Below are 69235 nucleotides of genomic sequence, written 5' to 3'. Positions count from 1 at the left end.
AGCTTATTGAGTTTGATAGTTATGTTTGATCGGAATGAATCCGTTGCAATTACTCCAATTAGAGGTGTTAGCGGGTAGAATAAGATATCAGACAGACTCGTATTCACAAAAAATCTCATTCTATCAGATAAAATGTGACCCTAACCAACCCCCTTAAGACCCAATAGGTCTTTAGATTGTATGTCATTGTTTTCGATCAATTTTTTTTTGGGTTTGGACCTCTTTTCCGTTTATAATATTTGATATTTTTATTCAAGATAAAATAATTAAAAAAGACTAAATAAATTTTATTTTTTTTCTTTTTATTTTTTTATTTTATTTTATCAATAAATTCAGAATTATTGAGACCAATTCACAAATAACTCTTCTCAATAGATTTTTTTAAATAATATACCATTTATTATACAAATAATCTAATGAAACTATCAAAAATACATATTTAATAGCAATCAAATTTAATATTATAAATTTAAAGTTTAATTTTACTACTTCAGATATCCAAGCAAGCATTATTGCCTATCACGACATTGAAAAATATACCTAGCATGATACTATATTCTATAACTAATTATTTAATTATTTATTAATTAAAAAATATAAATAGTTAAAGAATTACATGATAATAATATTATGATGTCTTAAATTTTTTAAATTTATTTACATGAATGTAGATCAATTGAAAAATAATAATTCAATTCAATAAATATATTTTTTGGGTCCAAATTTGGTCTATAAACCTATGGATATTGATGGGTAGAGACCTAATCTAGACCCAATTTATATTTTTTTAATGGGTCTGGATTTGGACTTGGGTCTAATAGTATTTATCGGGTCCCAGTACGGACCTGGGTAGGATCTAACACCCCTAACTCCAACTAAAAAACATGTTCGTCATGAAAAACGAGTGAAAACTCATCATATGCATTAGTATGTGAAGGTGTATAAGAATAATTTACAGTTAAGGTAAATATATATAAATTTAACTGATTTTTTCCTGTTATTAATAATTCAAATGAATTTTAAGTAATGAATAAATGTGTTGATTAGATGAAAATAAATGTTGGAGTACTAAACTTTTTTTGTCAAACTACATGGGTTTTAGGAATTGGGCCACCGGCCCTTTATTTCCAAATTGGACTTATTGGGCCCCTCCTCAATAAAATAATGCTTGACCCACATCCAGATCCAATTGACTCCTACATGCCAACTACCCCTAAAGAAACTAATGCCACATGCAAGATCATGAAATAAGGTACTTTTGCCTATTTCTTGATTCGAACCCCCCCCCCCCCCCTAGCATGGATTCGAATACTTCACTGGATCATTTATTCAGTACCGTAGCATCGATTCTAATACTTCATTGGATCATTTAATCAGTAGGAATGACCGGTGGTTTTTTTAAAGATCAGGATCGCTCAGTGCGACTGAATGACTTACATTTATACGCACTGTTTGTCTGTTGAGCAACCCTAATTATTAAATTCGATTAAGTACTTTGATTAATTTTACTTTTAAAGTATAAATGAACTAAAAGTTAAATCACACGTCAAAATTTATAAAGTAACACACATTTAGAGTCTGGAGATTAAAAATATATATTATAGTACTCTAAAATTCCCTGTGATGCTGCTAATTTTCTTGCAGAATAAAATTTAGAGACAATTAGCGGGACCTGGGGGACTTTGTGTTCCTTTGAGTACAGTTTTGGCGTTGGAACATGCAGAGGTGAGAGGGCCTGTGGAACCAGCGGGCTTGAGATCAATGTCCGCCAGTTCAATGCCTTCACAAGGGACTGCGGAACTGCAATTCAGCGACACGGCCACCGCCGAAGCTGAGCTCCCCTTTATGTTCACGAATCGAGCGTTACTGATCTTCACCTTCGATTGCTGCATATATGCAACGATATCAGTTCTGATCAGTTTATTTTATTTTTGTTTTTGAATTAAATGTGCGCGAACGTACGTACCGCGGTTGTTGTTGTGGAGTTGTAATGCTGATCAATCATGATTGGATTCTGAACATTATTCATCTGAATATCTTGGAAAACAATGTCGCTGGCCGTAATCTGGGCCGAATCGTGGTACGTTTTGATTCTTGCACCGTTTGTCGTCCCTGTGAGTGTGCAGTTGCTTATGGTCACTCCTTTCAGGTCTTTCTCGTCCGCCTGCTTTCCCAGGTTCCCGACACTAGATCATAAAATGGGAATTGAGTTGCTAGAGGAACGTTTAGAAAATTAATTTGAAATTTGATCGTATTTACCAGATTCCATGTCCGGGACCACAGGTTATTCTGGCAACAACGATGTTTTGGTTGCCATGTCCAATCGAAACACAATCATCTCCTGTTGCTATGACGGAGTCGGTTACGTTAACATTTATGTTATTAGTGAGGTGGACTCCATCGGTGTAAGGGCTATCTCCTGGGGCAGTGATCGTCAAGTTAAACAGGTCGATTTCGTGACTGTCCATCACCTCAATGTGGAAACCCATGCTGTCTACAAATTTCAAGTTGTGTGCTTTGCTGTTTCCAACCTCTTGAAATATTAGAGACTACAGACATGCACCAAAACAACATTAACGCTGCACGGCGTGAACATAAACACGAACACGAACACGAATAATTTAATATTTTATTAAAAAAGAAAAGAAAAGAAGGCGACGCATAAGCGGGTAATTACATACAACTGGAAGAGGGCTGACACCATCTGCGTACTTCCAATCATACTTGCCCTCACCGTTGATGATCCCTCCACCGGTGAGCACAACATTGTCGACCCTTTGGACCATGATCCAGGCGCCGCTAGTATAAGTACTCGGGTCAATGTTTGCCAATAGATGGCCCTGGATTTCGACGGTGGTGGTGTGAGCCTTACAGGGTCCAGAGAAAACAACCTCGCCGGCCATGAAATCCCCGGCAGGGATCACAACCTTTGCCGGTCCGCTCGACTCACATGCTGCCTTCCAAGCCTTAATAATAGCCTGTGCATTGTCAAATTTTGGTTCAGTTTTAGCGCCGTAGTTGAAAATGTCGAAAACTGCTTCGGAGGAGGGGTTGGATTCAACGCCGTTGATGGATAGAAAACAGGCTATGCATATGCCCAGAAGCTGGACGATCAGACGAGTTCCTGCGGGAATAGCCATATCATCGGCGCCCCAACCACAATTCTTGTGCTATGTCAAAGAAGGTTGAGATGTTTTGAGTAGTGGCAAAGCCAATGGCTTCTGAGTACCAATTTTGCTCATCTTCCGAGCTTTTTGTAGCTGATTCTTTCAGGGATGGAGATTCTCTCCCACCATCCGCTTCTTCGGTGATGGAGATTTGTTCTACTCTCTCCTACACCCACACATATAAAACAACAATATTAAACTAGCGTAAAACTCGTGCTATCTATGGTCAATATTAAATAAAGAAATATATGGTGTACTGGATTGTAGGGAAATCTGTTGCGTGAAAACACAATTTTTGTTTTTACTGGATTAAAACTAGTGTTTTTTAATTTTGAATCTATTTCAGTTATTATTTTAAATTTGTATTTTTCTGCACATATAATATGTTTTTTTTTATTTTTTTATGAAAATATCAAGAAAATTTTACGAAAGGACTAAAAGTGATTTTTGTAATTATTAATAAAAATTAAGTAATAAATACTACGTAGTTGTTGTCGATAACTATTTAATTTTAATTATAATAATTAGAGTTATAGTTACATGTTATAGTTCTTATAATGAAGGTAAACATATAAGTGATGATGATTAAAATTAACATAATTAATCTAGGACTGAACCTTTTTTAAGAAGAGAATATGACCCTTAAGAATAGTATAATCCCAAATATAAATTTCTACCAATACTAGCTCTGCTTGTATGAATGAAGTTTAGTATAATTACGAATATTTCTAATTATTTGAAAATTACTGATATAATCTCATGTTTTCCCTTGTCGTGTAATTTTCCTTTTTAAAAAAAAATTATAAAAAATCGAACGAGGTATATAAACTTTTGAAAATTTGTAAAAGAATTATCTACTTAACCCATAAAAAATTAATTTTTTTTAAAAAATAAGTAAATTTATGATTTATAGACCATACGGGCGTTTTGACTAGTTTACAAGAAGAAAATAAATAAAAACCTAAAAGATACTAACGGATTGAACTAGTTGTTGGACAACTATTAAAAACAAAGTAATATTAATAATTTTTTAGATAATGAGAAAGTATTTATAATTATATTAAACCTCAATTCAAATCGCTAATAATTTTTTCTTAAACTTAACTATGGTAGTGAGTTATTAGTTAAAAAATACATATCAAGATCTAAGACTTAAATACTATTTGTGGAAAAATCAACCTTTATAATTAAACATGGATAAATTCAAGGGGAATTTATTTAAAAAATGCAGGAAAAAAAAATTTAGAAAAGTAATGTGATTTAAAAAATTTTAGAAAAGTAAGTGGCACCGCGGTGCCACAATTTTTATTTAAATTTTTTTTTTCCTCTATGTCACCGCGGTTAACACATTGGTTTTAAAAAAAAATAAATTTTTAATGTGTCACCACGGTTTGAAATCGTGGTGACAATTTTTTCTTTTAAAAAAAAGATTTATTTTATTTGACGATGAATTGCTGTCAATTTCTCGTTAAAATTTCGGTACCATCATGGCGAGTTGTGGGTAAATGTTCGTGTATAATAAAAATTCATTATTTACGATTGATAAAAGTTGAAATTATTTGTGGGTAAATGTTCGTGTAAATGCTCGGTGTTGATAACTCGCCATGATGGTGCCGAAATTTTAACGAGAAATTGGCAACAATTCGTCGTCAAATAAAATAAATTTTTTTTTAAAAGAAAAAATTGTCACCGCGGCTCGAACATTAAAATTTTTTTTTTTTTAAAACCAATCCTGGTGACATAAAGAATTTTTTTTTTAAAAAAATAAAAATTATGGCAGCGCGGTGAGTAACTGCGGTGCCACTTAATTTTCTAAAATTTTTCAAATCACATTACTTTTCTAAATTTTTTTTTCTTGCATTTTTTAAATAAATTCCCCTAAATTCAACATTTGTACATATTTTGGATTAAAAATGTGAAGTTACATTTTTACCCACAAATAAGATAAAATACATTGTCAAATGTCACATCACTACCTCAAAATTGAAATTAGGAAAGAAATGAGGGACATATTGGATATTAACTTAACCAATTTTCATGACGTAATGGAAAATAACAATGAGCTGTAGATGGATTTGCTACCATGGCCTAAACCTTTTATTTTGTTTCCTAATTTAGATTGTTATTTCGTTTTACTCTAAAAAAGCTAAATTAGAGTGGAATTAGAACGACCAATTGATCAACTAACAATATCTATCTATCTATGTATTTATATATATAGCAGAACGAAATTTGATCAATTTAATTTAATTATTTATTTTGTATTTATTCAAAATTTTATTTTTAGAATTATAATTAAGATTTTAAACTACAATAGAATATCGATTAGAAACATCACCTATTTTAAATATATTTTAGATATTTATTTTGTATTTATGAAATTTTATCTTCAATAAATTGAGTTTTTTAATGAACAAGAGAAAATCTTATGTTTTAGAAATATCATATATATTAAATATTCATTTTGTATTTATCTCAAATTTTATCTCCAACGTTAAAATACTAATTGAATTTGTATTTATCTTATATAATTTATATGTTAACATTAAGTTTTATTTTGTATTTTATTATGTATCTACCTTATATGAGTTTATTTTTACAATTAAGTTGTATTTATAAACTCTAAAATTTTCAAATATACATTATTGGTGTGTATCCAAATCAAAAAATTTTTATTACCAAATAATAGTGATTTTCATTATATTTGTATTTATGTAGAACAAAGTCTACTGTGCATCTCTTTATTTATTAGATATGCTCAATAATTGATTTTCTATGCTCTATAAACGATTTGAAAACTAAACACTCTCTTTAACATGATATAATTTTAGTTTTTGTATTTTATTTTTCATGATGCATCAAAGTTATTGAATTAGCAATCTATATCATTTTCTTATATTTTTGTTATTAAATTTTAATACTTATTTGATTTTTTAAATTTCTATGTCAATTGCTTATTTTGTTGGACAAGAAGAAATAAATTCATTTAATGAAAATAAGTACATATTTCGTTTTCAAAACTTATTTGTATAATTCTACTTAATAAGTACATATTTCGCTTTTGAAATTAATATATATAATTCAACTTAATCAATCATTTAAGTTTTATTTCTATTTAAATATTTACTCTTTGATATCTTTTACACCAATTTATATATATACATATACATAGATATTATTTACATTTATTAAATTTTTATTTTAGAGTTTAATATTCTTGTTCTCTTTCAGATTTTATATTTTTATTTTTCTATAAAAATAACAAAGTTAGTTGTTTAATTCTACTCAAAATACAATTTAATTTTTTATTTCTATTTCAAATCTACCCTTTTATGTTTTTTATATTATGATTTAATCCATTAAAATTTTATATTATAGTTTATTTCTTTTGTTCTTTTTCAGATTTTTTATCTGTTTTTATTTGTTTTGCAACAAAAAAGAACAGATTCATTTAGTATTAATAGGTACATATTTAATTTAATATTAATTTGTATAGTTCTACTCAATTTACCTATTAGGACTAAATGAATTTGCTCTTTTTTGTTAATTATCTTTAGTTATAACTCATTATCTTTGTTAATTATCTTTCTTATAAATCATTAACAAAAGTTTCTATTCTTACTTTATGTTTTATTTTTTATAAATAAGATTATTTTAGATTATATACTTTATAAAATTTTGTGTAAAAGATTTATTTATAACAACATATATTATACTTTTTTTATTTAATTTAAAAAAATTTATAACACATGCATAGCACGAGTTCTATGCTAGTCTTTATTATTTTAGGACAAATTGTTTGATTATCTAATTTGTATTTTACTATCATAACATATAATTTATATTTATGATTAAAATTGGAAATTATGTTTGAATTCATATACCTATAAGACAAAAAACGATTTCAAATATCACATCAATTTTTTTGTCTCCTTTTCTTTTTAAATTATTGGTAAAATTTATTACATATAAACACATACTTAAATATTTATATAGTAATAATATTTTTTTTATATATTTTGTCAGCAATTTTTCTTCCTTATCTAAGCAATTACAGACAAGTTATTTTCATTGGATGTCGTACTCCTTTATTTGTAATAATGCATTATACTGTTGCAACTCATTTCCAAATCAAGTAAACAAAGATTTGGTACAAAAGATATCGAAATCACAATTGTGATCGGTCGACAATTAATGCCTCTAAGGCCCAGCCCCGCAAAACCCGAGTCAACTCATTCACCTCCACCTCATAGCTCGCTGCAACTCTTCAATCCCAATCTCCGAGCATGTCAACACCAATCTGTTCGCTATCATTCTCTCACGCGCCACTGCGTTCCTCACGCTCCACCACCTGCACCCGCCGCCGGCTGTCAACTCGCACCCCACTAGCTCCTCCAAGTCCCATGTGTTGTTATACACGTAAACTGTATTCCCCGCTACACGAATATCTATGGAACAATCTCCGAAGCTTTCACTCCTCAATTTGTCTACGTACTCCGGAGGCATCTCTCCGATTTCTTCGCACGCAAAGTCTTCTCCCCCAACTATCCAGACCTTCACTCTTTCGACATTTTGGATGATGCACCGTCCGACCAAGATCAGGCCGTTGTTGGTGCACCCGATGTTGTAGCTGGTAACGGGTTGACCCGGGGACAGAAACAATGGTTCTGACCAGGTTTTGGTTTCCGGGTCGAACCAGTGGGTCAGGCCGGATTCTTTTTCGGTAACGATGAGTTTCTCAGCTGTGGCCGTGACTGAGAGCCAAGGCGAAGCCGCCGAGTCTCTCAAATTTCCCGGCATTGAGTCGCACCTACGCCAGGCGCGCGTGTTCAGATCGTAAATCTCGACGGCGAATGGATCGTCTTCGAAATCACAACCGCCGCCGGCGATGACGATGGCGTTCCCCACTCGCGCGACGATAGGGTCACTGCGCCACACAAGGGGAGGGTCCACGTGGTGCCAATTGAAATTGAGGGGGTCGAAGGAGAAAGAAAATCTCGAAGGGGAGAGCATATAGAGGAAACTGGAGTGGGAGGATTTGAGGGCTGAGATGTACTCGATCGGCGGTCGAGGTACTTCGATCCAGGCGTCGGACCGCGGATCGTAAGCATTGGTGGTGGTGGCGTACGGCGAGCGCGTGCCCTGCGTGTGGAGGATCAGCCACGGGCGCGGCTTGTTGTGGTGGCGGAGGGAGGACGAGACCGCGCCGCACCATGATTTGGACACCTGCGAGGCGGAAACCAAGTCGACGAGCGGCACGTGCGAGAAGACGGCCTCTAATACGTCGCCATGAATCTCCGCATCGCCGCCGTCGGGAGCCATTTGTTGATTCGCTGCTGCTGCCGTCTTACAAAGTGTTAGTCTTTTACGGTCAAATCTGGAAAGTGCCTCCGCCGCATGTAACAAAAGACTGCAATTTGAATCTTGTTGGTGAATTGTTTTGGTATTTATAGTTGAGAAAACCAACAAGCTGTGGGAAAATTTTGACCTGTATCCGTGCTCATATTTCAATTAATTACATAATAAATAATTAACTATATATATATAATTTAAAAAAAATAATCAATCGTCTAGAAGAGGACGCGTGTGGTAAAACTGTCATCATGATTTTTAAAATCCAATTCAATCAGTTTGATCAAAACCAACCATGCCTCAACTGCTCACACCCGGTTTGCACCAACAATTAAATTTAATACTTGTGTTAATTTTTATAGTATAGTATTTTTAATTAAAAAAATTAAAATACTTATTTTGATGCGAAAATTTGAGGACAACAAGTTCGATCGAAAAATTAAATGAGAAATTAACTAATGCAACATACCAAAATATTAATTTATATATATATATTTTTAGGTGAAATACTTATATTGAATTGAAATATTTAATTATTTAAAACTTGCATTTATTTGTCTTTCTTTTTTACTTTAGTGAATTTATATGTATATTAATGTATACATATATATACACACATGTATATATTTAAGTCGACCCAATTGGACCAATGACATGAAAATTTATCCGATTCAATTTTCAATCTAGTTTTTAAAATATTACGTGTCACATCAATATGTGACAGACATATACTCTACTGAAAATAAAAAAGAATATAATTAAATTAATACATAACTTAAAAGTGGATTTATACATGAGGAAAATTGGACCATGTTCGCGTGAATTTGTATTCTTAGGTTGATGCTGCAAATGTAACAATTAACAACTCATATATGATATTGTTCGTACTCAAGTCTCTGTCTCATTTAATAGTTTGGGGTAGGGTGAATTAAAACCAACCAATCCATTCGTCCTGATTTCTGTAATAAACCATGATCTTAAAATTAAAATAAAATCGCATCGCGTTTATAATATATAGGGATAATTATATTTATTTTTCCTTATAAATAAATCAATCAAGACAGAGAAATTGACATAAAATTAACTCGGAGCCTCAATTGGTTTATCAACAAAATACACCAAATGTTTGGATGGCAATTAAAATCACGATAAATATTAATTAATCAAAGTTAAAATTTATTTTTTTCTATTAATTTTGTTTTATCTAGGTAAACGGAATTATTTTGGCATTATGTACAAAGCATAGTTTGTTGGAAATAAAATTTAAATTTTTGGGATAATTACTTCTCTCTTCTGAGATTTGGTGTAATTACACATAGATCCATTATAGTTTAAAAAATTACATCTAGCACTCCTAAGATTTGCTTTCAACTAACAAATAAGTCGCTCTATTAATCAGAATTCACTAAATTTGCTGATATTAATAAAAAAACTGAATGAAAATTGATATTACCCTCGATTAACTAATTATTGACTTATTGCAGGTCAAATAATTTTTTTCTGACTAAACTACCCTTATAACGGTAAAAATATACCTCCTCATACGCATTAACGTGTGAAGATGTATGAGGGTAATTTGATCATAAAACGATTTATTGAACCTACAATAAGTCGGTAGTAAGTCAATTAGGGGTTAATATAGAGTTTATGACCCCTCTTATTGTGATCTATGAATTTATTCTAAATTTATAATATGATATAATAACATCATTATTTCACGTAATTGCCATATTGTCTATATGTATAAAGACGTCATTTGAGGTGTTTGTTAAAGTAAAATTTTGAGAAATATTTTATACTCCTACAAAGTTCGAAAATTTTGGCAACATTGACTAGTTTTCTAGTCTCCTTCTGGCTGTGCCATAGGATGAGACACTGCTGTAGACTAATAGATTTTATCTTGAAGTCATAATTAATCGTTGTCATCTGCACCTACAAAGACAATCATGATTTGAGAACAACAATAAATACAGATACTCTTCATCAGTACAACTTTTAAGTTCTTTCAAGTTTTACTTAATTCACTTCATTATTATATGCATTGTGATAAAATTATTAAATTAATATTTTATGTAAAATTATTTTAAAATATAATTATATATTTACAATATAGTCAACTATAATACGTGGCATAATTTGTAGTGATGAAAAAAAAAACATAGAATATTGTTCAATTATTGAACAGAAGTCTTGTTTGGTCCCACAGAAACAGACTCCTATTTATGAATATGTTAAACTAACGTGCTAATTATACTCTATTGGCCATCGTTAATCAATATAATATACACACGTTTACTTCAACATTAGGGGACAATTTGGTACAGTTCGTGTAAATTTATACTCATATTAACTGTGAATTATTGAGTTAATATACACATATAAATTTATCAAAAAATATTAATCTTTTAATAATATTTTGTCATATTTATAAAGTTATTGTAGTATTATTTTTTAAAGAATATATTTTTTAAATATTTTAAAAATATTAATTAGATATATTGGGTCCAACCCGATGGGTCCCGAGTTCGGGGGTCGGGGGGTTCCGAGTCCGAATTTAAAATTTTCTTGGCAGGGGTGTTTCCAAAATATTGGAAAAATCGTCCCATTATCATCTCTACACATAATAATAATATCATATGATTTGATGGTCGATAACTTGTATTGGTAGAAACTCATATACATGTGGGTTACCAACCTCAAAGTTAGTTTGGGGATTGTTGGTTCAAATAAGAGCAAAAGAGAAGTGAATTTCTTTAAGCTGTTTGGTATGATTGAATCCCAAATGCTTCCTCTTATTTTATACAGGAACAAATAGATTATAAAGAAATAAATTAATTTTTATAATTTTACTGATTAATCTTTTCTCTTTATTTTATATTAAAAATATACAATTTAATATCAATTAAAGTGCTTTTAGTGTATAAAAATCTAAAACTCTTATTAGTAAAAATATTCGTCAAACAAGAATAAATATATTTTTTATTAATAAAAATATTCATCAAAATGAATATTGTATATTTATTTTAAATAATTCAGTTTAAATAAAATAAAAATTATTATCAATGGTCCGCGATGTAGCTTGACATCTCAACTTTTTTTTTTTTCAAGCAAGCAATTTTTATCTATGTAGTTTAGGGGTAAAATGCAAATGATCCCATACAATAGGGGCTGCTTGCATTTAACCTTTACAATTTTACAGAACTCAAAATCGCCCTTAGGCACGTGTATACACAGACGGAATATTCCATCATTATTCCTTGAAAAATGCAAAGTGCAACAAAATTAAAAGATTGGGTAAGAAAGTGTAAAAAAAAAAAAGATTGGGGGCAAAATACAAATAATCCCATACGTTGGAGATATCTACATTTTACTTTTTATTGAAAGACGACAACATATAGACTTATTTAAATAAAGCAAATATTTACGATATCAAAATTTTCTCACTTTCCTTTGTTAACAAAGCAATAAAATCTGCTTGCTGGAAAATGAGAAAAATTCAAGGTGATCATAAGCAAGAAACCTGAAATTAAGTCAAATTCAGAATCATTTGTTTGCAAGAAGAGTTAGAATTCACTACAAAAAAAAAAAATAAATAAAAAAAAATGGGAAGATAAGTGACCAAAAAAATTAAGTGGCGATTTTAATATTGCCATATATTTAGTGATAAAATATTTGTTTTTATCACAATAATAAATTTCATAATTTTAATAATTACTATTATTTTGTAAAAATTGTTATTAGCAAGAATTAGTGACAAAAAAATATCCACAAAATTGTCACTAATAATTGTACAGTGACAGAATAAAAACTATTCTCTTAATATATATTTTTAATAATAGTTTTAAAATTATCATTTGATAATTTTTACTAATATTATATTTTGTTGTAGTGGTGTTTTATTGTATTGGAAGAGTTATTTTTCCGCAAAAACCTTTTCTAGTAGAGTTTGACCATCAGATTCGAGATGGACTTTTGTGGTCCATCTATATTTAGGTGACCAAACGGAAAAAACATGTAAGAAAATCCTATCAACCATTGATCACGAGGCCCCAATTCTTGATTGAAAGGCACACCTAAGCCCTCTATCCCCTAAATGGATAGAGACCATTGAGTTTTTTGTTTTTTAATGAAGAGTTGATCAATGATCTTTTACGTTATCAAATCAATTTGATTAATAAAATAATAACATATTTTATTGTTTTCATTTTTTAAAAATTAATAACACGATTTTGACTATAATCTCGAGTCCATGACATCATTACAAGAAAATAGAAAATAAAAAATTTTACCGCTTGCTATATATTCTCAATAACAACTTTAAAATTATTACTTATTGTCATGTCACTAATATTGTAATTTTTTTTGTAGTGCACTAACACCTCCCGTTCTTATCAAAACATACATTTAAATATAAAAAAAATCATATTAAAATAGAACTACACCATGGAGAAATGAGACTTGATCTAAGAGTTCTTATTTCCATCTTTGTTTTATTTAAATTTTTGTATTCTAGAAGTAAGTCATTGTTGACCCCCAAACTTTCCACCACAGAAATCTTCTAATGTACAAAATGGGACCTTAATTTCTTGGTCCATTTTGAGGACTTTGAGTGTTTGATTAATTGTTCTAATTCTAACATAAGTCAGAAAACATCATCAAAACAAACTCAAAGACAGGTGGAAATCAACTCAATGGAGATTGGGAGTTGAACTACTCAAGTGGTAAGAAGTCAAGTAACTTGGGAAAAAATAATCTTAGTAATGGTTACTCATGACTACTACTATTAAAAAATATAAAATTATATTTTATTTTAAACAACTTTTAAAATTATATTTACACCTCTTCCGAGAATTTTTCATTTATAACTGTATCTCTTCCGTTAGGATTTGAAAGAGCAATGCTGACGTCAATAAAAAGAATCACATGTATAAATTTTTAAGTTTATCCCTAATTCGATATTTTTCATAATTTATTCAGAAATATATCGTAGTAATATTTATTTTGTTAAGGTTATCCTAATGGAGAAATATAGTTACAAGTGGCCAAGAGAGGGTGTAACTATAATTTCAAATAAATTTTGAAAAAAATAAAATGTAATTTCATATTTTTAAAAAGGATTTTATTGTAATTAACCCTTAAAATAAGTAAAATAGGGACTAGCTTGTAGAAGTAGTTATTTTCATGACATGGGCCATAACAAAAATTCATGTTTTGGTGAGGAAAGCAATCTTCTGCAATAATAGCCACTAATATATATATATATATATATATATATATATATATAGATAGATAGATAGATAGATACAATATTAATGTATGGACAAATAAGACAATGGTGGTCACTATTTAAATTTGATGTACCCAACACGTGACTGACCTGTCACTTTTGTATTTTTTTTAAAATGGAATAGATAATTATATTTTACGATAATATTTAAATAAATTGAGTAAAAATTTGTTTCAATTAATATATTAATATAACTAAAAATTTTAAAATATAAATTACAATAAACTCATATAAAATAAAATATTTATCCACATATCCAATAGAACTCAAATTCATGACCTCGAAGTAAGTTTGGGCATTTTAATAGGCTTGTGGAGACATTTCATCGGATATTAATATTAAAATTTCAAAATATATATGAATGATAAGAAAAAAGTTGTAGTGTTTTAATAATGACACTACAAAAAAAAAATTATTCTCTACACTATAAATCAGTATGATTTTAAAACAATAGCAAATTAATACTATCTAATATGATCAGACATAACCCATTCCAAAAGTAAGTTTTGACCACAGTTAATCGATATTCGCCATGGATTTACCTATGTCCAAATATTTGTCATGATTTTTAGCTGCAGCAAATGGTTTAGCCTCGTTTGCAGAAACAACAGCTAATAATTATTGTGTAATCGTGATCAATTAGTATCTATCATAGTTTCTTACTTTTAACTATGATAATCATACCCATAATTAAGAAATAATTTCTTTTCTAGTGCGACGACGATCGTACGCATTAATGTTGTTGCTATTAATAATTAGTGATAAGAAGTTATATATGGACTTGTTATTGCAGTTAAATTAGCACCCCAAATATAATTGAACAATTCAGTACGACAAAAATAAAATTGTTTGCCGTTCCGATGTCTATATCAAGAGTTATTTTTCATTATTACAATGTTATGAATCAAATCGAAAACCATCTCGAAATACTGCACAACTCTTACGAAATTAGTGAATAAATTATAATTATATTATAAATTTTAATTATTAATAATTAATATATATTAATTATTAATATTAAATATATATAACCAATAAATAACTATTATTATAATAGATCAATACCTATATATTAATGAGACTTGAATTCATGAATAATTCATCGTATGGTGATAGCATTTTGGGTCATTTGGTATTACTAGTGCACTTGAGCCCATCAAACACTGCCCAAAGTTGGCTGTATAGAAAATAGAGGCTAAAATCCCAATATACTCTTTCCTCCCAACAAATTAACTATAAATAATTTGATAACTCTTTAATGATTTTCTTCTTTATCTCTCTCCCAACAAATATTTATTCGTTATTTAAAAATTTATAAATATTTCTTCTTAAATAAAAAATAATATATAGTCCTTAAAAGGTGTAGTGAAAATTATTATTTTATTCTTACTAATTTTTTTTAAAAGAATATTTCCAAAAATATAAAAAATCTTGAGGGTGAATAAAGTAGATATTCCACAAGGCATATTATTCCAGAAGAATACTTTAGAAAAATTTAAGACGTATATAAAATTATAATTCATAATTTAAAAGGGTATTTTGATTATTTCACCATAAAAAATTAATGAAGGCTAATGGAAACACAACATTATTGGAGTGCCTATGTACGCGATTACGCGGAAATTAAAAGCTTTAAAGCCAGTATTCCGACAGCAACGACGCAATAAAGGAGATCTTTCGGAGAATGTACGACTGGCTAAATGATTCCTTGAGGAAGCATAGATTTTGATTAGTTCGGATAGATAGAACGACCTCTTTTTACTCCTGAAATACTGTTGTCGTTTGGTATACGCCAACGCGACAAAAATGGAACACTCATTGTTAGATAAATGTTAAAAGTAAGAAGGGGAGGGGGGGGGGGTTGTATACTAATAATTTTTCAAATAATGAAAAGGTATTTGTAATTATACTAAATCTCAAGAGGAGGTTGCCGTAATTTATCCTACTTTTTAAGTTAAAAATATTTTGTAAATTTTAATTACTACTAGCACATAATAAGTGCAATATACTTATTATATGACTGGTATATAATTTATATAAAAAAATTAATAATATGACAAATACAACAATACAGAGTTTGATAAAACCGAACACTCTTACTACTATGAAAACAACATGAAAAATGATATTTGAAGTATTGATTTTGGGAGAGGCTAAATTGGGATGTTCAAATCTCAAGCACAGGTCTAGAAAATTACTGGTGCAAGCATGCCTGTTTGTGTTTTCACTCTCAGTCAAAATATGTGTTTTCGATTTTGTATAAATTTTGATGTGAAATGAGAATGTGTTCAAATTAATTAACGATGTTATATTTTATAGTAAATTGTAGTGTTAAATCAATATATTCTTAAATAAAAATACTATGAGCATTAATTTATAGTATCTGAAATATCAAGATACAAATAAATTATTACAAATAAACTACTTGGATTAAAATGTCAAAATAAGTACAATCTCTATCCTATCCCCTTGATTCTTCTTTTCAAAAATATATTTTGTCAACCTGACAAATTCAAAAGGTTAATCTTCACATTGATCCTCTTTGGCCTTCAATTTGAATTTCTATAACTTTAATTTGATGGCTCAAGTCAGTAATCTCAAATTAAATGTTATAGTTTTGACTTGAGGTTTGAGAATTTGAAAGTCGATTTGCCACTTGATCTTCTTGAGAATATATTTGGATATTTATATTGTAATTCGATGGCTTATTGCTTGTAATTTCGAATTAAACACAATTTGTGGTGCACCTTCGACAAACGACTCAATCTCCGTCTTGAACGCCTTTGAATATTTTTGAACTTGAGGAACTTCTTAGAGAGAATTATTTGGCCTTCTTCTCTTGCTTCACTCTTCGTTCTTGATGTCTGTGTGTGTCTTGAATGAGCTTCCAAAACCCCTTTATATAGGTGTTAAAGAAGTAGAGTTGTGATGTACTTGAATAATTTTTGTATCATCTCTTTATAATTTACTTTAGAAAGGTAAATACATCATATATTTGGAATGAAACGATTCATCAATCTGACATTATCTCTTTAATATATGTATTTTTTAAAAAGATAAATATCACAAATATTTGTCTTGATTTGATTGGAGTATACATTCAGTTACTCCCCATGATGTTGTCTGATTGCCTATAAACTGACTGAAAAACATAATTTGATTGGCTGAAATACTTCATTTTGACATCAACTCAATTCTTCGCCCACTTAACGCATGCTACTCTTTAATTGAGTGTGAATGGATATGATTTAATTGAGTTCTTTTTTGTCCCTCTAAATAACTAAATTAAATATATATATATATATATATATATATGCCAAATTGCATATTACCGCTGTGCTTTTTAAAATTCAACTAAAAATTCTCGTGTTTTAAAAATAAGCAAAAAAAACTCTTTTGATTTCTTAAATATAGCACATTTGTCCCTCATGGTGAATTGAAGTTAACGGTGTTAATATTTTTTGTCAAAAGACTGCTAATCTATTATATATTATTTTTATGTCCGTTGAATCTTTTTTTTAATTGTATAATCGTAGAATTTAATCAATCCATCTCAATCTTTAGATCTAAAATTATTAAAGATCAAGATTTGAGCAATTTTTATATGTATTATATTTATAATTATAAAATATAAACTATAAATTATAATTTATAAAAGATAATAAAAGTTAACCCAACCCCCTCGTGCCGCCCGCTGGGGCGACCACCGAATTTGAGCCACGCGAATATAAAGAGAATATAGATATAATTAATAATTAATATATTATTTGACAGTTTTCATTATTTACAAATATATATAAACAAATATATTTTTATTTTAATTAATGTTTCAAAAATTGAAAATGAAAACACAAGAACACAGGATTGCATATAAGTAGAGAAGTAGGTAAAAGAAAGACTTTGACTTGGATTGAAGGTAATTTGCAAGCCTAAAGGCCTTTCCTTGAGGCCCATTTATGCAAAAAGTCAAGAGTACACTTTGAAGTTCTTGAAAATATTGGGTACAACATTAGACTAAATCACAGTGCAATAAAAGAGTAGGTAAGAACATCAGCATTAGCAACTTCATGCAGCAGCACTGATGCACTCAATAGCCTGTTTGCAAATGCCAGTCATCGTTGCCTCGGGTCCATACACCTATACCCGAACCATGTAAGAACTAAGGTTAAGTGTCCGCAAACAAAACAGAAGAAAAGAAGAAGAGGAAATGCCGATTATACCTCAATGGGGATGCCGATTTCTTCTGCAAGGCTTCTCATTCTTGCAAGGCCCTTTTGGTAATTTGGACCTCCTCTTCTAACGTATAAGTGCATTCTTGCAGCCTTAAGCTTAGCCTCCTGTTACGAGGAGCAACCAAGTTAAAACTTGGGTTTTCTAATCAAGAATTTGTATTTGCAACAACGTCTGAGGTTTAGGTACCTTCTCTTTTAGTGCCCGAATAATGCCACTGAATGTGGCTGCAACGTCGGTGAAGTTAGCTATTCCACCACCAATTACAAGTGCTCTCTTTCTCCCGTCAGGTTCTGCAGTTGCGCACTGTAATTCGATTCATTAGTATATTTGACAATGTTGTGTTTTATTACTTTAAGTTCGCGAGGTTAAATTCCATGGATGAAAGTAATGAATGACTTTTCAACAATGGCTCGTTCAAAAAGAAGGCAGTTCTTACATCAATGACAACTCGGGCATACTGCAACACCTCCTCTTCGTTCGGAGCTCCACTATATTCTGCATAGTTCCCAAGCTCAGAAGCATAGCCGAGATCCCCAACCTATAGCCGTGCGAAAAAGACTATTGTGAGGCGAAAGTACCAAAAAGAAAAAAGAAACAGAATATTTTTAAGAAATTCTGGGGTTTGTAAGTGCATCAAGAATGTCAAAGAACGCACTGTATCCGCATAGATGACACTTGCACCTCCTCCAGCAACCATAGTCCAAATCCGTCCTTTGGGGTTCAAGACAGTGAACTTGAGCGACGCACTCGTCTGCAAATACCAATGAAAGAGAAATAGATAAGCTTTCACGTTAAAGTCTGCTAGATTTAGCTACTCAATTCCAGAGTTATAGAAAATTCTATCTACTAGTTCCTGAATTCAAATATCAGTACATGAAAAGTCTAAGAGACTAAAATTTGATGTCTTCAAGAACGCTGCATTGTGAATTGATCAGTACCTTTTCGTCAAGTCCATGAATAAAGCTTTCAGTAGGACTCATGACTCTTCCAAACGGCATCGGGAATTCAATATTTCCCCATCTGCAAGATCAAAATCATGTAAGAAACAATAGAAGAATGACATATACGGTCTAGTTATACATATTTAATTAACAGATGGGATTTCAAGATTAAATACGACAACATTACTTTTTGAAATTCTTAAAAGCAGCAGTGTCGTCAAGCTCGCCTCTCATATCAAGAGGATAAGGCCTTCCGTTAACCAGGGTAAAAGGATTCATCTCGAGGAAAGTGAAGTCCAGATCTGAGTCAAAAGAAAATGTCTTGGTTATTCCCAAAACCAGAGAAGGTTGACAACGTTAAATATGTTAAGAAGTCAAACTTTTCTTGACCTTACACTTACCTAGGAATAAATCATAGATAACTTTGATGAACTCCTCAATGACACCTTTAATCTGGATCACGTAAAAGAATCTCATGTACGCAATTGTAATGTATAGCATTATGCTCATATAATTTTGATGCATGCTATTCAGTTAAAACTATCTAACTGCAAGGAACGAAAAAAGAAAAAAACATCAAACTATGTTGATAAATCATAGATATACCTCCAAGGGGAGTGTCGCCACAAGCGGAGCGCATAGCTCTGATGTAAAGGCAACTCCTGTTGGCACAAAGATAGTTTTCACCTGGATAGAGGAAAAAAGATATCACAGATTAACGCGATAATTAAGATACCTTTTTTCCGGACCCAAAATACATTTCCCAAGAAATAAAAGAAGAAAAAGGAGATGCTCAGACTACCTTGTCCCAGTTCTCTTCAATCTCAATTCCTCCACATTCGGAAAAGCTAATACTACAACCAAGCCTCTCAGAGACGATGTTTAGGTAGAATTCCTCATTATGTGGAACAAATGGTTCAACAATGAACGTGGTAATGGGCCCTTTGCAGCCTCCCATCTCCACCTGTTTAGAGCCAGAAATACATCGGCAGAAAATCAAAATTTAAGTTGCATCTCTGCCTTAGGTATTGGTACATGAATATGTCATGCAACATATGTTGTGAAGAATTGAAACAAGCAACACTGTAAAATGATAATGTAAGCACCTCCTTGCCGAGTCGCTCTTTCACAAAGGCAGCAACTCCGGCCAAATCAAGGTTCAGAGCAACAAGGCCACTCTTCCCACGCTTTCCGAATAGCATATCTGGTTTGACAACCAGTTTTGTTGATGAGAGCCAGGGTTCCCTGTCCACTAGTTCCTTGAAATCAGTAGACTCTGTGACCTAAAACCATCATGAGAAAATGTGGTGTTATTGGAATCTTAGAACTTGTTTCTGAATTAAGCTTATGCAATTTGATAGCTTGAGTTAAAATTCTACACTCTGCATCCACATACATGCCAAGCATTATTGCAAGATTATTGGCTTCTTTTCGCTTGAACAGTTTGCCAACAATAAAAAATCTGAACTTAAGTGCAAAATGGTTTTAGGAAGAATATCCGGTGATCTGTGTTATCTTGAAGCATTGAGCATATTCTTGTCCTTGGGAGTTCTTCCACAGTTTGCTATTTCTTGAATTTCTATTAATCCCATCTTAGTATGCGAAGAGAAGCCTCTAAAAGTTTGACTTATTGATTCCAAATTTCGACCTTTTTTATGCCCAAACAAGACAAATCTTGCAGAATACTATGTTACATACAAGAAAAGCCAAAAAAAACAAAGTTTGGAATATCATATTGCAAACAAGAAAAAGGGTTTTCCCTTTCTTTTTCTCCTCTACTCTACCCACCCAGAGAGAGAGAGAGAGAGAGAAGAAGAAGAAGAATGACGAAAAAAAAGCTTAATATGATGTGTCAGCTTTCAGGAATTTCCTTTGCATTTAAAACAGAAAATATAAAGAAAGGAGTCTTCAAGTTTTTATACTTTGATAGCCAATAACATTTATCCATATAAAACTTCTTAACATACAATCATCCTAATTGTTTACTTAAATTATAAGATTTGGTTTTATTTTGCACAAGAAAATGTTAAACGAGTCGAACGGTGTGAACATGCTAACAACAACTCAACAGCAGTAGTTTCCATCTACAAAACACATCATAGCCATTCTAATTTGTTTACATAGCCAGATGAGAAAACCTGCCTAAAAATTCACGTACTTTGAGCAGCATCCCAAAATCTCAAAGATTTAGGCAAACAACCCCACCAATAAAAAATAAACTCTTTTCTTCTTTCACAACAATCAAATTCTTGAAAACACGCAGAAATGCCCAACCAATCATGATAAAAATTATCTAAATCTTGGAGAATTTAAAAGAACAGAAATGACTAGAGATCTCAAGAGAATCCAATCCAACAATATGAAGAAAGGAAAAGAAGGATTGAACTCACTTGAGCAGATTTGATTTCCAACTCAGACCCAGAAAGCCTCTTGAAATGCTCTTTCAACAACCTCTTGGAATCATACTCTCGGATCTTCTTCCTTGCCATTTTCTTCTCAACCTGATTTTTAAGTTCAAAGCAAACACAAAAAACTGAGCCCAGATCCCCATTTCCAGATCAGAATCAAGAACCCTCAAATTGGAACAAGAATTGTCAAGATCCAATCACAACCTCAAACTTACTAAAATACGTCAAAGTATAATAAGAAAACTGAAGAAAGTTGAGATCTTTACTGTTGAATGAACACAGAGCGGAGGCTCCAAGAATCTGCACTCAGATTGGGACAGATGGCCAACTCCCTATCAACACAAGCTGAAATCTTGAAATTCTGATACCTCTATTTATAGTTAGGCAGTTTGATCTACTTGGGCTGCAATAAAAATAATTATTAAGTGGTTTTCTTGTCATATTTTAGCGGGAAATCGTGTGCAAACATGGACCCATGAGGCACAACAAGGCTGCCTACCTACCTACCCATGTGGATCAACTCACCTGGTAAAAGATGTAATGCTATATGGTCCAAAATGAGGAACTTGAATAGCACACCTTGTTTGGTAAGAAATTTTATTATTTTCCTGTCATTTAGGGGAAAAGAATAAAAGTTCATTCAAATGATACTTGTGATCAGTACATTCATGTGTCCATTTATGTGAATAATAATGGATATGGGAGCATAAAATTTATTCCGCGGCATTGATGTTTCGTCCATTTTGTATAACCGTCCAATGAATGGATTTAGAAAGAAAATATTTTGTTTTACTTATTCGGACTTTATCTGTTTTTATGATTTAATTGAATAGGTATAATCCATTAATAGAATTTTTGTATGTTTGTAACTAAAATATTTTATTTTATTTGCGTCTTAGTTGTAACTACTAGTTCTATAAATAGCTTTTTTTAATTAATGTCTATAATTTTCGACAGTTCTAACTGAATATATATAACAATGTAACAAGTAGTGTTCCTAAGTTTTGTACCAAATATCTTATTATAAATTAATGTTTTGCATTAAAAATAATTGATTATTCAAATCAAATTTTCGCCCGTATTAAAAAAGTAAAACAAACCTTTTACAAAAAAAGATGAATAGAGAAATTGATAATTCCCAAATAATCTTGGAGTATGCAAGAAAAAAGTCTAGATTGGAAATTGATAATTCCCAAATGCTTGTTGACATTAAAATGCCAGTCCAAGAATATGATGTACCTAGTCAATACTGGACTGCTACCTCAATTTATATACTCTATAATTGACTTCAATTTCCTACTGAAAAATAAAAGGAAAAAAATAATTGTAGTGGGAATACATGTTGTCCCAATATCAATTTTCTATGCACTTAGCAGGCATCACTCATGAACCTCCTTTTCAGACTTGACAGAAAATCAAATAAAGAATTCTAAGACAGATTTGGAAAATCCAGTTTCTTGTTAGGTTAGCCAATTAATGTTGTACAAAAGACCTCAAAACATATGAAAACCCTCAACCAGGACAGTGTGGATTTTGATCCATGAACTTTATAAATATACTAAGGCATTTTACAACTATATATTTATTATGTTGTAATCGAGCTCTAAACTCAAATAATCACGAATATATTTTAATTTTAATATCGAAAGGTCTTAGCTTAAAAATATCTCAATAAACTTAAAATTTTTTGTGTTAAGCCGACCTATATCGTCTAGCTCGGGATGCTCTAAGGAACTAGCGCTGAGAGAATTGTTTCTCTGGGATTAATAGGTTGAAGGCCTATTTTATTAGGATAAATATGACTTAAGTAATTACTGATTTATAAGAATTATAATCAATTGACTTATAAGATTCAACTTGGAACAAGTGGCATAAATAAGTGAATTCAACTTCAGAATATTCTGTAAGTGGTTTCTTTCCTCTTAGGTGATATTTTCTTAAATATTTTCTGATTTCAAATGATAATTTTGGATTTAAAGCAAAATGCGATGGGAGCATATGATATTTTCGTAAGTTCAAAATTGAGGTACATGTGATAGGATTTTTCGTTAAATGTTGATGCAGGCACTTTTTCAATCTTGAAATTTGAAAATCATTATTGTTGTATCAAAATTATTGTATTGTCTATTATGTTTTTGACATCTTTTGAAAATAGAGACACGTGTGACAAATTGTATGATAATTTTAAGTAATAATAAAACATACTCAAGTTTATCGATTGATAGACGGAACATGCTCAACCGTTAATGAAATCATAGTTAATTGGGAAAGCTAGAGTTGTTTTGAGCCCTCTCAATTGAGATTATAAATTGAGAACTTCTGTCTGACTTCTCAGTTAGGGTTAAAAAATGAGAACTTCTTTATGACCCTCTCAATCAGGGTTAGAGATTGAGAACCGGACTATGAATTATAATAATAGTCACAAATAAGTATAACGTCTGTTATGTTGTTAGTGAATGAGAGCATGGGTATTTAACTAAAATGGTTGATTTACAAAAGCACTTGTATTATTTAAATAAGATTGTGGTTGTCACACATGATTATTTTGTACACATTTATTTTGATCAAAAAGTTTAGAAATTCTCATTCTTTTTGCAAATGTTTTGAAGTGTTATATTTTCCTCATTTGATTTTGAACATATTGCAAATGATAGTTATGCATTATCAATGTGTTATACTCTCATTTGGTAAGAGGTAGAGACTACTTACTAAGCAATTAGTCGCTCTTGCTATTTACCATATCTTACAGATGGGGTGTATGAGGAGTGTGAGGATGAGCTTCATTGGAATTGGTAGCTAATCAAAAAATGCACATGTAACGTTGATTAATAAGTTTTATAGATAATTATGTTTTGGAACTTCTCCTTCTGTCTCTAGTTGTTTAGTTACTCAATTCTGTAGTTAAACTTCTAGATTATGTCTTTCTGCTACAAATAATGTTTTGGGATTTTATTGTTTAGCAATAGTATTATTGAGTATGGATCCACTGTTTGGTAATGATTGTGTTGTGACCTCTGATCCGAGGCATGACATCTGCAACTCTAATAACCTCGAACAGATTTTGATTTTAGCATCGAAAGGTCCTATCTCAGGGCCATCTCAACATGCTTAATTCTGTGTAGTAGGCCGACCTCAACCATCCAGCTCGAAGGATACACTAAGGATCTCACACTATAAGAATTGTCATGTCATTACGAATCTCGACCCGAATTGAGTTAAAACTCTCAAAACTACTTTCTAAGTTCATTATAATCGTATAGTTGTTCGACACTTAAAATTTAGAATTACTTTTGATCATGCATGATCGTTTTAAAATTATTTAAATGGAGTAATATGAGTTTAGTAAACATAAAAATTTTAGGCTTTTGATCAACCATAAATTTAGAAAATCAATTACTTCAATAGTAATTTATTATAATAAACTATTAAAAAACTGAGCAAACACAGCCTCTCTCAATTAATTATATATTTGTGGAAGAAAGGAGGAATTGATTATTTAAGTCGTACTACAGTATGAAAAGTCTTGTTGGAGGCAGCTTCCCTTTATTGACTTGTGAAACTTCTTAAATATTCACTGCAAGTGGTGAATATTGTTTTTATTTTTATACATGTTCCGATCATATTATTTTATTCCGTTAAATGTAATTGTAGTTGATGTAAAAATAGTACATCGTACAAATATTCCATATTATTTTTACAAAAAAATAAAAAATAAAAAAATAGATAGTTTCGCCTCTAATCACCATCATGAACTAATAAATAATTTACAACGGTTAGGTACTTGGGCCTTGTTTGTTTTATTGGGGATGAAATATATATAATATTTGGAATAAAATTGTAGGGATTTTGATTGCTAGAAATTTTATTCCATTGCAGATGTTTGGATAGAATAAAGTATTTAATAGAAAAATTAATCAAACTTTTTAGATAATGTTTGGTTTGTTACATATGATAAAGGAATGGAAAATATATATGGATATACATAAATCAATATTCTTATATACATACACATTTATATCTAAATAAAACATATATTTCTCGATGAATTTAATCATCGGTCTGTATTGATGCATAAATCAATAGTTCAGATCTATTTAAATTAAATCAATGACTTACATTTATACAAGATATAAAGATAAAATTTATAAACTATAAAATTAAAGAATTATAAATAAACATATATGCACATACTTATACATACAATACTACTTTGTTACGCTGCTAAGAAATAAAATAAAATTCATAGAAAGTTGAAGCATAAAGTCTTTTATTTTCTCGTGTTACAAGTAAGGTATAAATTAATTTATTATTTAAGAAACAAAATTTGAATAAAAATCATAAAGCATATTTATAAGGTTCTAAAAGCAAATTACTACAATTCACGTCTTAAAATTCTACTTTCAAATCATCCTATCAAATATGTGTACATTTACATCAATCATATAATAAAATCTTTAATTGCTATTATAATAAGAAAAATTGCGTAATATTCCCTAGTAGGTGTTGTAGGATTCTTTGTTAGATGTAGATTTTCGTTATAAATGATTGTAATTGATTTATTTAGACATAAATATTCGACATGAATTATTGTAATTGATTTCTTTTTAAAATAATAATAGTTCTTTGAATTTACACCACAATAAAAAAATAAAAAAAAGTTCAATGTTATCTGTTCGAGTCCCATCAAATGTGTGAGTATTTATATCACTTAATGTGAGTTTTATTGTAATATTAATTTATTAAAATTTAAAATTTAAGTTGAATGGATATTGATTAATTTATTGATATTAGTGTATTTATGTAATTATGTATTGTTACTAAAAAAATAAACAAATAAGTTGCTTTTTGAATAAACCCCAAGATATAAAATTAGAAAACCTTCCTGCACCATACGGAGTCCCTTGTCGTTGTTGAGAGATCGGAAAAACAACATTTCCATTCCAACGGTGCCGGAAATCGACCAGGTAAGCCTCGATTCGGCGGCCGTTGAGTTTTCCGGTTTAACTTGAAAATTTTTCTCAATATATGCTGCAAATCTCCAACAAAAAAAGGGGTTTTACAGTCTTGAATTTGTCAATTGGCGCGATGGACAAAGAGAAGTTGGAGGAAGTGAAGATCCAATTGCAGCAGTGGTTGAACGAAGCGCAAGAATTCGTTCGGGAAATCCCGCCCCCACAGCTTTACGCCGCGATCGGGGTAGTCCTGTTCACAGTTCTTTTCTTCTTAATCAGTAAGTTTCTGTCGGAAAAGTCTTAATTTCGTTCCGTTTCTGATTAAGTTTTGAGTTCTTTGGACTTTGCTTTACCTACACTGGTGGCGAGTCGTTGTGTGTTGGGATTTTCTTTGTTGCTCTAGTGGGAAGTTTTCTTGTGATGCTCTATAGCCTTAAAATTGGCTGCAAACTCGTCCCTAAAGTTTGCAATTTTATTTAGTTGTTGATAGGGATATATGTCAGAAGATTTTACTCAGCAGTGTAGCTGGAGAGTTGGCTTTTCCATTTTAAACATCACTTATCGTTTTTATTGTTCTAAATTGTTTTTGTCATTTTATCTTTTATCTTGGACCTCTACAAGCAAGTTCCAGAGAATTTCTCCCTAATCATCCATTTGGAGTAAAGGTAATCTGCATTTGAAAATGCAGTTTGGAATAATTACTTGGACTAAGACCTACAATTTTGCGTTGAAAATGACAGAAGAACTTAAAAATAAGAAGGGAGGTGTACACATGATAATGCAGTGGGAACTAATAAATTACATATACTGACGTCTACATTTTCCTTGTTGATTTTTAGAGTGATAAATGTGCTTGTTCGTCTGTGTATGTGGAGAAGGGTGTGTCTCTATGTATTTCTCTCTTTATATATGTGTCTGTGTGTGTGTGTTCTGGAGAGATAGGGAATGCAGACTGTGAAGATGTTATTGATAGGATAATTCCTAAATGATCTTCTTGGATCTTTTCCTTTTCTCTGAGCAACATATTGTAATGTCCACAGTGAGGGTATATAACTTTTGGCTTTGTCTTTATCTACTTTCCAGTTCTATTCTCAACAATTTTTCCCCAATTCCCAGTAGTGACTTTGATGTTTATGTCCTAGTAGTGACTTTGATGTTTATGTCCTATTACTTTGCAGTTCGTCTTTTCAAGCGTAGATCATCTAACGCCATTTTACTAACTGGGCTTAGTGGAAGTGGTAAAACTGTTCTTTTTTACCAGGTAAGCATCAATAGGACAGTTTTAAGCGGGAAATTCAGGATAATTTGAATAAAGCATAGCTGCAGTTTATGTTTTTTTAATTAGACTAGCTCAATACATGATTTGTTACCTATTCTAGCTTCGAGATGGCTCCTCGCATCAAGGTACTGTCACATCAATGGAACCAAATGAAGGAACTTTTGTTCTACACTCTGAGACGAGTAAGGTAATGCACTTTATTTTCTGGAAATATTCATACAAGCATTATCAAGCATGTTTAGTTAGTGGATGGTATTGGAAATCTTTAATGTTTAGTAGGACAGTTAATTCTTCCTAATATCGCAAGAAGTTACAGGGAAACATGTTGTTTTCTAAGGCATGATGAGTATTTTAATCATATTAATTAACTTGTTCCTATTAATTTGACTACTTGTAGAAGGGAAAGATAAAGCCCGTTCACATTGTTGATGTTCCTGGCCATTCACGACTTCGACCTAAACTGGACGAGTTCTTGGCTCAAGCAGCCGGCATAGTTTTTGTGGTGGATGCTGTGGAGTTTCTACCAAACGTCCGTGCTGCTTCTGAGTATGTGGCTCTTTGATTTTATCTGTAGACATGCATAGACACATGAGTGCCAGTGCTTGAAAAATGGCTAACGTTATTTTCTCATTTTTGGCTAAAGGTACTTATATGATATTTTGACCAAAGCAAGTGTAGTGAAGAAAAAGATTCCACTACTTATCTTGTGCAACAAGGTGGATAAAGTTACAGCACATACAAAGGATTTCATCAGAAGACAGCTGGAGAAGGAAATGTAAGATGATTTCCTACATCATTTTTATTCCAGTAGTTACTGTCTTTTTCACATTTTTTGCAGTTTAGAAATGATTGGTTTTGGCTTCCATCACCTTTAAGTTACTAAATCTGCATTTGACAAGTGTGAAAAATTGCTGGCCTGATGAGAGCATTCTATGTGTTGCCATAAAGAAGGCAACTAAAATATCCCAAATACAAATGATCGATGCAGCCAAATTAATTTTAGAGAATGTTAATTGACGCAATGCAACAGGAATATTGAGTGAATAAGGATAGAAAAGATATTCTAGGATCTATGCTTGACAAACATTTTGTTGCTAGACTTGACTAATGGATGAACAAGGTCAACCCTAATTAAAGCAAATATTTATAGAGTAATCTGGAAACAAGAATTAAGCTGATGAAAAGCATTAATTGAGTCTTCCATGAAATCAATATCCTGTGCTGTTTTCGTACGTGGACATTGGGTATGAGAGAAAAACATAGATTTACTCATGAATCAATCCAAAACAGAGGAGAGCTTAAGAGCTCAAATATTAGGAAGGGAGGAAAAGTCTATTTTAGGAATTGCTAGATTTACGATTTATGATGTGGCGCGTAAGAAAAGAGTCGAAGCTTGTTTAGTTGGGTTAAGTGAATGTATAATGAAAGTGGAAATATAAGGGTGTGTATAGGAATAACTTTGGTGTTTGGTTAGAAAGAACAAATGGGGGGCAAATAAAATCGAATGTATATGAAATCCGTTTGGTTCCCATTTCGATTATGTCTGAAATTGGGTGGAAATGTGGAAGTATATGGCTAAAAGAATACAAAATCCTTATTTTGATTTTAATTTACTATATCATCTAGAAACAAATTCCCTCCAACTATATTTATTCTATTTATATTTTCTGCTTGCCTATTCCTTCTCTGCTAAAAAGTGTTTCACTTTTATTCTTTCTCTTTTGCTAGAACTTCTATTAACTTTTCTGGAAAAACTTTCAAGTTTAATGTACAACTTTTCCAGGAGTAATTTGAAATTATTATAATAATAGTTTGTTCCTTTTCTATTACACGGTGAAGATAAAAGAACAAATTGGTAAAACAAACAAAATTAATCTTGTATTCTCACCGTTTTTTAGTCATACCAAACAAGGGGACATGTCTAAAATTTATTTTGTTTTGCGTCATACGAAAAGAACTTGAAAGAAAAACATTTTGCTTTCCCTTTATAAAACGAATTCACTTACACTCCCTCTTTTAGTTCCCGGTTTCTCTCATCAAACTGCAAAGCCCCAACTTACTAAGAGTGTGTTTGGTTAGGGTGAAAAGTGGGAGCATAGGAGAAGTGGAAGTAAAAATAAATATATAAGAGATAATTTGGTGGTTGGTTAGCTGGAAGAGATGGAGGTGATGTAAAACTCGATTTATATGAAACCCCTCCTGAGTCCAATTTTTGTTTCCATCCAAAATTGAGGGGAAAAGTGAAAGTATAAAGGTCAAAAAGACAAAAAGGTACACTTTTATTTTTATTTACTGTATTACCCATATATATCTATATATATAATTTTTTTCCAAAGTTGTTTTTGTTATCGACAAAAGCAGTGATGTTCGAACTCGAATTCGTTAGTTGAAAACATTGTTAGTGATTTTTATTTTATTTAAACTAAACAGTTTAAAATAAATGACCAATACTCATTTTGATGATTTTTTTATTAATAAAAAATATTCTTATTCTTATTTGATAAAATATTTTTATTAATAAGGTTTTTAAATTTTGATATATTAAAATTATATTAGTATAATATTAATTTAATTATTTTTTCTAATACAAAAAATGAAGAGTAGGATAGTTTAGTAAAATTACAAAAATTAGTCTTTTATTCTCAATATGTTTTCCTCGTACCAAACAAGGGGAAGCATTTGATGTTTACTCCCTTTCCAATCATACCAAACAACTTTTATTCTTTCCCTTCCGCTCCCCCTCCCCCTTTCACTTCCCCTCTCCCTTCCACTTCCCTTTTCCTCTCACTTGAGCCAAACGAGTGTGAAAGTAGAAGAACCGATTGCATTCTAGAAAAGCAGCATTAGTCTATAATAATAAGTCCGCGGTGATCTTCTATCAACATCCATTTTCTATATAGTGATCTGTCCTGTTACCATTTGTATCTTGCATATATTGCATGCTGGTTTTATCTAATCTTTATCAGTTTACAGTTTCACTCAAAAGAAGTCGATTTTCACTCCCGAAGAAACCTCTCATTTCAGTATAATGCATATAGAAATTGACCTGTTGGCTTCCTTTTTTCTCTCAGTGACAAGCTCCGTGCATCAAGGACAGCACTATCTTCAGCAGATATTACTAATGAATTTAGCCTAGGGGTACCTGGAGAAGCATTTGCATTTTCTCAGTGCCAGAACAAAGTTACTGTTGCAGAAGCATCTGGCTTGACAAGTGATATCGCTCAGTTAGAGCAGTTTATCAGAGAACATGTAAAGGCTTAGTACGATCTGCCAAAGAGGCATTCATGACTAACAGCCAGTTCACCAGTTGTCTACCCTATAACATTTGTGGAAAGGCAGTGAATTGTGCAAGGGAAGGGAGCTGGAAATAGGAACTTCAAGAGGCAAAACTTTGATGTATCTGAGGACTCAGAATCTTGGAATCACTAATTGAAACTTTTATTTCAATTGTAGATCCTGCCTATGGTGTTGAGTTTCTGTAAGCCTTTACTGTTAATCCTTGCTTTTCACTTGGGATGTTGGATCTTGTGATGTTCTGAGCTGTTCTAAGTGTTGATCATTTTATCTGGTAGGGGTCTGTAAGTTACTTCAGTTATGAGATTTGTGATTCTTTATTTTCATTCAAGAAAACCCTGCCTGGGATTAATGGACCCGCTTGGTGCATTTTACACTTTACACAATGAGAATAACACATCTTGTGTTGGATTAATTTGACTTGTAGACCTGTAAGAATCAAACTAATTGCTGAAAATTGTTTTCCAGCCTCAGCATTTTGCATCATTACATATGTACTAATGGAGTTGCTCCATAGAAAATCTAGATATAACTGGATCTGACCAGTCAAGTATTGTTAGGTCTTAGGAACTGAAGCAAAAAGGTCAGAGAATGAACAAAATCTTGTTGGGTCTCTCCCCATTTCACTGATAAAATGGAAATTAAAGGATCTTTAAAAATCCTCCAGGTCTTACTGTATAGACAATTAGACAACTATTATTCAACTCTCAGATGCTAATCTCCTGAAAGATTTAACCCAGAAAAGTAATGTAACACTAAACACTAGGTCAAGGCACAGCTTTTACAGAGTCGTAAATGATCACTGTGACAATTTGTGAATCATTGTCAGCAATCAATCAGTACATACATATGATCCAAGTTATCAGTACATCCTTCAGTCAATTGGGAGCAACATGAGCTATTGCTGCTACCATGTTGGAGGTGTATGTATATAGAGATTGTAGGCTCATATTCGATGCATTGAAATATTATCTTGCTAAATAGCATTGCTTGACCCTGAATATGATGATAAAGATCCCAAAACATGGAAAAACCAGCAACCCGATTGCAAAGTACCTGTAAGATTTGGTTAGAGGCGAGAGAAAAGAAAGAACATTGACTAAATTCTCTGTGTGAATTTGGAGTTATATGAGATTACATATCAAGCACAAAGGGTAAAAGAAATTAGTCCATACCATAAGGGAGCATATGGAGATGACAAGTCTAGAAAAGAATACGGCCACCTGTTGCAATAAGGAATTTTTTTTGCGTAAACGATGAACGAGTAAGGTTTGTTAGGAAGTATTAAAGGTAACAATACAGGAAGGAAAGGGGAAAAGATACCTCATTGATACAAAAGCATGGATTATCCACTGGAAAATGACATAAATACACGTCCAGAGAACAAAATATGCTATTCGAAAGAAGGGGAACCGCTGGAAGTCATTATAGTTCTATTAATAATATATTCAATAGTAGTAGTTCAAAGAATCAAGTCAATAAGGGACTACCAGGGAATTTAAAATTGCATCACCGAGGAGAAGAACAGCATTGACAGAATGCATACAAAGAACCAGCTGCAGACAGTAAGTAATCAATTCAATAACTGAAAAAAGGCAAATAAGTTGGTATGAAGTGTGAATTGTTTGCATAAGATGTTCAGAAAATCTTCCTTATTCGAAATAATAACAAACGGATTATAATTCAGCTAGGTTCGGATTCTTATAGTAATGCTCTAGATCGAGCATTGCACCAGATATGCAGGTTTTTCTTCTCGAGCAACATTTGCTAACATGAAACGATTTTAAGCTCGGATTTCAGATAGATAAGTCGGGATTTGAATATCTCATACATTGTAGCAGACTGAATTCATGTATATCCATGAAGCACCTCAAGTTACATTTAAATAGAAAGTTGTTTCTTTCAGCTTGGCACTGTTATGCTGAAACAATTAAAACACGCAACAAATATAGATTTGAAAGTATTATACTTACAAAAGTTAATCTGTAATTTCTGGTAATGAGAGACGGGTAAATAATTGACCAAAAGACTATATCTGTGAGCGCCACAGCCCCAGCACACATCTATACCCGAAGTAAAAGAAATGGACAAGAAATAGGATAAGCACAGTGAATCTTGACCAAATTATAAATGAAATTGAAGCTATCACGGTATAACAAGTTTTCATCTTCATTAATTCCATCTGAATAGTAACAATACATATTTAAGAATATTCAGAACAATTACCTGAAAAACTATTTGGAAGACATATCCCCAAGCTGATGCAGCAGTTCTCCAATTAGGTTCACCATGATGGTTAGAGCTTCCGGTCATGCTTGACAGATCTGCATTTTCCCCGAGTGGTACATATGAGCCATGGTCTGCATCTGGACCAACACAATAGTGCCTTCTTGATTCCGCTTCACGATGGTAACGTAGACATCCATGAATTGAGAGCGAAGACCCAAGCTAAAAAAATCCAACCAAACCCCATAAAATATCTGATCTTGCAAAGTGTAGGATAGAACTGATAGATTGAGTCCAGAAAGCCATATAGTTAACACAGAAAACTTTAATGGAGAAAATTCGGTTACATAATTCATAGCCTTTAGTTGACATAAAGTATAAAAAGTAGAGGCAGCCCGTAGAAATGAGCACATACCCCAAAATAAAGGGTGACCAAAGTAAACGTCCACCTGTTTGACCAGAAAAGAGTGAGGGAAAAGTAACACATTAGAGACACAATTAACATCATCTGGATATTGTTTGGAGTTTCACAAAGTTCCAAATCTAGTCATGGTTAAGCAAAGTGTTCCAGTATATAATGGCGAGTTTTCCCTTATTAGCTGAAATGGAAATTTTTCATGGGAAGACAGTCATGGAAATGGAGTAATATAGCTAGACAAGAAGAAACTACACTGCGTTACAAAATAACAAATGCTGCGGATAGTGAAAAGATTAAAGTGATTGAAATAATAAGTTCTTCCAAAGGTGTCTATAAGCATGAACCATAGAATTTCCGAAAGAAAGCTACGAATCCAAGTCAACAACCGAATAGAACAAAAGCTAAGGAAAACCACAGAATACAACTGAAAAGAATTGCTCAAATGCTCAATTTGGGCTTTGTCAAAGAGTAAATTTTAGGCCAAAAGATGAAGAAACAAAATGAAGACGCCTTACTGAGTGTAAAAATAATATTTGCGGCCACTATGGATGATAATGTCTGCAAGAAGCAAAGCAAGTAGTACACTGAATGCAACTATCCTGTAAGCAAGCATCCAAATGGGATGGATTGATTTCGAACAAGTTCCCCAAACTTCATCATCATACAAACATCCTGCTGCTTCCTGTTCATCTCCACTTTGTCGGTATCTAGGTTTGCTACGCCCTTCATATCTCCAAATTAAAAGTGCTGCAATCATCATAGCTACTAAGATCCATATTGCACAGAGTAAGAACCTCCAATTCAACCAATAACTTGGGGCCGTTGTGTCAGCTGCCATGACCGCCACCAAGTACAATTTAACAGTCCTGTTCCGAATCTCATGGTTATTTCATACTCTTCAAAACATTTTATAACTAAGTGATCAGATCAATCCAGTGCCAGATGGATGATATAACTTCAGCTAACTTAATCTCAAATAAAAGTCGGCCAACAAACCTATCTCAATGAAGCAAGGAAAAAACATCAAAAGTTGGATGAACATAAACTATAATCCAACATCAAAGCCTTCTATTGTACTGTTCTATGTATGGGAGACTATCAGCAACACAATTAAACCTATAATATAGTCAGATTCTACAACAAATTGACATGGGTCTAAAACAAGACCAAATTACCCCACTGCTTATGCATAATACATAAACAGGACACAATCCGCATCATTTTACAATGGTCATAGCTGACTCAAATATGACTCTATGGTAACCCAAATTGTGAACCATTGATCACAACCACGTGCACTACCAAGTTCTCTAGAATCAACTCATATGCCGCCCCCTATAGATACTTACGGGATACCGAGAACAAGGTAAGAATTTGTTGCATTCACTCCACAATTGATGACGACCGTACCATTTCTCAACTTCTTCAACTTGATTGTACTACAGTTTTAGCAGGGACTATCCAGCCACTATTACCAACTTTCTTGATTCCAGCTTAGTTACTAACCGCCCCAAATTCTTGTGTGGAACTTCTTTAAAACTGTCAAGGGCAACCACAACAACTACAGCAATGCTTAGAATGCTAGTGTGTCAAATACAACTGGCATTTTCCTTCCCATCTCCTTATTAAAAGGAAATAAAAGATTCCTCACAACCTTTATATGTTTCACCAAAAGAAAAATGGAAAAAGGAACTCCTGCCCAATCCGCAACGCCCATAACCTCCACGCAACACACACACACACACACAAAAAAAAACTCCTTTCCACGACCTACTTGGAAATCGCACTCTGGAAGTTGACTCATTTACATATAAGTTATGTAAAATTAACAGTATGTAACTTATGTAAAATCCATGTCTGGAAATAATTACATAGAGCAGCACAAGAATTGGGGGCGAAGATTGACTCTTGAGCATTTTACCTCGATTTTCTTGGAATCAGTGTTTCATACAAGCCTCCAAGGATGTTTTTCCTGATATGTGCCGAGGAACATAGAATCCCAGAAGAGAAAAATGCCAAGAAGAATATTCACAAAACCCTTGATCGTACGCTGAGGTATGATTGTGAAGGGTGCTGGATTCTCGGAACCGGAGTAGGGAGAGAGAGAGATAGCTCTGCGTTAAACAAAGTTCAATTATGATCAATTTCAGTTGGACGATTACAAATGCGGAGAAATTACACCTCAACCCCCAACGTTTTAGCAATTCAGAAGATGACCCCCTAAAAGTAATTTTAAAGCACATGTTCCCCTAAACTTACAACTCCTTTAGCATTTTGGCCCCAACACTATTTTAAGTCAATAAGCCCTTTTTGATTGATTAATCTACAATTATGCTTAAAACGAAAAATCAGCCCTTTTTAATTCATATCGAAATTCAAATTCTTGAAATTTTCATTTACAAAATACTTAAAATATAAGTCAATTCAACATACATATGAGTTAAAATTAATTAAAGAATAGGATTAATTACACTTTGCACCTTTTAAGTATGTCATTAATCATATTTACCCTCCAAGTGTTTATTCAAGGCTATTTTCATCTTAGTAAAATTTGTTAGTGCCACATCAACTATTATGCACAATTTTTAGGATTAAAATATTTTATCCTCTGAGTTATAGCTATTTTTATATTTTACTATTTAATTTTTTTTATTTTAATTTGCAATACCAACTACACAATCACCATCAAACAACCACATTACTGTAAAAGTTTCTATCGAAAAATTATCGTATGCAGTGAATATATTAAAAAATCTTCCTTATTTTTAAAATATTGCTCATGGTTTTTATTAAATTTTATATTTAATTTCATTCTTTGCTGTAAGAATATTTTTTATTTCTAAAAAATATGCTAGATTTAGATTTTTGATGGAAAATTTTACATATATCTTTGAAAAACTCGTATAGTTGGTATGATAAATTGAAGCAAAAAAAAAAAAAATAAATGACAAAATCGAAAACAGCCATATTTCGGGGAGCAAAATATTTTTTACCCAAAATTTTAACGGGTGTTGAAAGGAGGGATGCTTTTGTCACTTTTTAAACTTTAGGATAGTGAATACGAATTATGCAACACTTTTGAGGGTGCAAAGTGTAATTTAGATAAAATAAATAAGCAAAAGAATGGCATTTTCAGGTTGGAATTTGCGGGTAGCTAGAGTACCGGACATTCTAAGAGTAAAGTTGGGGCAATTTGGAGGTTGTGAACCATAGCAGCTATTTTCCCGCTCGTTCAGCTTCTGTGAAATCAAATGTTGTACTCTACCCTGTTTTTGATGTACCTTCTTTCCCATTCTCACTTTGTACGTGCTATCAATTCCGATATTCACTTCCTCGCTTGCCTTTTGGCACTCCAACGCTTTTTTCAATTGGAGTTTTGATGTGTTTGTGTAAGTATCTGGGATTCTGTGAAGGGTAATTTATCCCATTTAATGGGTTTTGGAGGGGTGGGGGAATTTTGATTTTATGAGATGGATTTTCGATCTGGATAACTGGGGTGTTTCGTAATGTTTGAAAGATTGGTCCTTTCTGAAGATTGTTGATTTATTGTTCGATTCTTTCGAGGAATAAATTTTGGGTTTTTGGTATGAGTGATGGCGACGCATATTCCTGCTTCAGGTTCTTGGGAAATCGTCTATCTTAACTGTTCTGTTGGAACAGTGCATTTTTTTGTGCTTAGTTTTTCTGGATTTGAATTCTGCTTGAACGGGTGTGTTATGTTTCCCATGCAAAGATGAATTATTGCTCTCGAAAATGGAAAAACTTTTTTCCCCCCAACTGGGGTTTATGTTAAAAAAATTTCTTGAATTTGCAATAAAGTTTCTGAATTTTGTCTCCTTTGGGAGGGTTGAATGTGTTTTCTGGACACAGCACGTGTTCGGTCTTGAGCAGCAAAAATGGTGTGCGCGATTATAAGCAATCCAAGCTAATTTCCTGAGATAATGTATTTGTTGGTGATTCCAACCCTCAACATGTTTTTAGGAATGTTAATCTCTATCTGTTCTCTGTATACTTATCTTCTTTCTCTCTTGCCTACCGATATTCTCCGGATTAATCATGTCGCTTTATGCAGTCGTTTGCATGAAGATGTGGGAAGACAGGAGGACAACTGGGGTGAGAAAGGTGAAATGTGGCAATGTAATTGAGTGGGGATTTAAGAAACCTCACCTTTGCGATTAAAATGGAAATCGAGTGATAGAGGGGAGTTAAATTCTGGGAATTCTAAACCAGTGTTGTTAATAATAAGATGAATTACCAGGCAATGAAAACGGAAGTGGCAGTCCCTGGTAATGCATTGGACAAGAGAAATGGAGGTGGAAAAATGTTCGCTTCTAATAATAAGATAGGAGATAAACAAAGAGATGAGGTTGGGGATCAAACGGAGATGCATGAAGGCATCAACAGTTGTGGACAAGAGAATAATACTCGTGGAAAAGAGAATAATACCAGTAGAGAAGAGAAGAAGGAGACAGGATACAATAGGGAGAAACCACCAGAAGATGACTGCTGTCCAATATGTTTTGGGGAGTTTAGAGTACCTTGCAAGGCAAACTGTGGCCACTGGTTTTGCGGTAGCTTCCTTTTTCCACTTTTGTGTTTTCTTGTGTGAATGGTTGGATATTAATTTCGTTTTGGCATGGAAGTCAATACTAAATTAACACGAATGGGTTTGGGTTCTTTGTTTCACATGTTCCCTTTACGGGGTACTATATAGTACATTGAATGTTTTAAGATATTGCACTCAAAGATTTTCCGGTTTTAGCGGTAAAAGTACATGTTAGTAGATAAAAATTCTCTATTCTTTCAGGATTCGAGAATGACGTAAATGAATGAGATGAGACAGGTTTTTCAAGAGTCTCATCAAATCTATGTTTTGAATCTCAATTGGCTGCATCCCTTGTTTTGAAGAAAGGAGGTAGAAAAGTGTAAAACAGCTTCTTCATTTTAGAGAAGATAGAAAATAGATAGCAAAGAACTTTGGAGTTAGCCTCTTCATAGAATACATTTAGTGCCTTGTCAGTTGGTAACAATGTTGGAAAAGGTTCTTGATGAGGTTTACATATTTTATCTTTTCTGGGTCTGGACAATTATTTGAAGCCTTATAAATATACCTATTGCATTTTGTGGATTCATTTACTTTTATTCTATTTTGCCATCAAAAAGTTAAAGGAGATCTTTTAATCTTAGTGCATCCATATTTATCTACCACACATGCATGGATTATCCTTGGAACTGTTCTTGTGTTTATTTCTTTTACTGTTAACTTCTTTAGTTATGTTGATTATATGGCATCCAATATATAGAATCCCATCAGCAGTATGCGTACACAACTTTATGATTGCTCGCTTAAAATGTCCAGGCAGTTGTATCTTGCAATTATGGGAATATCGGTCAAGACCTCAAAGATGCAGATGCCCCTTCTGCAGCAGTGCAATTAGTAAGCTGGCACCTGAAGTATCAGCAGTCCATAAGACAGAAGATGAAGTTGTTGTGGTCCTAAAAAACATTGAGCAGTACAACCGCTTCTATGTTAAAGGAATGGAAGGCTGTTTCCTGGTACATTGTGCTATTCGTTCCCTGATGAACGCATTTTGTAAAACCTAGCGTTCAACTAGCAACTCTTTCAACTCTATTACCCTTTTCCTTTACATTATTGTTTATTATCTTTTGATCTCTTGTATGCTTGGGTTGATTGAGAGTACTGCTATATTATTGCCCATTTTACGGATTAGGAGATTAGTGCCTAGTGCTTCACATGACAAGTGAAATATTGACAATGACTCGGCACTTTTGAAGCTTCTCCGTGCATTTTGTTGTGAGATTGTTTCAACTATGCCAACTCCTTTCCTCTTCCTTTCTCTGCAGATACTCAACTTTTATCTTTGGAAGCATGGGCCCTTTTTGCATGTGTACATCTGGAATCTTTTGCAAGCACTGATCATGGTAGTTATTAGTGCACCAGGTTTTATGAAGAGAGTGATGGTTGATCTGATAAGACATCCAGAGAGAATTAGGCTCAACTTTCAGAGAGTACGCTTGGTAGCAGTAAGTTCATCTTAACTAACTAAAATTCCTCTTTGAAATCGTACTATTGAATTTACTAGGAGTCTGAAGTTGACTTGTAAATATTTCCATCTTGAATTTATGAGTTATATCTTTTGAAACTGCTTAACTTAAACACATCGATTAGAAGAAGTTCGATACTATGTTTTGCAGTGGGTCGACATTACTTGAACTCTTCTGCAGCTAATTGACTTGTATCTTTCTTATGGCAGTGTACTCTGAGTCTTCTCTTGCACTTATATCATAGCATTCTTCCACCAGGTACTTCTGCACTTAACCTCAACCCCCGCACCCCTCCCCCCCCTTTTTTTTTCATTTTAACAAATTGAGCTGACGGAAAGAGACAAAGATGATTTCTTCACATTTCTTCCTTCTTTTCCTTGATATTAATTTTATCATGACCATGAACAGTTATTTTGGTAGAAGTTTAAATTGCAATATCACACAGCAGGGCATGCCTATATGCAATGGTCATCTCCTAATTGTCTTACATGTTGTGTTGAATGGTTCAAAAGAAAAAGGTATACCTGTGTCTCCTAGCAGAACATTAGTAAGGACAGTGCTTGATATATCTTTTAGCAAAGAGGGCTAACAACATCCATGGGGACTAAGTAGATTTAGTCGTAGAGATTTTCCTAAAAGTTGTGGTTTATGACTTTTCAGGTAACAATATTTTTGTTAGTTGTAATGTGGCAAGAACAACCATCACTGTGTTGATAAGACCGAACTTCATCTTTATATTGGTATAACATGATAATCTCTAGTTGATAACCGTGTAAAAATTCTCTTTGAACTCATTGTAAGGGAAACATGAAAATCGTAGAAACATGGATCTGTCTGAACCTAACCCAAGTCATTTTTTTTTTTTTGATAAATTACTTAATCTAAAATTTCGTCTGAAAATATAACCTAACGTGCCAATTTTCAGGGCATCCAAGGTTAGAAATCACCAAGATCAGACTATGGATTGATTTTGCTTCCATCATTTTGGTTGTCCTTCCTTACACAACGATGTTATGCAAGATGTATATACACATATGGTGGCTTAGGTTCCGAATATGGCGAGTGAGAAGGGAAGTGGCGGCTTTACGAGCACACAATGCTGCTTTACGACAACAGGAAGCAGCTCTACGGGCACACGTCCATGTTGCAAGAGCGCAGGAACAAGCATTAGAAGAAAATGCTGTCTTGCTCCAAAATAATGATGCACTTCTGGTAGCAGTTGATGTCGCTCGACAAGAACAGGCTGAGGGTGGTGTAGCCGAGCCAGAGGCTTCATCAAAAGCAGAAAAGGTAGTGGCTTCACAACCAGAAACCGATCTCAACTTAAAAGTGCTAGCTGAAGCAGCATTACAAGGACAAGATACAGATGATCGACATGTTGAGGGTACTGCTGCTTTAGAAGAACAAACTACCATTGCTTCATGAGAACCAGACGGGATCTTAGCATTACAAGCTGATTATTTTAGGATAGTCAGAAAGCTGCATCATTAGCAGCCAGATGCGCAGATTGTACAGTACGAACTAAAGGTTGGTTCGCAAGAACCTGATGATACTTGACAAGCCGAAGCTGGTGCCAGATTACGTGCATGAAATGAGTCCGCCTCCTGACCGCAAGATAAGGCTGGTTTACGAACCTACAGGCTGTTCGAGCTACGTAGCTGTTTGGATATTTCTGTCAAAGTCGTGACTTTGTCATGAGATTGAAGTTCGATTTAGATGGCTAGCCAGGTTGAATAATTTTTGCCATCATAGCTAGAAATATTAAAATCTCATGTGAATGGAATATGACAGCATATCTAACAAAAAGGTACATGGTTTATTTACAGTGGTAGTTCCATGCACATGGTTCCATTGAAACATAGTTATCGCATAATTTTGTATGACTAAGTAAATTTTCATAGTTGCATGTTCTTTCTCTATTCTTAAATCATGTGTTAACATACTATATAGATGTATATTTACATCGCATTTATACTTATTTTAAACAATATTTTTACTTGAATTTGTAATATTTATGTACACACTAAGTAGATTTGAAGAAAGAAAATGAACAAATAACTAAAAAATTCAATGTAAAACATTAACACTTAAAACTTGATTATTTAATTTCTAAGAAAATCTACCTCTAGTCCACAAAAATTAAAAAAATTAATAAGTATGAGAGTGATAATTTTAGCCATAATACGAATTTATTTTGATAATTTTATTTTTTAATATAAATTTTTTGCACATTTCAAACAAAATTGGCCAAAATTTGCTCAAATCTTCAAAAAGTGTACCCAATTAAGTTGATTAGTATATGTCACGGCATACACCTTTCGGCCAGTTTAGCAAATTATGACCATTTTTGTTCTCAATGTACGAATTTTTTAAAATTATAAGATAAAATTATCAAATTTAGACTCGTATAGGACGAAATGCCACTCCCATACTTACCTGAACCAAAATTGTAGTTTCCCTGGTAAGTTTTGAAAACCTTAATTTCAGCAAAGAAAAATGATACAATTAAAAATGAAATTTTGAGCTGATATATCTTTTCATACTTGAATTTCCTTACAGTAAATTGGTTGACAGATTCCTGAGGTTGAATGCACGTGGGATCATAAAGAAATGCAAAGAAAAGGCCAGGATCGATGACAAGATACCAAAGTATTAGCAGAGGAAATGGGAAACTGAAGCACTACTTCTCAGAAATCAATTATTATTTCTTTGTTTCAGGAAAGACAACATTTGAAGATGGCAGAACTTTCCTTGTTCTAGAAACTCACACACACCCTCAAAAGCAGTAAAGAAATTAAACAGATTGAGATGGCTGTCTGCATGCAGGCACAAACAGGTGGGGAGCTTAAATTCGGAGAAAACTACAGTTGAAACAAATAGGTATCTCTTCATTTATAGGTGTCCCTGGAAGACTTGTAGACTTTCTTCTCTTTCTTCCGTTCTTGGATCTGAAATTCCCATGTAACCATCGGTTGTCAATACTTAGACAGGTGATTGACTTGAATGCATGAGACCAGTTGAAAACATGGGTCAAATCTTTGTCTTTATGACATAAAAATACGGAGTCTTGTAAGTATTGGGGTGTGTATGAATTCATTTTGGGAAGTTTGTTTTGTAGTTAAAGATTTCACACGTTAACAATAAAAATGGTATTTTTCTTGCTATTTTAGTGAATTTCGATCACTTTTATCTACAACGTATAAAATTTTTTAAATTATTGGACAAAATTGCTAAAATAAATTCATACATACAGCACTGATGAAATTGCAACTTCCCACGAAAAATATCAATGGAAATAGAGTTAATGGTTTGTTTTGCAGTGATACCTGCATGTCCCTCTCTATAAATTTCTTGTTAGATTGGTTGAGTTTCATTTCACTTTGCTCTTAATTCCTACACTCCTTGCCTGCTCTTTTCTCCCTTTAAGTATGTCGACTTTGGACAATTTGCTTGATCTCCAGGACCAAATTTGCTATGTCAAATGTGGATTTTGCAGTACCATCTTGCTCGTAATCAAACATTCGCTTCATCTATGATCTTAATCAAAGAAAAAATTTCATTTCTTGGTTGATTAAACTGCGAATGTTTCGACCTGCAGGTTAGTGTTCCATGCAGCAGCTTATCCATGGTGGTGACAGTGAAATGTGGCCACTGCACCAGAATCCTCTCTGTCAACATGATGACGGCCCGTCTAGTCCCGTTGCATCTCTTTTCGTCGCTTAGCCACCAGGAACACACGGTGAAATCTTATTATGTTTCATTAGTTCCCCATTCTTGATTGGTTAATTTCTGGTGTAAAATGAATTCGGACCTAAAAAATCTTACATTAAGCATATACGTACATATCTAACGTTAACTTTTGCTACTGTTTATCTTACATACTGATCATCGTTTAGGTACAACCAAAACGGGAGGTTTGCTCTGAGGAAGTGCTTGCTGACAAGAAGGCGGCAATTGGATGTTTTCCTCCACTCTCTTTCTCGTCAGATGAAGAAGTTGACGAAGATTCTAACCAAGTTATCCATAAACGTAAGAGATGTCGTTATTCTAGCAAGACGGTAGTCGTTTTTGTTTACAATTGTTGGAATTCTTGTGATCTAATTACAAGGATGGAATATTGTACAGCTCCGGAGAAGAAACAACGTGCCCCGTCTGCCTACAATCACTTCATCAAGTACAAAACTTTGATTATCAGCACTGTCTGAGTAAATTGACTTAGGATTTTGAGTCTGTAATCACAATAACTGCAAAAAATTACAATATGTCAGGGAAGAAATCAAGAGGCTGAAGATTGAGTATCCCAACATGACTCACAAGCAAGCTTTCAGTGCTGCTGCTAAAAATGTAAGTCTTTAATTAAAACTCTGATAACCATAAGAATTCATAAATGCCTCCAAACAGAACCTTAATTTGAGGAAATTCTGACTCCCTTTGCATGTTAAAATCCGTGTAGTGGGCACATTGCCCACAGAGTCAGTACAGAGATGGAGAAGTTCATGGCTATGCCGGCGAACCAGACAGAAACCTGGCTATGGTGAAGCAGTCGACAGAGGATGTTGTCTGTAACGAGGTACTAATTGAATATCCGATTAGGTTTCTTTGCTGTTTTATTGCAAAAGCTTGTAATAGAAATGGAATGTGATGGGGGGTGGCATTGAAGCTGCTTTTCCTTCAACCATCTTATATTCCAAGTTTTTGATCATAGAGAGATCCTAGTTTAATTTGCTTGCATGCGTTGCGAATATATTCTTGTCAGCGAAATTACACTTTTAGTTTCATAAATTGGGTTTAAATTTTTTTAATCTTCTGCATTAGGGATTTTTAAATTGATACCAAAATTAAGAAATATAATTTGATGCATGACTCTATGCTTTGTGGAACTTTCAAGATGGTCCCAATATTAAATTTTGAAAACTCGACTCATTTGGTCCCATAAATCCCATAACAGAGAATAAATGTGTCGAACTTTTTAAATTTTAGAATCATTTTGAAAATTCCATAAAGCAATGGACCAAATGTGTTAAATTTTCCTAATTTTAAGACCATTTTTAAAAAAAAAAACCGTAAAGAATAGGACTAAATGTTCTGAAATTTTCTTATCTTACGAGACTAAAAGTGTAATAGTGCTATTAAGAATGCTAACACTAACATACAAAATGAAGAAAATTTCATTTTAAACCAAATATTTAATAGGGAAAATTACGCTGATACATCTGAATTTATTTGTGTATATATACCCATAGATGTCATTTTCATAGTATTGACTACACTTTGGATACCATATTGTATAGCAACTTCAACCACAAAATGTCAATACATAATTCCTAAATATGATCATGTAATTCGAATTCATTCATTTAATTTTAGCATGTTGAGGTCAAGTTTGTGCTGCTGAAATGTAACTTCACTGATTTTTGCTGCACTCCATGCCTGCAGGTGCATTGTTTTGGCAATGGCTTCCATGACACAAAGGCATTGAAGCAATGTATTTGCAGGAAACCACATTTCTAGTGCAACGGGCCGATTCTCGGTCAACGTACGAGAAGTGAAGAAAGTAAGCTAGGGCTGCGATGAGGGTTTAATTAAGACATGTGCGTGTTTTTGTTTGTTCGAAACAACTTAATTAAGCAGGTCAAAATTATAACTTATATTTATTACCTACTCTCATCAATACTACCATATTCCATGTGTACATATAGCTATTCTATCCTTGTCTGAATTAATTTCTTGCTAGTACCTACCTACAGCGATATATATATATGTATATGTGTGTACGCGGGCGCACAATGTGCTGTTAATGTTTATAGACAAAAAAACTATTTATTTTTTTGCAAATTAATGATATAACTATATATATGGTTCACCTAATTATGTACGGGGCATCGGAATTAATATACAGGAATTGAACATTTACTAACTTTTGATAACTCACTTAATTTGTTTGCGAATCTTCTAACACAACATTAAAGAAAAAAAAAATATGTAGACAAGGAAGGGAAACCTACTACAATCCAATACATATGTTGTCCGTTTTCTTGCTAAATAAAAACCCTAGTTACGAATTGCTATATATATATATATATCCCCCATATATATTGTTCATTGGCAATATCTATGTCCATGTACACATATATATATGTATATATGAGATCATTTCTTTCTTCTTGTCGTTTATTTCCAGTGGCTTCTTCTCCCAAATTTTGGTGCCCTTTGAACATATCGATCTGGAATTTACAAAAAGTACATAAAAGTATTAAGTCTACAATCAGACAGTTAAGAAAATGGAGCAAACGACAACAAGTGATGGATATATACTTTTCTTGCTGAAAAGGTCTATATATGTATTTTGGGGGGAAAATTCTACTTGGAATCATTCAGTAATAATTAAAGCTAATCACACGATAAATATATTATAGTGGTTATTGGTGTGATTGGTATACAGATTAAACAGAACCACCAATCACGTGACAATTAGGTCTAGTGCGTACATAAATTTGGTTTAGAGTAAAAAAAAATTCATTTTCTAAGTAACATAAGAGTGTGACCGGTATTCTTATGTGCTGTCTGAGAAAATCTTTTGACACTGGGCAGAAAAAAAGTCCTTACCAAACATAAACATAAACAGATAAATTAAGGATTTGATTAATAACGTACGTATGTATGGTCTTGGAGATAGAGATCGGAAGTATGATCGAAAGAAATCTTCGTTCTCTTTCAGCAGCTCTTTCCACACTGCAAAATAAGCAACTCTCCGCTGATCAATAAAGCAATAAGAAGGAGACAAAGATCCACCTCGACAATTAAGTACAAATTAAAACAATTAATCTTCAGTCTCGATTTATACGAAAATGTTTGTTGTGAAACCTCATTTTCTTACATACGTTCCTGGTCGTGCATGAGATGAAAACTAGGAAAGATCGATCGGCATACCTGTGAGAGTGACGAGAGGTCGAATTCGAGCATGCTCAGCCAAGGCCTTCACGCATTGATCTCTGTCCATGTGAAGCAACAAGCACCTCTCTATAAGATTCTGAACCTGTAATCGATCAAATTAATGTTAACACAAAATAATAATGATCATCACATTTTCTTACATATATATATTTCTCCTTTTCGCTGTATATATAAAAAATGTGCATGACTTCTTCATGGAATGAAAAAGACTATATATATATATGTATATATATAAATATACCATTCTAATGTAGGTGTGAGGGTGGCAATGCAAACAAGGGAAGGGGTGCACGACCACGTTACGACGATGCATATCCATCGATGGTTACGGTAGAAATGGACAAGAATCAAGAATGAGTAGTATATATTATAATCAACACGAAAGAATTAAAACCCCAGAGTACTTGAGGAAGAAAACAAAGCAAGTGAGGTAGAAGTGAAGATATTTTGAAGCCTTTCTTATAATAACCAAGCAAGAAGCATAAATTTGCTCATGGGGTGGGGGTGGGGGTGGGGGGTAGGGGTATTGTTATCCAGAATATCTGAGTGAAGGGCCAAAAAAGCACAAGAAATCCAAAACAAGAGATTCACCTCATCTCATATCAGATAAGAGCATTTCATTTCTGCACATGAGAGAGAGAGAGAGAGAAGTGTGTGTGTGTGTGTGTGAAAGATTAGTTGTTGATGATGACTCCATCTTGAGTCTTAGCCAGTCCTTATGCCCACCAAAGGCCACTAAATGATATATACATATAGATGATAGGATCATCAAGAAACACTACTTTTTAGCATTGCATTTGTTTTCTCTGCATCCTATTTACGTTGTTCTAATTATTGTTTCAGTTTTTGGTCCCACTTTCTTCAATTCATCACATCAATGTGTTATTTGCCCATTGGTCCCCCCTTCCCCCTCCACCCATTCCGATTTGTGAGAATTCTTACTCAGAGCAAGTTAGTCGACTAAACTAATTACAGAGCAAATATATCATACTTGTTATGTGATTAGTCACTTTTTTTGAACTGTATACTAATTATATTTTAAGTGTATTGCACCATATAATTCATTTAGGTTCAACCAAATTGAGTCCGAATTTGAATTTCCACTTTGTGAGTTCTTGAAGGGGTTTGGTAATTTGGAGAAAAATTGCATTTTGTCTCCTACAATTTAACTTCCATGTGATTTTGATTTCATGCATTGTTTTTGGACTCACCACGTTACATTTCATAATTTAAAAGATTTGTAATTTTAATTTCAAGCTTTAATTTTATTATATTTCTGATAGAAATATCAAGACTTAATAGAATTATTTATCAATCACACGTTAGTGTGTTAGCAAAGTATATATATATAGTAGAAAATGCGGTTAAATGCAATTTACCCCTGTGATATATGAAATGAGGGGAAAAAATCCTATGAAAATAAATTAGCAAATCACCTTCTGTATTTTGAAAAATGAAGCAAATTACCCCCTCTTATTTTTATTTGCTAATTTTTTTACAAAAGTTTTTTTACTCATTTATCATAATATAGGGGTAAATCGCATTTTTCCCGTAGAAAATGTATCATAGTTGTAAGTATAGACGCAATTATAGAAGGGTGATTCGAAATATGATCAATTTTTTTACTAAAATTATGTGTCCCTAGCTAGGAATAATTTAAGGTTATGAACTTGAGTTTTTTAAGGACTTTTGTTTATTAATTAGTCTACTTTCAGTTCTAATATTTATGTACATATTATTTTTGGTCCCTCAATTATGCCATTTATTTAATTTTGGTTTCTCATATTTTTTTTCATCAGATTTAGTCCCTCAAATTTATAAATTCAATCAATTTTGGTCCCTTCTCTTATCTATCCATTAGTTTTAATGGATTTGTAAAATAAAAGGAAAAAAAAAAAAAGTTTTTGCTACCATCACAATTGAAACTGTGACCTTGCAAGAAAGAATTGGAAGCCTCAGTATTCCACCTAACACACAAGTAAGTTATTTTTCTAATTGAATATTATTATACTAATTGTAAAATAAAAGATATATTTAAAAACATCTCAAAATCATGCTGAAAAATATCAAAATCAACCAAAATTAATTAAAATATAATCAACCAAAATAACACAGTACCGAACAATATCATAAATCACAATACATATATAAACAAATACATAAATTGATGTCACCAAATTTAACAAACTAATTATTTATTGTCACTAAATTATCACTAGTTATTTCTAGTGACAACTTAATTAATACACAATATTATGTCACTAATTCCTGCTAATTACAAATTTAACAAACTAATTATTTTTAATTATTATGACTAAATAAAATTCTTTTATTAAATTTTTTTTGTAATCTGTAGTGTATCTAATTAATGTGCGAGTTAAGGTAGAGGAGGAACATAAATGCAGAATTAATGGTATTGGTCCTGTTGGATATATATAACATAAGGTTGGTTAATTCATTTAATCAGTGGAATAAATTTCCCAGAGAAGACAATTATTGTGCTGCCTAATTTGATAACGATGTCCAAACAAAGCTAATGCTAGGCCCGATCGAGGCCGCTCATCTCCCAACTCCGCCATAAATTCTATAGCAATTGAAACTCCGGCGGCGGCGGCGGCGGCGCCGCCCTTTGGTGGCTGCACAGCCCTAAACCATGTTTTCAAATTTATGTAAATAAACACTGTATAGAATTATCAATTGAATTATATATGTACATTCATCTCCACTCACGCACACACCTATACAGTTAGCACTGTATATGGATAATCAACGACACGTATATAATGAAATTCTATCTACAACACAAATATAGTGACAATCGGAAATAATATTGTCACTAGGTCATCCCTACACATGTGTCACTAAATGGCTTTAGTGATAATTTTATACACAATTTTCTGTCACGAATTCTTTCTAATAATATTTTTTTTATAAAATAATTATCACTATTTAAATTATGAAAATCACAAAATAAAATTTTTTTCCACTAAATATATATATAATTAGCACAATATAAAACATTAAAAATTATTGTTTAATTTTTTTAATCTTCTCATTTTTTGTAGTGTTAAAAGAGACGATATAGCACTCATTTCACATTAGTTCTTATTTAAAAAAGAGAAAATAATATTTTTCCTTCTATAACTAGACTCTTCTTATTTTTGTTCTATTAGTTATCGATTTCGAGTTATAGTTCGGTACCTTATAGGACTAAAAGTATTAATATCGTAATTAATGAAATTAAAAATAAAAAAAATATATGTTACGTAAATAAAAAATTCTAATTTCTCTTTGAAAAATAATAAACAATAGTCAACTACAATTGATCAAAAGAATTCATTATTACCCACTAATAGATTGATTAATTAATTCAGACCTCATCACAATTAATGTGGCATATCTTAGGCCTTTTGCACCGTCCACCAATTTTCCACTTACCTTAGCATTTGGTCCAATATCTTGGGGACCTTCCCACTACAAATTCAAACAAAAAGTTTGAATTGAAAATTTCAATTTGGATTTTCTTAAAAAATTTGATACTTTGTTCAGTTGTGGTTTCTTAGATACATATTTTTGTATATTAATAATTTTTATACTATTTTAGTATTTAAAATTCAAGTTTTTGTTATATTTTTAATGAAAAATTTCAGATATCGAATACCGTTAAAATATCAAAAAGAAGATCGATAATTATTGAATCAGACCTACTAATTCGGCAAGATATTCAGTATAGCATTTTGGCATGCCAAATCAGGGCGCCTAATTATGGGGCTGATCTGTTATCCAAGATCAAGTGGGCCCTTATGCAACGAGGCTTTGCTTGATTAATAATGTTGAGATCTTACAATCAGAATATTTGAGTTTAAATTTCAGTAAATGTGGATGTATGTCTATTTTCGATGATATATTTAATCTATTTTAAATTTGAATGTAATGAATAATGCAGTAAGTTGCATACCATTAAAAACAAAAAAAAGAATTAAGTGGCCCTCCTAATTAGCTTGTGTAAAGTTAAATTTATCAAATTAAAAGATAAAAGGCATTTAGAAGAATATGATTTTTCTTCATTTTTTTTCCCAATAAAAACGATCAATTACGTCATACAATACTTAAAAATCTAAGAAACTTACTCAAGCTAAAATTCAAGATTTAAATTCAAGTTCTCTAAGAACAAATTTTAAAGTCCAAATCGCTGGGTCGTCCCATGTGGGACCCACATGGTTTTTTCGAAAGCTCGATTTTATTGGACTTTTCCTATATTATATTCTTTTTTCCGAGGTACTAATTATCAGATTGATGGGTTAACTAATCTGATCCCTATCTCCTAATCCTTTCCCATGTTGTGCTCCAAGATTGGAAACAACACTTTGAAAGATCAAATTAAAATTTAATTGGAAGTGATTAAGGTTGGATTAGACATAAAGGATTAGCACTGATCACGCCGCGTCACCACCCTAACCATAATTACACACCTTATTTTCTTGCAAGAAGCAGTTGGAAGCGAGTCTAATAATGAGAAATGGAGGATAGTTCACATGCAAGTCCAGAAATAATGATGTCAATTTTGCAAATTATATAAATGTATCAATATTATTTTTTTAAAAATTTATAATTTTCAATATCATCGTCTTTATTTTAACTCAACGCGTATTTTTAAAACTGTAATAGTTTTTTTTAAAAATATATTAATTGACTTTATATACATGTATCAATATTATCTTGAAATTCATAATTTTCAATATGATCATCTTTATTCTAGTTCAACGTGTATTTTCAAAAGTAGAATAATTTTTAATTGAACATATCTATTATCTATTTTCTATTATAATTTATATTTGACCTCAATGTTCAATTCCGATCAAATTCTAAAATTATTTAATTATCAACGAAAAGTCTAATTGATTGATTTAATTTTACCAAGAATTAATTTATTTAAAAAATATCAGTTAACAAAGAAACTAAAGCCATAAAATTTTGGGAAAATTGCATAAAACTCCCCTATGTTATGAAAACTCGGCAAAAAACTCCCATATTATTTTTATATGCAAAAAAAACCCCCTATAATTATAAATGTTTCTCACTTGCCCAATTTCATCTCTGCCATCTAACGGAGTTAATTTTTTCCTTAATTCCCTGTTTTGCCCTTATTACTTATTATCGCAGTAAAAAAAGGGGGGGGAGCTTTGTTTTCTTTCTTCAGACGCCGCGAACAGAAGTTGAAAGAAGAGAGGAAAAAGATGACACCGACAGGTTAGGGCTTGCAATTTTTGGTTAAATCTTTCAAAATTCTCCATTATTTGCACAAGTTTAGTAGTTTTAGCCTTATGAATCTATTGATTGGGAAGACGAAGTAAAAATTAGGGTTTGTGAATTCGAATTTCTTGTAAAATTCTCCTTTGTTGGCCTCTTGTTCATCTTAATAAAAGAAAAACAAGAGGTAGTGATACCATTGTCACTATTAGATGAGTGATTTTTGAAGGAAAAAGTAAAAAAAAAAACCTAGAGTTCTATTGGGAACAATAAAAAATAATTAGAGAATTCTGTATGGGTAAATGTATGTGTAGGGTCAGAATGGTTAGGTAGATGCCTGTGAATCGTATTTTCATGTAGAATGGATTATGTAATTTGAAGTGGTATTGAAAACCGCAAACTTGAAGGATGTGGGCATGTGCATTCACCTATATCCCTTAACAAAAGATTCAGAAACCATTTTCAAGAATCATATTTTTCTATTTCAACACAAGTCATAGCAATTGGGTAAATATTGTTATTTCCATTGATAAATTTACAGTATAATAAAAGCAAAAGAGACAAAAATCTCTTTGATAAACTAATAGTAAGTGAAACAAACATTCACATATTTAGTAAAATTCAAACTCATGAATTTTAAATTCAATTATATATAATAAAATTTTAATTTTAATCATTAAATTAAAACATCATTGATTATATAACACAACTCTGACCCAATACAATTGATGTTCACTTTGCGTAGTGCACAAACAAATTGATGCTTCGCTGCCGACGACACCTAAAATTTTAATTTGTATAATCATCAACTTCAACTAATTAATGCATTAAGCTGACTGTTGAACGGAAAACGCGAACCATACATGACGTTTAGTCCAGTGAACAAACGTATATCTCACTTACTTTATGTAAATTTATTATAATTTATTTCATTATTTTTAATTATATTAATGTATTGATTGTACTGATGTATTACTTGATTTATTGCATGTTGATATAATCATATAAATACTCAAAAGAGAAAAGGAAAAGAAACCACTATAAAAAAAGGTAGGATTTGGAGCGGGGTTAGGAACGGTTTTTGTTGTCTTTGGAACTGTTTGTAGGACAACAAACTTATTTGGAGCGGTTGAAAATTCGTCCGTAAAATAGCGTTACAAAATTTTAGGAACTGTAACACTCTATAAAAATCATTCCTAATATTGAATTTATAAAAAAATTATTTTTTTAATTGGAACGATTTTAGGAATAGTCAGTTCTATTTAAGAACACATATATAAAACTGTTTTAGTAATGGTATTAGGAATGGTCTTTCTAAGTTTGGAACACGTACTTAAAACTGAAATAGCAATGGTATTAGGAATGGTCAACCACTATTAAGGAACACTTATTTGAAATGGTTTTAGCAATGGTATTTGGAATGGTCAATTCAGTTTAGAAACACGCATTTAGAACTGTTTTAGTAATGGTATTTGGAACGGTCATTTATTTAGATTTGTAACATTTATTCACCATTACTAGAACCATTCCTAATTTTTTAATTTTTTTAAATTTATTTATATTTTATAATTTATTCATATATTTAATAAATTGTAATAAATAAATAAATTTTAATATATATGCATTGAAGAAGCCATGAGACCTAAAGCAGTCGCAAGCAGCAAATGAAAGGTCCGGGATGGAGAAAGAAAATACTCTCGGAGAGGACTAATAGAAAGGCAAAGACACATGCCCCCTAGCAATTTTGCAAGATAGACCCCCTCAAAGACACCAAGAACTGAAATTTTGACAGTGGTAGAATAACAAGAAATTGTACAGTGGCCAAGAAAAATTAAAGACAACCCCAAAAAAGTTGAAATCAAACAACCCCCCTCCCCCCACAAGGCTTAATGTGGGGTTCAAAGAAGTAGAAAGTTCTAGGAAAAAAGAGAAAGGAAAAGAAAACCTCCCTAGTTGTAACAGGTGGACCAGCTGGAGGAGGCTTGGCCCGAGCACGAAAAGTGCTGATTAGAGCAGCATCCCCCTCTTAGGAAATTTATGATTGTAGAGAGGTAATTCTCGTTGGAGTACTCGATGAAGAAATCATTTTCAGTTCAAAAAATTTGGAAATGGGGATACCCCCATACAATGACACTATAGTAATTTCGGTCACAGTATCCAATTTTTAGGTGAAGTAAACGCTAGTAAATAATGGAACGCAACATACATCTAATTGTTTGCGGCTTTTTCCCAAATGGAAATAGGAGTTAACATTTTAATAAAAGCTAGAGTTTGAAGCTATTAATCCATTGGGTTAAAACCAGACATCCTCCCAACGTTTGGGTCATCTTGCACTTTGCCCACCAACCTTAAACTTCTTTTATCTTTGTAGCACTTAACATTTTTCCCATTTCAAGATATCTAATTGAAATATTCCATAGTGTGGGATGCATGCCCCTTTTCACTGCCGCCGCTCTCCTTCACAACTACTGCCATTGCCAACTACCTTCATCAAACATCTCCAACCACCTTCACCATTTCTGCAATTTCAAACCCCCACTCTGAATCCAACGATTCTCCATCTCCCACCATTCTTGAATTGTTTTTCAACCCTTTATTTTTCTTTTCTTGCTTTCAAATTAGTTGGTGGCTGTGGCAGAGGAACTTAATTTGGAGAAGGGAGGGAGGCGAAGGAGGTGGACGGTGCATGGTGCAGCTGTTGGAGGAGGTGGGCGGTGGTTGGAAATGTGAAGGAGGTGGGCAGCAACAGGTTTTAAGGTTTATTTTTCTAAAATTGATGTATGAAAATTACAATTTTATTCAGCCCATAACTCTTCTCAAGGTGCATGCATCCCACGTAATAGAATATTCCAATTAGATTTGTCTGAAATTTAAAAAAAAAAAAAAAAGCTAAGTGCTTCAAAAATAAAAAAATAGAAGGTGACTTATAAAAAAATAATCAGGGAGCAAAGTGCAAAATAACCCAAACGTTGGGGAGGTGTCTGCTTTTAATCCTAATTATTTGCAGTTAATTTTAATTTAATTACCCGTTATGCCCATTAAATAAAATTTTAAAACTCCTGCATTAACCTGAAGAATAAATTGAATTTCAAAATTGAGCAACAATATGTATTTATATAATCAATTATGAAATTATAAATCCAAAGGTCATAATTAATTTTTTTAAAATTGATTATTTTCAAATCAATTCTCTTATAATTAATTATTTTATAATGAACTATACAACCGTAGGGTGAAACTATGCCTGTCCAATTTTTTGCACATACCACGCGTTACATCTTATTCACCTGCACGAACTTAGACAAATTAATAATATCCGAACTATATATATATCAAGAAATATTTATTTATTATTTGTCTCAAAAAATTTAATTTGTCCATCTCACTAATGATTATTTTAAGAAAAAAAATAAGAACATGTTGCATGATTGGAAATTTAGGTTGATATGAATCAATTAGACATGCATGAACATGGCATGTTAATTAATAAACCGTACAGCAAAAGAGGTAAGACTCTTGAATAAAATATACCAAAATTTATTAAATTATATAGAATTATTAATTATTGGTAACTTACCATTTATTCCAATAATACCACACTAGAAAAAAAATTACTATTGGTTATAATATTAATAGCTATAGCTAAAAATCATGGTAAATGACTAATATTAACAATGGTTAAATAAATATGATGCAAAAAATTAACTTTTCCACAATGAAAAAATTATTTGCCACGACTAAGAGCCATGGTCAAAACATTTGCCATGGCCAAATGTTTTAGCCATCTTCACGAAAACCACAGCCAACAACGGTTGCGTGGCTGTAGTCAATAATTATTTGCTACGACTATTTATTATTAACCATGACAATTAATTCTAGCGAAATGTTATAATCTTTCTAGTGCAGGTATATATAGTAATTAGATGATATTTAGATAGTATAAATCAAATTGGTAATGCAATAAGAGTGATGAAATTAGACATGGTGCACAAAATCAGCTAGACATTTATGATTAATTTACAAATTTTTGACCAATATAAAGTCTTACAGATAAGAATATCCCAATAAAACTCCACTAATTAAAATAATTGAAAAAAAGAATGCCTTGATTAAGCAAAATACAGAACATAATTGCGATAATAATCTCGTGATTACATATATAAATTACACCAAAAAAAATACAATAATCAAAACATTACGCTTGCAAGAAAAATCTCATAATATGTGGAAACTTTTTTTTTTTTTTTTATGGAATAGATGCTTCAATATTTTTAATAATTTTATGAAATTTTAAAAATGATTATGAAATTGGAAATATTAAATACACTTAATTCTATGCTCTATGAAACTTTCAAAATGGTTCTTAAAATTGAGAAACTCGGCACGTTTAATCATCTGTTTTACGGGATTTGTGGAACTAAATGTGTCGAATTTTTTTAATTTTGAAATTATTTTAAAAAATCCAGAAAAGTGTTAAACTCCTTATCCGATGGGACAAAGAGTATAATTTTGCCAAGTCGTGTAAGGATTTTCATTTTAATATCATGTATTAGGGTATTATCAATGTATGACTAACACAACACGTGTTTTTTTTAAAATTAGAATTTATAATTAAATTAAAATTTGATGAAAGTGCGGATGAAGACCGTACTTGTGTTGGTGTGGCAGTGGTGTGTGATGTTGAAGTATGATAAAAGATCGTTCACCATTAACTAGCAATAAATACACAATTAAATTGAAAAAAGAAAAAGAAAAGGGAAAGGAAAGATGGAAAAAAACCCAAGAAAAAGGAAAATATAGTGAAGGGTATTAAAGTAATTTCAGGCAAGCAAATAAAAATTGAAAATGAAGTTATAGGTGGGAAAAAGGCAGAAGAAGGAAAATAGAAAAAAAGGGGTTGGATGGATGGGGAGAGAATCATGGATTGGACTTTGATGAATGAGTATTGAATATTGAACAGAGGAGCGTGTTTCCAGAAATCTGCTGCACTTTCTCTCTCTCTCTCTCTCTCTCTATTCTAGGAGCGAGTGTGTGTATCTCATGTGGGCCTGACTGAGCTCTCGCTTGCCAACGTTTTCTTCTTCTTCCGCTTCTTCTGTTTGATTCCTTTTTGCTCTGTTTTGTGTGCTTTTAATTTGTTGTAACAAACGCCTCCATCATCTACCTTCCAACCAAACCCTGACTCACTATCATTATTGCTCTGACCGATCCCACTTGGGTTGTATGGTATCTGTCTTTGATTGATATCGCCATTTTGAAGAAAACCCAGAAGCCATTTCTCACTTATCAATGATCAGGATTGCACTTTTTCTTGCAAATACCTGTGTCTGATGGTGTGATCAGACTTTTCTTGATGACCCTTTTAAGGTATGATTGTTTTTGTTTTTGTATTTGTGAAAGAAAAGGTGTTTTGGCTTGTTTTAGAAGCCAGTTAGTATGATTATTGGTGTGCCTGAGTTGTATTGGTAGTTTTCATTTGTTTCTTTTGTGGATTAGAAGTTTGATCGGTTGGATGTGGATTGTGAACTGCAGGATCAAGAGGGATTTACTTGATTGGATTTAACGAGGAATAGAGATTGTCGAGGTAAGTTTCTTTGTTTCCTTTTATTTTAATGCGGCTTCTTAGTCATTTTAATCTGAGTTTTATGTTATGTTTCCCGTTTTGTTGTCTGTAAATTTTTAGATATTAGATCTGATCATGGTGTTTCTTTGTTGAAACCATATATCATGAAGAATTGGTGAATCTATAAGTCGTGGAGATTCGAATTGCATCTTGTATACCGTATGTTCTGCTCATCAATCTTTACTGTTACAACTTTGGTTCTGTTTCTTGTGTTCATTTTCTTTTCCTTTTCTATGATTCCGTCATTTCTTTGCTCTTTACCCTCCGGACTAATTCACCGCTGCTTTCTTTTGCTATTGTATTTGCACTAAAATGAGTTACTTCTTTTTTTGCTTCAACTCAGTTTTGATGGTTTTAGTTGGTACTGGATAAAGAGGATATCTCAGACTCAGATTAATCATAAATTTATGATTTTGATTTTGTTCTTGCATAACTGTATGAACTTCTTTAATGTTTCTGCTCACCTCCCCATCATATTTTGCATTAGTTTTCTAAACTATGAAAAAATTGCAAGTTGGATACGTCAGAAAATAAGTTCCAGATTGGAGGGAACTTGTGTTCCTTGTGCTTCCTGCATGAAGCCAGAATTAGGGTGGAAGATATCTTGTATTTCCCAGGAAACCACAATTTTTGCTCAAATTAGCAGGGTCGGCACTGGAATCATAATTTATTGTATTATAAAGGCAAAGTATTAAGTGTTGGGAAATGAGAGGTTTCCAAATCACTGGATTGCGTAACTTTCCTTGTCCTATCGTTGAGGACAATATTTGTACTTGATGCTGTTGCTCGTTCCATCATTCCCTGTATGCATAAGGGCACGGCAGTTTCCATCTATCAATGCCGATTATGACATAACCAACTAACTATAAATAGCGATCCTGAAGTCACGTGCTGCCAAAGAAGTTAATGAGCTTTTGTCGTTATTATTTGTGCAAGTAAAGACTTTGTTGCTAAACAAATGTCATTAACCCATAGCTAAAAAATGTGTAGAAAACATCATTTGATACTGAGCTCATTATTGCAATGACGGGTGAACCCATTGCATTCTATGCGTATAAAATGTTGGACAAGTCTAAGAGTGTTTCTGTCAATCCTTAGTAACTCTAAGAGCATTTCCGTTCAATCCTTCAAATCAGTAGTTTTAATCACTTTCCTAAAATTTCCTGCTCATCAATGATCTCACACAATGCGAGTGAGATTGGTGATGCCAAAAAGAACATAAAACATGATAATAACTGCCAAATATAAAATAAAAATTTTATGGAAGAATCAGAAGAGATGCAATGTTAGAGAAGAAATGAACTAAAAACATATGAATGGAATAATGAAACAAAATGTGAACAGGGGTATCTGCCGATAGTCCCAAAAAGAGCACAGGTATGTCCACTCATCTTTTTCTTCATCAAACATAAAATAGATGTGCTTTTTTAATGTGTTTTAGCCCCATTCTGGCATCTTATTTTACAAAAACAAAGAGCTGGAATGTTGAGGTTTGATGCCTTGACTTTTATGCAATTATCTTAAGGGCTGGCATAATGGGCTTTTTGGTCCAATTCAGTGGTCACATTGTATTAATTTCACCATTTTATTATATGGTTGCAAAACTAAATCAAAAGTTTGCTGGTGGATTCTGGTTTATGGCTGTCTTCCTTCTTCAGAAGTACATCTCTGGTTCCAGTTACCAAAATGTTCAGAGGTAATAACAGCAACACTGCAGCCCCGCCTCTTCTCGACAATCATTTCCTGTATCCTGCAGATATGTCAAACCAGCTACAACCATGCAGCAACTGTGAGTTCTGTTAGCTACTTATCATATTTTAAAGTATCTCACACGCGATAATTGAGTACCTGCAGTAGCATTATGCATGATTTGAGTTACCATTATATGATTTATACCATCTAAGTCAATGAATGCTATCATGGAAAATCCACCCAAACTTGTATGCTATTGCAATAGCACTTGGCAAGTTGGCTTTTATGTTATGTTCAGTTAAGTTACTAGGTTGAATTTCTGGTTAGTCGTACTTCCACAACAACTGTTAAAATGAACATAATATATTCTTGTAGAGTCACCTAACCTTTAACGCTACTTGTCTTTCCTTCAGTTTTACTGGAAGGTCCATGCAATACCATTTTCTCGTAAGTCCTTTATCTGTTTACTGTAGGAATGATTAATGTTATTATAAAGTGATCCTCGTTGATCTTGAACTACCAACAGAAATACTTGCCCCCCACATGTAAGCAGATGGAGAATGAGTCAACGGGAAAGACAAAAATAGAAGGATTGGGAAACAAGAAAAGAGAATTGCTGTAATCATTTTAAGCCAATTTTCCATAAATGTACCGGTGTTCACTGATGTTTAATGTATACACCAAGTCATCCTATTCTAGTGTGGGTTGCCTCCAAGGGATCACACGCTTCGACATGCTGAAAGATGATTAGACTATGTCGTATGGATCTCATTCTGCAGTAGCCATGGGGTAAAATAATTCCAGTTTTATATAGATGGCAGTGTAGTTAACTGGAATTATTCATGCCATCAATCTTAAGAGGGTAATACCTGGATTGCTTAATCCTTTACTCTAGGCACACTGATCTTGCTCTAGTGACTTAAGAGCGAGAACTTTGCTCCTAAATATTTATAATTTCTAAAAACACTATCAGTCAGACTTCAAAAACTAAATAAAGTTCTTCACTCATGGCTGTCATTTCATAAATAAATCATGTGAAAAACTCTGTTATTGATGGTGGTGATATGTTGATGTTCAGAAAGTGAAAAAAGATGGGGCATAGTAAACGAATCTGTTGGTTGTGGCAATGAGAAATTCTAGAGTTTCGAAAAACATGACGAGTTTGCAGAGGTTCACTGAACCATTTGTAAGGCCCACCTCTGGAAGAATTATGATTGTGATCTAGGCTTGTTAGATTATACAATACCAAAATATAATTTGGCATGCGGCAATTATTAAAACATACTAGGATTCTATTAATTTTTATTTATTTATAGTAAACACTCTTATCCTTCTCACTCTGAAGTACTTTGAGATTTTGATGCTCTTGCACTTTCCCTCATCCCACATAATGTGAATTAAGGTAGTATTACTTGTAATATTGTGCATTTAACAAAAACAGTGGACAGAATACTTGGGAGTTTCTTGATTTATGTTTCTAGTTGCATGCTGCTTTATTTTGAGTTTAGAAGAATGGACGGTGGTCCTGACAAATTTACATGGATATTAAGTAGAATTATTACAGGAAATTACAGTTTTTAATGTTCTTATTTTGGTATGGCTTTTTTCTTTATACAGATTTATTTTATTGGACAAGTCTCAAACAACTGAATGTTAAATATATGTATACCAGATGAGATCCGCTGGAGAACTCTTACTTTTTTTGGTAGGATGGAATAAGTATTTAACCTAATAGAAGTAATGCTAATTTTGAGTATCAACTGTTTCTTTTCTCTGAACAATATTGTAGCTTGAAAACGCCATTTTTGAATTAAATCTCATGTTATCTGTCTGCACTGATTGTTGTTAGAATTAATTATAGAATGAAATCTTTGTTATGTGATTTAATACTTGACACCATTGAAGTTCTGATGATTTTTAAACTTGATAGTTATACTGCTGGGAGCTCGGATAACTATCAAATGGGCAGCTCTTTTTTTCTTCTGGCGCCTCTATTATAATGAGTGTCTTTTAATATGTTATGCTCAATCTCTTTTGCAGTACCTGCAGAATTTCATGTCAATCCTGTAAATTATATTGGAAATAATCATGGCACTCCATTTCTCCTTCCAAATAAATGTGTCGGGGATGATGAAGCTATTACGAGGCAGCAGAAGCTTCAGATCTCCTTAAATAATAGGACTTTTCCTGATGAAGCTGACAGAAAAGTCAGCATTTTGAACCAGAATCCTGTGTCGACTGGTTTAAGGCTCTCTTATGACGAGGATGAACGTAACTCCTCTATTACTTCTGCAAGTGGAAGCCTGAAAGATGCATCATCAGTTTTTTCTTCTCTGAGCAATGACACCAGAAGAGAACTTGATCAGCAGAAACAAGAACTGGATCAGTTTATTAAATCTCAGGTACTTCTTACCATTTACTTTTCTGGGGAATTGGTTTTGTCATGTGAAGAAGCAGATGCATACAACTTGAACTGTCGGGAACTTTGGCAATGCAAGTTTGTGACTCCATATGTTAATCATCCCGGTATATTTGTTGACAATAGGAAGTTAGCACTCACCCCCATTAACTTTCAATCATCATGTGCTATCTGTGGCAAAGTATGCCATGCTGCAGCGCTCAAATGCTTCAAGCTAATTTTTTAGTGAATCTGAACAGGAAGAAACTATGATGAAAGGGGTGAGAGACATACGGCAGAGACATATGGCTTCTTTACTGACTGCTCTTGAGAAAGGGGTTGTCCGGAAGTTGCATGAGAAGGATCTTGAGTTGCAGACCGTAACCCGCAAAAACAAAGAACTCGTCGAGAGCGTGAAGCAAGTAACAAACGAAGCCCAAAATTGGTGCTATATGGCCAAGTGCAACGAATCAGTTATTAACATTCTGAAAACCAATCTCCAGCAAGCAATGCAAAATTCTAACCGAGGAAAAGAAGGGCTTGGAGAGAGCAACGTCGATGACGCTGCATCTTGCATCGATCCGAACAACTACCTGGGCGTTGCAGGTGGGTCTGGAAGATCTGCTTCAGTGAAGAAAGATATGATGTGTAAATCCTGCAAAGAAAAGCAGGTATCAATCCTATTAATGCCCTGTAGACACCTCTGTTTGTGTAAAGAGTGTGAAGGTTTTGTGAGTGTTTGTCCTGTTTGCCAGATGATAGCTACTGCTAGTTTTGAGGTGTATCTATCGTGAAGACAGATCAAATTAACTTATACAAATGATTATTCACAATCAATTACCCAAGTTATGGTTCTGCTTAGTTATTGAATCTGTGCTGGTTCCTTGAGCATTCATGTTTTCCGTTTCTCTCTTGTTCTTTAAGTTCTTCACGTGTTGATGTGTTTGCATGATTCAAGAAAGCAGTGGATGACTGTATATATGACACATAAAATATACTCATATTTATTATATTACGTGATTATTGAATATTTTTATTTTCGTTAATAATATTAATCGTCAATAGAATTATAATAATGACAATTATGAAGAAACTAAAAAATTAAAACAAACTCACGGGTCGGCTCCTCATCTTTCGAATATATATAATTTCACTCAAACTCCGCTTTATGAAACTTAAAGTTTGAGTGGATCCTCAATCGAATCGACTCACATGCTCATGTACCAACGAGACTCGTGTTGTCCCCTGAATCTTAGTTCATAATTTCTAAAGATTCGTCATTAATTTACTCTTTCTTTCTCGAGAACAAGATACGACGTGTACACACGGTGATTGCAATTCACCATTCGGCACATTTTCGTCTGAAAGCCTAAAACATGATGTCTAAATCGTATCAACAAGCTAAGTTTTGGAAGTTTTTGATAAAGTGTAATATTTTTTTTCCTGTTTTCTTGAATTATTCACAAAATTATTTGAATCTGCATTGAAAAATTAGAATATGTAGTAGTTGTGTATTAGAAAATTGTGGTAAGAGTTGGATGCTTTATTTTTAAGACACTTACTGTCAACTATAGTGGTAACAACAGTTTGTTTGCTGATGTATCAACAATTATATATAGTAGTTAAATGAAGGGGGGAATTCGCTAGGACTTGGGGTGGTGCAGAACTCTCGTGGTGTTTGCTTGTCATGGCTTTCACTTCGCATTGAGAAAAGAGGCCCAACACTTTTGGGAGAGACTTTTGTTGCACGAGAAGCAACCTTTTGGCATGTCGAAGATCCTGGCAAAAGGTGACAATCGAAGGGGATTGCACTACACTTCTCTCCAAACTCTCCCTTGGTTATCCCTACCGCTATGCATTTGGTTCTTTAGTTCTAGACATTGTTGCACTTGCAGCTCAATTGGAGTCTTGCCTCTTTCTCTTTTGTTTTCAGGCCGGGCAACTCTATTGCACATCTTTTGGCCCGACTTGCTCTTAACCTTGGAGGGACTCTTCTAATGTACCCCTAGAGTGAACGATTTGTTGCATGGCGAATTTGTCAATTAATCTATACTCAAGCTAACGCTTATAAAAAAAAAAACCGGTAGTTAATGAAGCATCACGACCACTCTAGAAATCGATGATCCCGACTAAACACCTAAATTTTATCAACTATGTGACATCAAGCTTTCGTCGGGTTGAAAATTTTTATAGGGTAAATTACAATAACCTCCCCTGAGGTTTGACATAATTACAAACACTTCTCGTTGTTTAAAAAATTATGCCAAATCTCATGGAAACTTGTTGTAGTTTACCCAATATTTATACACACATTATTAGTAGTTTAGGGAGATAGTCTTGTAAAGTTGTTACGGAATTCATATAATTCATCAAACAACATGCATTTGCCTGCTGCCAGATGCATCAACGAGAAGGCTGCTGGGAACATTGGCATTTCTTGCTGCAAACATTGCCAACATTTGTTTTGTGTCGTGTAAGATTTTCATGTTACAAACATTACCAATATCTGTTTATGTTTGAGACATCATAATGCTTGTCTAAAATCTATCGTTTTCCTGTTTGATAAAGTCCCTGCATTTCCTCCAAGCTGGTCCAACGTCTCCGATGGCGCCAGCATACTGGAAATGGTGCGTTGAACCATCAGACTCCACGTACAGATTCTTCAATCCTGGAAAGATCCAACGAATCCCGTCTTCAAGCTGTGCCAGGTATCGCGTCCCATTTCTTACGTGAATCTTTAACTCTGTGAGGCCCTGGAGTTGAGGAAGCAGTGGTTTTCTCAGTTCGTGTGGTATGATTAAGTCGATGTCGTGTTCACAGCGGATCCAGAGTGACCTGCAGTGGTCGAACCTTGAACACATGTTCTTCAGTTTTGCATACCAACGGCTGCAAATCTCCGGCCGGTCCATGTGGATTATGGCATCTAGTTTAGGTGATGAAACCACTGACAAGAAGGTGATCATGTGGCCGGAGTACTCAAATGCACGTAGATTTGGAGCTTCGATCTTAACCAGAGCCAAATGCTTGCACTTAAACAGAACAAACATCCACAGGTTTGGAGAGTGGACGACCGCATTTTTTAAGGCAGAGCAGTGGCTTAGGATCATTACTTCCAGGTTTAGATTCAGAGCGGCCACTTTTTCCAGGGCGTCATCAGTTAGATTCGAGGCACGTTGCAGCCACAAGAATTTCAGCTTTCGACAGGAAGAAATATCAATTTTATCAAGACTATGTCTCTTTCCCCTGAAGAGGAACGACTCGATGTTTGGTGCTTTGACAATGACCTCTTCCAAAGGTAAGCACTTGAAAACCACCAGCATCTTTAGTTTCTCGCCAGTTACGTGAATTCTCTCCAGGCCACATACGAGCGAAAGATTTATCTTTTCGAGCAAAGGGCTTCCGGATAGTATGCTTGTGAAAATGGAGTCATTCATATGAACATTGATCATGTCAAGGCTCCTGAGGAAAGGCAGGTGGATCGAGCTTCCAGATACGTTGCTTAGATCGCAGAAGACGATCTCCAAACATTGAATTGATTTGGTGGTGAACACGGCCTGGGGCAACAGATAAGGGACTCTAAAGGGGTGAAAGAATTCAGCAACGGCAATCAAGTCTTTCATCTCTGCAATGATGCTCAGTTCCTTCACATTTCTTTCCAATGCAAAAGCAATCCATTTCTCAAGACAAGGACTAACCTCCTCAACGAACCTCATCGACACTTTGAATTTCTCGATGCTGAGATCATTGAAGTACATTTTTCGGAATTCCAGGGCCTCATCGACAAACCTGATGAAATTCTGCCTGCTGCACTGCCACTGCAGCAAAGGAGGGGGCCGTCCGTGGAACTCCCTTTCGTTGAATGTGAAGGAAGCGCAGGCGTACCACATGTAACGCCACCGCCTGGAGACAAGGGCCGTCCTCCTTGCATCTTTGGCGGGGAGAAACGAGAGGATGTGTTGGCAGATAATATCCGGGAGGGCGGAGAGCCTGTCTAGGTCAGCGCCGGCATTGGCACCGTTTTCTTGTTCTTGTTCTTGCTGTTTTCCACCTGTTTCCAGGCTTCGATAGTGGAACGCGCTGTGCGGCTGGCAGGCTACGTTCTGCAGCGGTGGGGCATGGAACCGTGGCCTACGGTTGAGATAACAATTGGGCAGATCCAGCAAGTATGTGTCAACAACAAAATCCGAAGATTTCTCCATATGGGAGGTTTTACTAGGTATTGATATATCATTTGTTGTTTCTTACATACTTGAATGGAGGAATTGCCGGGGACAGGAACAGGAACAAGGATTCATGTTCTTGATGTTATTAAGGTAGCGGGTGCTCCTTGAAGGTGGGAATCACTCTATTTTTGGTTGTTTGTCACCAAACCATTTTCCACTCATTTTTCACATCCTTTCAATTTTTTTTCCTTCGTTAATTTTTCATGTAACTGTAATAAAGTCATGATCTTAACTTAAACATACTCTACTTTGAATGTGACAAATTTTGAGTCATGTTGTTTTGCTTCTCACTCTATTTTTGGTGGTTTGTCAACAAAAACTATCTGGTAACTTCCTTTTTAATGCATTAATTATCAATATATAATTTACTTAAATTAAATTAAAAAATTGATACTTAATTTGAACAATATATGTTATATTGATAACAGTGACTATATATAATACTACAAAATGCGGAATTTGAGGCGGATTTAGGAATGCTTTTATTTTATTTTATTTTTTTTGTGGCTTTTTGGAATGGATGGAAATTGAAGAAATCAATTTGAAATGGATTTTGGAACGATTTATGTTCCGTCGTTATAGACGGCGTTACTATAAATCAGAAACGGTTTATGCACGATCGTTCCTAAAAGTGGAACGGGTATTGTACCACATTATTCTTGATAGTCCCTAATTAATAGTGTATTTGAATATGAAAATTTGATTTGATTGATTGGAACACATTGGATAAGTTTTGGAATGGTTGTATAAATAAATTCATGAAAATTTTGAAATAATTTTGGAATACGCTCGGCTGAAATTTGAATCTGTTATTATTTAAGATGGTGATATATTTAGGAATGGTCATTGATGGTTATATTCTGCACATTTTTGGAATACTATTATGCACGGATGATTGTTTATTTGCAACGCTCTCTTACAACTATTTTAGGAGATATTGGGACATAGTGTGGTGTATGCATTAGTTTGAGTTGGAATATATTTAAGAATGGTTATTCCTATTTAGCCATACTTTTTTATAACTGTTTTAGCAATGATTTTTGGAACAGTGTTTTTTTCAAAATTTGTAATATTTTGTTTATAATTACTAAAATGTTCTTAATTTTTTTAATTATATAATTTTAAATTTATAATTAATTATTAAATTTAATTATATGTATGAGTTTAATTAATTGAATAAATATTAAATAGTGAAGTGCAATAAACATTATGAATAATTAGCGAAAAATATTATATTAAAATAAAAATTATCTAATTACTAAAAGTAAAAATAAAATAAAATATGTTGGTGTAATTAATTAAGAAAGAACGGTACATAAGTTTAGAAATTAGTAATTGATGCAAATGTAACTGCACCAAGTCCTTAATTACTACAGCACATGTAATAATAATATTGATTGTGCCTATAAATAAATTGGTACTGTACATCTCAGATCATCTCAATAACAAAACCAAAATCAGACAAATCAGTATAGAGATGCCAAAAATTAATATGGGAGCAATATCAGGTTTCATTCTCTTGGAGTTGGCTCTATTTCTAGCTTTTACTTCAATGCTTCTTCAAACTGGACATGCACACCCACCAACCCCAACCAACCACACCAAGCATGCACCGCCCCCTACCCGACCAAAAGTGGCCGCGCCACTGCCTTCCGCCACCAAGTCAAAGGTGGCTCCGAGGCCCATAGTGCCGCCACCCACCCACGTGAAACCCACTGCCAAGCCAGAAGCTCCTGCAGCCAACCACCCGACACCCACTGCCAAGCCAAAAGCACGGGCAACCGCACACCTGAAACCCACTTCCAAGTCAGAAGCACCGGCAACCGCCCACCTGAAACCCACTGCGAAGGGAACTCCATCAATTGAAACTCACACAACCAAGACAAAGGCGGCTGCCAAGGCAAAATCAGCAGCCACCACCCACCAAAAACCGCCGACCAGACCGGCACCACCGTTGGCTCCCAAAAAGGCTCCCCCGCCGGCTAACCATCCGAAGACAGCAGCAGGCAAGGCTGCAAAAAAGCAAGCAAACAAGAAAAGCGTGTAAATGTATTCTCTAACATGTTCGATAATTCTGAAGAAGCCCTCATGTAGTCTTTATATCTTTCTTGAAATAATATTATTTTGAAGTAATAAAACCTCCATGAGTATTAATTACATATCCATGCTGACTATTAATTAATTATTAATTATAATAAAAATGTCGAGTTCGAAGTTATACTTCAAAAATTTAAGCAGAGTATCAATGAAATACATAGAAGGAAATTAAAAGTTATTAATTTATAATGGAAAACTCATGTATGGATAATAGAGCATATTTGTATTTTATTCTTTTTGGTCGAGTTATGTGTTAAAAAAATTAAGAGGGGTTAAATGCAATTTACCCATTTGACATGTGACATGTGAAATGAGCAAATATTTCTCGTGAAAAAAAAAATTAGTAAATTATCCCTACGTGTTTCAAAAAATGAAGCAAATTACCCCCTGTCAATGATTTAGATAGGGATATTTGCAATTTTATATTCACAGGGAATTTTTTATTAATTTCTCATATCACATATGGGTGAATTGTATTTTTTCCGTTTTAAGAGCAATAAATTCATAAAGATACACAAAAATTTGCATAGTTCACCATACACGTACTATAAAAAATATGACTTTCTTACTATTTTTAATTATCGTGATTAAAGTAAAAACTTATTGAGGATATCAATGCAATGGCTAATAGTCTTTGTTTCTGCAAGTGAGGCAAAATCTTTCCTTACAGCAAAAAATTATACTAAATATTTTGACTATACGTAAAATTATAAGGAATGTTGATTAACCATGATGAAAATTTTAATTTTCGCAAAATTTTGATATTTTAATTTAGCATGACGTATTAGCATATATATATCCAGTATGAAAAGTTTCAGAATACGATGACTACATGTTAAATTTTGCTATATAATTGGGTAATGAAATTGCGTTTTAGTTATGAGTAATCCGAATTTTCAGAAACAGATCGAAGAAAAGTATATTTTCACATACGAAGCAACGATTTCTAACGTAGCGAATAATAGAAAAACGGCCTGAATTGTTATTACTTGTAACATAAAATTAATTTATGTACGAATTACAACTAAATACAACGTGTAGTAATTAATTAAGGGATAATTGTACATTACTTCCTAAAATTTGCTATAATTACACGTAAACCTTCTTGTGGTTTGAAATTATGATATCCAGCATTTCTGAGGTTTGCTTTCATTTAGAAAATAAGTCCTGCGTTAGTCAAAATTCACCTAATTTTCTGATATTACCTAAAAAAATCAGAAAAAAGAAAATCTGATGAATCTCTAATTAAGTTAAAACTGATTTATTGTAGGTCAAATAAATCATTTTATGACCAAATTATCCTCATACGTCTTCACGCGTTGATGTATGTGAGGAGTTATATTTTCATTGTTATAAGGGTAGTTTAGTCCAAAAA

At 33.1% G+C, this 69235-nt stretch overlaps 10 protein-coding genes across 23 annotated transcripts; 4 read left to right on the top strand and 6 right to left on the bottom strand.

Annotated features, from left to right (window-relative positions):
* Window positions 1–1560: 1560 nt before the first annotated feature.
* On the bottom strand, window positions 1561–3300 carry LOC105168277 (exopolygalacturonase). The gene is made up of 4 exons (XM_011088295.3): window positions 2682–3300; window positions 2260–2549; window positions 1967–2186; window positions 1561–1886 (listed from the first exon to the last, which is right to left on the bottom strand). The coding sequence occupies exons 1-4, from the start codon at window positions 3138–3140 to the stop codon at window positions 1653–1655; spliced, it is 1203 nt and encodes a 400-aa protein (XP_011086597.1). The 5' UTR covers window positions 3141–3300; the 3' UTR covers window positions 1561–1652.
* Window positions 3301–7251: 3951 nt separating this feature from the next.
* Window positions 7252–8624, bottom strand: LOC105168276 (F-box/kelch-repeat protein At1g23390). Its single transcript, XM_011088294.3, has one exon. The coding sequence runs from the start codon at window positions 8487–8489 to the stop codon at window positions 7404–7406; it is 1086 nt and encodes a 361-aa protein (XP_011086596.1). The 5' UTR covers window positions 8490–8624; the 3' UTR covers window positions 7252–7403.
* A 9069-nt stretch (window positions 8625–17693) lies between these two features.
* Window positions 17694–21809, bottom strand: ACLA-1 (ATP-citrate lyase A-1). The gene is made up of 13 exons (XM_011088293.3): window positions 21655–21809; window positions 21371–21481; window positions 20087–20263; window positions 19783–19944; window positions 19587–19667; window positions 19382–19433; window positions 19168–19282; window positions 18978–19059; window positions 18695–18790; window positions 18476–18577; window positions 18226–18342; window positions 18027–18143; window positions 17694–17943 (listed from the first exon to the last, which is right to left on the bottom strand). The coding sequence occupies exons 2-13, from the start codon at window positions 21467–21469 to the stop codon at window positions 17872–17874; spliced, it is 1272 nt and encodes a 423-aa protein (XP_011086595.2). The 5' UTR covers window positions 21470–21481; window positions 21655–21809; the 3' UTR covers window positions 17694–17871.
* A 4392-nt stretch (window positions 21810–26201) lies between these two features.
* On the top strand, window positions 26202–31271 carry LOC105168274 (uncharacterized). 3 transcript variants are annotated; one of them, XM_011088291.3, is made up of 7 exons: window positions 26202–26352; window positions 26451–26618; window positions 27519–27601; window positions 27720–27806; window positions 28017–28165; window positions 28263–28394; window positions 30691–31271. In XM_011088291.3, exons 2-7 carry the CDS (start codon window positions 26474–26476, stop codon window positions 30878–30880), a joined length of 786 nt encoding a protein of 261 aa, XP_011086593.1. In that variant the 5' UTR covers window positions 26202–26352; window positions 26451–26473; the 3' UTR covers window positions 30881–31271. The 3 variants fall into 3 exon arrangements, with proteins under 3 accessions (XP_011086593.1, XP_011086594.1, XP_020551879.1); XM_011088292.3 differs by having other exon boundaries at window positions 26224–26352; window positions 26440–26618; XM_020696220.2 differs by lacking the exon at window positions 26202–26352 and having other exon boundaries at window positions 26362–26618.
* Window positions 31272–31505: 234 nt separating this feature from the next.
* LOC105168273 (uncharacterized) lies at window positions 31506–35701 on the bottom strand. 3 transcript variants are annotated; one of them, XM_011088290.3, is made up of 9 exons: window positions 35479–35701; window positions 34073–34423; window positions 33555–33588; window positions 33140–33361; window positions 32887–32976; window positions 32404–32469; window positions 32237–32328; window positions 32089–32136; window positions 31506–31969 (listed from the first exon to the last, which is right to left on the bottom strand). In XM_011088290.3, exons 2-9 carry the CDS (start codon window positions 34393–34395, stop codon window positions 31882–31884), a joined length of 963 nt encoding a protein of 320 aa, XP_011086592.1. In that variant the 5' UTR covers window positions 34396–34423; window positions 35479–35701; the 3' UTR covers window positions 31506–31881. The 3 variants fall into 3 exon arrangements, 2 of the variants coding, with proteins under 2 accessions (XP_011086592.1, XP_020551878.1); XR_002287650.2 differs by having other exon boundaries at window positions 31878–31969; window positions 32237–32306; XM_020696219.2 differs by lacking the exon at window positions 32887–32976.
* A 982-nt stretch (window positions 35702–36683) lies between these two features.
* On the top strand, window positions 36684–41446 carry LOC105168656 (uncharacterized). 4 transcript variants are annotated; one of them, XM_088883387.1, is made up of 6 exons: window positions 36684–36810; window positions 37630–38128; window positions 38917–39113; window positions 39423–39602; window positions 39833–39881; window positions 40549–41446. In XM_088883387.1, exons 2-6 carry the CDS (start codon window positions 37804–37806, stop codon window positions 41046–41048), a joined length of 1251 nt encoding a protein of 416 aa, XP_088739513.1. In that variant the 5' UTR covers window positions 36684–36810; window positions 37630–37803; the 3' UTR covers window positions 41049–41446. The 4 variants fall into 4 exon arrangements, with proteins under 4 accessions (XP_088739513.1, XP_088739511.1, XP_088739512.1 ...); XM_088883385.1 differs by having other exon boundaries at window positions 36693–36946; XM_088883386.1 differs by having other exon boundaries at window positions 36695–36859.
* A 505-nt stretch (window positions 41447–41951) lies between these two features.
* INO (Plant-specific transcription factor YABBY family protein) lies at window positions 41952–45386 on the top strand. Of its 2 annotated transcripts, XM_011088788.3 has the most exons (7): window positions 42976–43132; window positions 43222–43362; window positions 43520–43652; window positions 43749–43797; window positions 43892–43967; window positions 44077–44193; window positions 45060–45386. In XM_011088788.3, exons 1-7 carry the CDS (start codon window positions 43052–43054, stop codon window positions 45132–45134), a joined length of 672 nt encoding a protein of 223 aa, XP_011087090.1. In that variant the 5' UTR covers window positions 42976–43051; the 3' UTR covers window positions 45135–45386. The 2 variants fall into 2 exon arrangements, with proteins under 2 accessions (XP_088739273.1, XP_011087090.1); XM_088883147.1 differs by lacking the exon at window positions 42976–43132 and adding an exon at window positions 41952–42503 and having other exon boundaries at window positions 43520–43797.
* A 131-nt stretch (window positions 45387–45517) lies between these two features.
* On the bottom strand, window positions 45518–47050 carry LOC105168272 (uncharacterized). The gene is made up of 4 exons (XM_011088288.3): window positions 46819–47050; window positions 46554–46659; window positions 46278–46355; window positions 45518–45847 (listed from the first exon to the last, which is right to left on the bottom strand). Exons 1-4 carry the CDS (start codon window positions 46894–46896, stop codon window positions 45795–45797), a joined length of 315 nt encoding a protein of 104 aa, XP_011086590.1. The 5' UTR covers window positions 46897–47050; the 3' UTR covers window positions 45518–45794.
* Window positions 47051–56697: 9647 nt separating this feature from the next.
* On the top strand, window positions 56698–62401 carry LOC105168271 (SBP (S-ribonuclease binding protein) family protein). Of its 6 annotated transcripts, XM_020696237.2 has the most exons (6): window positions 56698–57194; window positions 57360–57411; window positions 57561–57609; window positions 59109–59239; window positions 61183–61544; window positions 61801–62401. In XM_020696237.2, the coding sequence occupies exons 4-6, from the start codon at window positions 59137–59139 to the stop codon at window positions 62332–62334; spliced, it is 999 nt and encodes a 332-aa protein (XP_020551896.1). In that variant the 5' UTR covers window positions 56698–57194; window positions 57360–57411; window positions 57561–57609; window positions 59109–59136; the 3' UTR covers window positions 62335–62401. The 6 variants fall into 6 exon arrangements, with proteins under 6 accessions (XP_020551896.1, XP_011086587.1, XP_011086588.1 ...); XM_011088285.3 differs by lacking the exon at window positions 57561–57609; XM_011088286.3 differs by lacking the exon at window positions 57561–57609 and having other exon boundaries at window positions 59067–59239.
* Window positions 62402–63937: 1536 nt separating this feature from the next.
* On the bottom strand, window positions 63938–65843 carry LOC105168269 (uncharacterized). The gene has a single exon (XM_011088284.3). The coding sequence runs from the start codon at window positions 65737–65739 to the stop codon at window positions 64078–64080; it is 1662 nt and encodes a 553-aa protein (XP_011086586.1). The 5' UTR covers window positions 65740–65843; the 3' UTR covers window positions 63938–64077.
* Between the last annotated feature and the right edge of the window lie 3392 nt (window positions 65844–69235).

This window comes from Sesamum indicum, linkage group LG8 (assembly GCF_026168435.1).
Source record: "Sesamum indicum cultivar Baizhima isolate 11 linkage group LG8, ASM2616843v1, whole genome shotgun sequence".
NCBI classification, from domain to species: domain Eukaryota; kingdom Viridiplantae; phylum Streptophyta; class Magnoliopsida; order Lamiales; family Pedaliaceae; genus Sesamum; species Sesamum indicum.
The sequence above is the reverse complement of the archived record's forward strand: the minus strand, read 5'-3'. Positions and strand labels throughout refer to the sequence as shown.

Coding starts and splice junctions, on each gene's coding strand:
- LOC105168277 (XM_011088295.3), bottom strand. CDS start 3,140: ATGGCTATTCCCGCAGGAACTCGTCTGATCGTCCAGCTTCTGGGCATA. Junction 2,187..2,259: donor GGTCCCGGACATGGAATCTG/GTAAATACGATC, acceptor TTTATGATCTAG/TGTCGGGAACCTGGGAAAGC. Junction 1,887..1,966: donor ACTCCACAACAACAACCGCG/GTACGTACGTTC, acceptor GCATATATGCAG/CAATCGAAGGTGAAGATCAG.
- LOC105168276 (XM_011088294.3), bottom strand. CDS start 8,489: ATGGCTCCCGACGGCGGCGATGCGGAGATTCATGGCGACGTATTAGAG.
- ACLA-1 (XM_011088293.3), bottom strand. CDS start 21,469: ATGGCAAGGAAGAAGATCCGAGAGTATGATTCCAAGAGGTTGTTGAAA. Junction 19,283..19,381: donor TATCTATGATTTATTCCTAG/GTAAGTGTAAGG, acceptor CTTTTGACTCAG/ATCTGGACTTCACTTTCCTC. Junction 19,060..19,167: donor GCTTTTAAGAATTTCAAAAA/GTAATGTTGTCG, acceptor TTGATCTTGCAG/ATGGGGAAATATTGAATTCC.
- LOC105168274 (XM_020696220.2), top strand. CDS start 26,414: ATGCTGCAAATCTCCAACAAAAAAAGGGGTTTTACAGTCTTGAATTTG. Junction 27,602..27,719: donor AAACTGTTCTTTTTTACCAG/GTAAGCATCAAT, acceptor TACCTATTCTAG/CTTCGAGATGGCTCCTCGCA. Junction 28,395..30,690: donor AGACAGCTGGAGAAGGAAAT/GTAAGATGATTT, acceptor TTTTTCTCTCAG/TGACAAGCTCCGTGCATCAA.
- LOC105168273 (XM_011088290.3), bottom strand. CDS start 34,395: ATGGCAGCTGACACAACGGCCCCAAGTTATTGGTTGAATTGGAGGTTC. Junction 32,977..33,139: donor TCTTCCAAATAGTTTTTCAG/GTAATTGTTCTG, acceptor CTTCGGGTATAG/ATGTGTGCTGGGGCTGTGGC. Junction 32,329..32,403: donor ATGCAATTTTAAATTCCCTG/GTAGTCCCTTAT, acceptor AATGACTTCCAG/CGGTTCCCCTTCTTTCGAAT.
- LOC105168656 (XM_088883387.1), top strand. CDS start 37,804: ATGAATTACCAGGCAATGAAAACGGAAGTGGCAGTCCCTGGTAATGCA. Junction 39,114..39,422: donor GAATGGAAGGCTGTTTCCTG/GTACATTGTGCT, acceptor CTTTCTCTGCAG/ATACTCAACTTTTATCTTTG. Junction 39,603..39,832: donor AGAGAGTACGCTTGGTAGCA/GTAAGTTCATCT, acceptor TTCTTATGGCAG/TGTACTCTGAGTCTTCTCTT.
- INO (XM_011088788.3), top strand. CDS start 43,052: ATGTCGACTTTGGACAATTTGCTTGATCTCCAGGACCAAATTTGCTAT. Junction 43,133..43,221: donor TTTGCAGTACCATCTTGCTC/GTAATCAAACAT, acceptor TTCGACCTGCAG/GTTAGTGTTCCATGCAGCAG. Junction 43,798..43,891: donor GCCTACAATCACTTCATCAA/GTACAAAACTTT, acceptor ACAATATGTCAG/GGAAGAAATCAAGAGGCTGA.
- LOC105168272 (XM_011088288.3), bottom strand. CDS start 46,896: ATGGATATGCATCGTCGTAACGTGGTCGTGCACCCCTTCCCTTGTTTG. Junction 46,660..46,818: donor CTCACACCTACATTAGAATG/GTATATTTATAT, acceptor GATCGATTACAG/GTTCAGAATCTTATAGAGAG. Junction 46,356..46,553: donor ACCTCTCGTCACTCTCACAG/GTATGCCGATCG, acceptor CTTATTTTGCAG/TGTGGAAAGAGCTGCTGAAA.
- LOC105168271 (XM_011088285.3), top strand. CDS start 59,137: ATGTTCAGAGGTAATAACAGCAACACTGCAGCCCCGCCTCTTCTCGAC. Junction 59,240..61,182: donor GCTACAACCATGCAGCAACT/GTGAGTTCTGTT, acceptor TCTCTTTTGCAG/TACCTGCAGAATTTCATGTC. Junction 61,545..61,800: donor ATCAGTTTATTAAATCTCAG/GTACTTCTTACC, acceptor GAATCTGAACAG/GAAGAAACTATGATGAAAGG.
- LOC105168269 (XM_011088284.3), bottom strand. CDS start 65,739: ATGGAGAAATCTTCGGATTTTGTTGTTGACACATACTTGCTGGATCTG.